Source organism: Chenopodium album, chromosome 14, assembly GCF_948465745.1.
Source record: "Chenopodium album chromosome 14, dcCheAlbu1.1, whole genome shotgun sequence".
In the NCBI taxonomy this organism is placed as follows: domain Eukaryota; kingdom Viridiplantae; phylum Streptophyta; class Magnoliopsida; order Caryophyllales; family Amaranthaceae; genus Chenopodium; species Chenopodium album.
This window is the reverse complement of record NC_137847.1, coordinates 32,402,850-32,474,938: the sequence shown is the minus strand read 5'-3', so window position 1 is coordinate 32,474,938 and position 72,089 is coordinate 32,402,850. Positions and strand designations below refer to the sequence as shown.

Genomic DNA, 72,089 nt, shown 5'->3' with positions numbered 1-72,089 from the left:
TCCAATCGAACTAAATTTATAGCCAAACCTACACCTAGTAATAGGGCAAGTTCGGGTAGAACCACTAGGAATGGGGGGAAGTCAGCTATTTCCAAAGTTAAGCTATTTTGAAACGTAAAAAGTAGTGTAGGTTATCTAAGTTCAACTAAACAACAAAGTAAATCAATATATCAAGACACTAGGGATTTAGGATCCAAATATTCTTGCAATGGACACTCACTAATCGGGTTGGAGATTGATTAATTCAAGTATTGCGAGGGAAGATAGACAATGCAATCAAAAGAGCTCAACAAGCTATCTCCTAGAGGTCTAACTAGCCCCAACTACGAAAGACATTACTAGGAACGTCACAAACCAAGCTCGATCGATAAATGTGAGCTACAAATCAATGGTCTGTATCAATGTAGGCACACAATGCAATCTAGTATGAAAATTAAAGTTAGCTACTTTTTAACTAATCACACACATGCACAAAATCAATCAACCAATTTAATCACAATGCTAAATCAATCAAAAACTCTCAATTAGCTATAATCCATCACTCAAACATGCTTCACCACATCCCTAGCAAGTAAACTACTCACAATCCATGAAAGAAATCAAAATCAAAACTAAGCTAATCAACAAATTCATCGTCATCATTTCAATCAAACAAATTCAATCGACTAATTAACAAACTTGAACAATCAACAAACAATTGAAATCCAAAGCTAAAGATTGCATTAAAGTAAAACAAATCCTTACAAACTTTAGTGAAATCAAAGGAAAATGTGCTTAGAATCATCAATCATCAACCATGAATTACTCTCTCTAAAAATCTAAGAACAAGTGTTTCTCTCTCAAAACTTCTCTCTAGACTTCTACCAATTGATTCTCTAAAACTCCTTCTACAAATGAATTCTCTCTCTAAAAATAGAAAAAAGCCTATATATAGTAAAACTAACAAAGAAAAGTTAGTTAGATCGTTCAAAATAGACCCGTACAGGCGCGACCTTTTTCAAGAGGATGCGTGGCCGCACAAAAATGGGTACAGAATAGGGGGAGCAACAGGACCGGCCGCGCCAAGGCCACGTACGCAGGTGCCACAAGGTTCCGCGGCCGCCCCATCATTGCGCGCGCCCGCGCCTGGGAACATGCAGCTTTTTCCCCTTCATCTTGACGCTCCTCGTGCACTCCACTTGGTGTGCTTGATGAACACGGAGCATGGCAGAACCTAAAACACCTCGACGGTGGGTTCAACACCAGAATTGGTGTCCCCACGGCTTGAATACACGTCCTAAGGTCACTTGGAACTTGCACATCTCCATACTTGGGCTTCAAATGGAAGACACTAGGAATCCTAATCAATGCAAAACTCGGGAAGAAACCTCGGGAAACCTTGGACAACGATCTTAACCTGAAAATGAATGAAAACAAACAAATTAAAGGGAAAAAGACAAAATAAACCAAGAAATGCATGAAAATGGAAAATCAACTAAGGAAAGTGCAAACTAAAGAAATAAAGAGCAAAACTAAGGAAAAAGGAAAGAAAAGAGCTATAAAAGCAATCTAAAATCACCCTAAAAGAGAACAAATGGGTGCCATAAATGAAACTCATCAAATTCCCCCAAGCTAAACTTTTGCTCGTCCTCGAGCAAAACCATGCAAGCAAGAAAAAGGATTAAAGACTTATTCAATAATGAAAAAGAAAGACATGAGATGAGAATATACTCTAAGACTCACTTTTGTAGGAATCATGGTCAATTTTAGCAACCAAAGACAAGCCATTTAAACCTCTAAATCGCTCTAGAGGACGAGTGATGCTCTCGTAAGGGTTTCCTAAGAGATTAACCCATAACTCTCAACAAACAAACATGAGACAAATCACAAAAGTAAAAGAAATCAAAAGAAAAGGAAAATCAAAATCTTTACGAATTGGACTTTACAAAATGACTACACTTCAAATGAATAAACGACTTTCTTAAGCAAATAGGGGTATGCACGTTCAAAGATATCCGAGGTTGATTGAAACATAGAATATGCTAAGTGTAGAGAACTAGTAATCACAATCCACCTTCATCCCATTTGATCTTACCGCGTTCTCCGAATAGTCTCAAATCTTCCTTTAGTGAGCATCTCAATAGCTCCTCGAAGGAGCCGAAAAAGAACATATTTTAGGCTACTCGACGTCTTGACTTTGCATCCCCTCTCCTTAGGCTTTAACTCATAAGTCCCTCCCCCGATATGTGATTCAACCTCTAGGTCAAAAGGACTTTCCCAAAGGTTATAACGTAAGGGAAAAAGGGTGAGGGTAGGCTTAAAATTTAGAATTTGGTGGTATTCCTAATTAGTGAAGCAAAAGGGTGATCAAACCTTCTCCTCATAACCAAGTAATCACCAAACAAAAACAAACTAACGCCCCCAAGCTTATTCAAAGCTATATTCACAATGATGTGTACAAAAAGCGTAAACGCTTCTCCCCCAAGCTTAAAGGAAGCATTGTGCTAAATGCTTGAAAAGGGAGAGAAGATTAACATCAAAATATTGTTGCATTTTCTCAATTTTTGAATTTTTTCAATTTTGCAAAAGCGGTTGAATGTGCTTTGCTTTTTCTCATATATTTTTTTTCATGTTTTCTCTTTATTCATTGTCCACGCATCTTTTAACTATGGACGGCTGTTGCAACTTTGCATTTGAATGTCCTTGCCTTTTTCTAACTTTGGACGGCTTTTTCATTTATTCACTTGCCATTATTCACAAGATATACAAAACACAAGCTTGCGTACAAGTAAGAACCTATATCCAAACTCATATACCACAATCTCCAAAAACATTATCATTTGCTTCACAAAAACCAAAAATGGAACAAAAATGAAACAAAAGGCTCAAAGTTCCAAGGATGTGGCTTGAAAAGAAGGGAAAAAGCTCAAATGGTTAATAAGTAGGCAAATGTAGGCCCAAGGACTAAAACTCAAGTAAACTATCCTAGAAAAAAAAATTACAACCCCGAAAAGATGCCTTTGTCCTCCCTAGATGGTTTCGTCTCGTGTTTGAGAATTATGAGTCAAGATTCTAGATTAGGTCCACAATAGTTAAGGATCCATGCCGCTCATGCAAGTAAGTGTAGAAGGCTTGAAAAATTATAAACCTCACATGGATGTAGCAAAAACTCACTGTTGGTGTCAAATTGACTATCGGAAGCAACTACCAAGCATGCCACAAACAAGTAGAATCAGGTTTCATGATCCCCCTAGTTCTTAGACATGCTACCTTAGCATACGCCATCCTAGATTCAACCAAGCATATTCTCAAACCGTGCATACCACTACCAATTGGGAAGATGTTCATTCAAAGCAAAAATCCGTTCGTATATAGTCCAATTCACAAGAAAGACAACAAAAATAAAAAAATAAGGCCTTAAAAACTTTATAAAAACCAAAAACAAAAAGAAAAGAGAAGAAAAGAAAAGAAAAGAAAAGAAAAGAAATGAAAAGTAAAGAAAAATAAAGAAAATAGGAAAACAAAGATAAAGGAATAGTAGGAAAATAAAGAAAGGAACAAAGATGCAAGTATAACACGTAATCCCCAATCGTCAAACAAGTGGTCATTTGACAAAAACGTCAATGACCCCAAACACTCTAAGGTGTTACAATCATACATCCTCGAACCGTTCAACTTCTCCTAAATCTAATCCTAATTTACGCATCCAAGAAAAGTAAAGAAATAAAAGAAAGAAAATAAGAAGGATCTAAACGGGCTTCCAAGAAATGCTAATAAAAATAAGGCGAAAGAACATCCACCTTCATTAAGCTCCAAAAATCAATAGCATCATCATCGAAGCAAAGTGAGAAGAAAAATAGAAAATAGAGCTATAAACAAAGAAAACGGTTAGTAACTTCAAAACAAAATAGAAGAAAGCAAAACAAAAGCACAAGAAACTACAAAGCAAAAATCAAGTTAAACTACCAAAAAGAAAGGAAGAATAAGCAAAGAAAACTAAAGGAACTATACACTAAACTAGCAACTAATAACCTAAACTACAAGATTTGGATTAAAGAGATTTGTATTCAAGGGTTTTGGATATTAGGGCTTTGGATTCACGGGAGCAAACAACATGCATCATCATCATAGAAATCAACACAACAACAACATCATCAAGAGAGAAATAATAGACATGGAAAGCTCATAGAAACAACAATCAAACACCATCAAGAAGAGACCAAGGCATGCAATTATCAATCATTGAGTCAAAAAGTAGACAAGGCAATTCCCAACAACAATATTAGCCACCGAGACAAACCCCTAAGAAAATAAAGTTCCCCCAAGATAAACATGAATACATCTCAACATCCCATTAATACAAAGCAAACAACACATAAAATAAGTGATGGAGGAAAAATGCACAAAATAGGGGGACTAACTACCACTAGGCCCGGCACTATCATGGTCATCCCCGTCATAAAAAAACCCGAATGGGGGACCATAAGGATCCCATCCTCCGGTGTAACCGGGTGGCTAACCATAGTGCCCCTTGAAGTTGTCCTATTACCAAGGGGCAAGGGGAGAATATTGCTCGGGCAAAGCGAGCGGTAGTAGATGATCGGGGTGGACATAGTGGTAGTTAGGATCACCCCTATAATTGCTCCCACCGGGAACACGGTAATCATAGCGAGTCTAGGTGTTGGACCCCGTAGGTCCTTGCTAATAAGGATACTCACTTGATAGAATAGGACCAAGTTGGGGTGGAAAGTATGGGTAGTTAACCGCAGGGGAGATCTCCCCACGGTTAACACTTGCATCATACAAATGTTGTTGTTGGAGAAACATACCTTGTTGCAACTCCGAAATGCCTCTCATTTGATTATATATTGCTTCAAAATCTGGGCCGTACATGCCTTCCAAACGAATTTGCATCCCCTTCATTTGCGCACTTGGAGCATCCATATCGGGGTTAGCAAATTTGTGTTGTTGTTGCTCTTGATGTTGTTGTTGCTGTTGTCGTTGTTGTTGTTGTTGTTGACGATGTTGTTGTTGAAATTGTTGTTGTTGTTGTTGTGGAGCTACTTCTTCGTCCTCTTCATTTTCTTCTTCTCCAATTTCCTCATCATCATCATGGGGGAAGCGGTTACTTAGGGGCACATGCCATACATTAGGAACATCCTCACGGTGGATAGAAGTCAAGGAGGGTTTAGGGAGATAGCACCAATGTTTGTTCTCCCTAAGCCAATCGAACACCTTATCATCATCATTCTTAGCCAAAAATTGCACTTGCTTCAATTGTGCAATGTCAAGGTAGAGGGTGCTCAGACTACCCATCAGAGTACAAGAGGGCAAGTAGTGGCCAAGATGAAGGTTGGTCACGAGCCTCGTAACCATGCTACCACAAGGGATCTCTCCGGACTCCCTAGATTGCCACCCCATGCAATATCTCAAAAACATGAACCCTATGTTAAAACGACCTCGGTACCCCTCCCTAGTAACCAACCATAGAATCCGGAGCTCTAATTGACTCATTTTCCCAATTCTTGCTTTGGGATTATCGAATATCCCAAAAGCCTATGAAGAACTCGAAGACACGGTTGGAAAACTTTGCTTATCGCGGCATACCGAGTAACAAAGTCACCTTCCCCCGAAATATCATCCCACCAAGAATTTTGGTCATATTCATCGAAGAAGAACTCGGGATCCAAGACATCCGCCCCAGATTAAGATCAAGCGCCGCATTGAACTCGGCGAGAGAAAGATCATGGTGAATGTTGAAGAGCTGAAAATGGACCCGGTAGTTGCCTCCTTCTACCGCCTCACATGAAACCGTAGACAAAAACTCCAAAGTTTGCTCAAAGTAAGTACGGTAACATGTGTTCACGAAGGTGCTCATGCGAATATTACTGAATAACTCCTTTAAATCCTCATCAATCCCCAGTTTGATCATATCCGGTTGAAAGTAGTGATGAGAGGGCTTGAGGGAACGGTTCATTTTGACCTTGGCATATCGATCTTTTTGTATTGGGTCCTTGATTTTTGTTTTGGGAATAGGAGTAGGTTTTTGTGGTTGGAAAGTAGATGGTTTTGAAAAAGGTTCTTCAATGGTGATGGTGGTTTTTCGTTTTTTAGAGGAAAGGGCTTGAACAAACTTTGACATTGTGTTTCTCCAAATTAACCAATTCAAAATCCAATTAATCAACTCCACAAACACCACAATAACACCACAAAACACTTCCAAACACCAAAATCACAACTCCTTCATCAATAACACCAATCACACAAGTAACACCTTACTACCAAAAATCCAAATTTCCAACTTCTCACAATCACCACCAAATGAACCAAATTTGCTACACAAACATACAACAACACAATGTTAAGAAAAATAAATCATCAACAACACAAATAACCAACCCAAATTTCACATTTAATCACTAAGTTCATCCAAATAAATACTACTATTATTCACAATCATAAACAGTCAAAATCTTACAACAATATGATATCATTATGTAAAATAGAGTCAAAGAAGAAGATTATACCACACTTGAGCGCGAAACGACAAGCATCACGCATGGCGATAAGATCTGACGTGTGATAACAAACTTGTCGTTTGGCGCTAATTAAAAGATAAAACGCGCTTTGGTACGGAATCCTTTCTTTAATATAATTAAACAATTAAACTCCGTGTTTATTAATTTTAAATCAGATTTATCATAATAAAACACTCGTTTTATTTCAAATTAAACTCATTATTCTCAAAAGATAATTATCAATCTTAACTCTATTAGAACTCAAAATAACCTTCTAGATTAATCTAGAAGACTAGAATTAATCCTAATAATTTTAGGAATAATAATTAATGAGCCCTCCACTAGATCATTGGGCCATAAAACTATCTCAGACCCAATTTAGTATTTTGGCCATAACTTCCACATTATTCATCGGAATTGGGCTTATAACATATCATTGGAAAGCTCTTTTCAAACCCTATCCAACTACACCATTATTGGACCCATATCATGGATCAAAATAAATTGGACTGGACATTTTTCATAAAACCAGTACGAAAAGGAATATTTTCGAAAACAGAAAGAAGTATTTTTATTAAAAATAACCGCATCACTAGACTTTTCACACTTTCACTTTGTTCGATAATCAAATGACGTGAAAGGTACTCATCACTGGGTTTGGTTTTGGGGAGACACAATTTGGTGTCTACAATGTGAAACAAGCCTTGTTGAAGATGAAGGCTCGCAAGAATGCTCGAGCCATGAAAACAGAAATGACTATGGATTCCTATCCCCTCACTCTCAATGGTCAGTATATCAAAGAAGGGGAGGACTATCCATGCTATGAATTTCCTAAGCCATTCGTCCAAAATAGGAGGCGCGAGCCGGGGTTTAAAGTATTTTTAGATTGTAACTGAATTGATGAAGGTGATTTGTTCATAACAGCAAGAGAACCAACCAGTCCAAGCTCTGACGATATGAGCATCAATCTTCTTTTCGGGCTCGAAAGGAATGAACTCAAGTACATCGATGATGATAACTTTGTGCTCATTCAAAATGTCATGTTGAGCAAAGTCTTTGACCCCTCTTAATTCATAGTTCTAATTGAAGGTCTTTTGGAAGGATGGCGCAAGACGGTGAAGATCAAGACGGTGAGAAAAGGCCCTATGTTTGATGAATCTGAATCGTTTGAGTCCAAATCTGAGTTTGAGTCTATTGATGAGCCTTTACGATCTAAGGCTGACCCACATTCTGCTATTGAGTCTATTTCTGTAGTTCCTCCTTGTCTCTTGTTGAGTCTCCCCCATCTCTCCCTAACAATTCCGGTGAGGTCGCTGCTGACCTTGCCCTCTTTGATGTAATGTTTGATGAATTTAATAATATTAATACCTTTGCTTACGATGCGTGTCATTCCCCTGACCCTGATCAATAATGCTTTGCTAATGATAAAAATGACAAAAAAATAATAAAAGCAGTGGAATAACACGATAATTAAACTACAATAATTGAAGATACAGAAACAGTTAATATTTCCAATGATACTGCTCTCAAAAAAGTTAAAATTGGATTAACACTAGGTTAAAATGAACGTAAAGAGCTAATTAACTTGCTTAGTGAATTTATTTATGTATTTGCTTGGTCTTACCAAGACATGCCAGGTATTGACAAGGATATAGCTCAGCACACGATACAACTCATTCCAAGTATGAAGCCTGTTAAGCAAAAGCTACGGCTCATAAAACCGGATATGGCTCTCAAAATCAAGGAGGAAATTATAAAACAACTGGCTGCAGGTTTCATCAAATTGTTTAAGTATCCAAAGTGGATAGCTAATGTGGTTCCAGTTCTAAAGAAAGATGGAAGGGTCAGAATTTGTGTTGATTACAGGGATCTCAACAAAGCAATCCCAAAGGATGGGTTCCCTCTACCTCACATCGACATTCTGGTCGACAACACAACAAACCATGCACTCATGTCCTTCATGGACGGCTACGCTGGATATAATCAAGTATTGATGGTCGAGGAAGACATGTAGAAAACCATATTCATTACACAATGGGGAACATATTGCTACACGGTAATTCCATTCGGGTTAAAAAATGCGGGTGCCACCTAATAGAGAGCAGCAAGAGCATTGTTACATGATATGATTCAAAAAGAATGGAGGTTTATGTTGATGATATGATCTTCAAGTCAAAGGATCGATCAGGCCACATTGTTACGTTCCGCAAGTTCTTTGAACGACTCTGCAAATACAACATGAGATTGAATCCAGCAAAGTTTGCATTCGAAATTACATCAGGAAAAATCCTTGGCTATGTGATCAGTTCTTGAGGGATTGAAATAGATCCCACAAAAGTTAAGGCAATTATGGCCATGCCACCACCAAAAACCGAGAAGGAGATTCGGGGTTTCATTGGATGATTGCAATACATAAGTAGGTACATATCTAAACTCACTGCGATATATGAACATATATTCAAGAAATTTAAGAAAAATGTTCCAGTCACATGGGATGACGATTGCCAAAAATATTTCGACAAGATCAAAGAGTACTTGGCAAATCAACCTGTGCTAGCACCAGCAATACCTAACTTTCCTCTTCGACCCTACCTTACGGTCACAAGAGAAACGATGAGAGAAATGCTAGCACATGAGATTGAGAGCAAAGAAAATGCAATAAACTATTAGAGCAAGAAGCTTCAAGGCTATGAAACTCGGTACACACCGCTCAAAAAGTTTTGTCTTGCACTCGTGTGGGCCGCACAAAAATTAAGGCATCACATGCTCACTCATATGGTGCATGTTGTATCAAAGATGGATCCTCTCAAGTACTTGATCGAGAAGGTAACACTCAATGGCAGATTATCAAGGTGGATAGTCAACCTGGCTCAGTTTGACTTGAAATTCGTACCGCAAAAGGCCATCAAAGGTTCTGCAGTTTCTGAATTCTTAGCAGATTTCCCACTAGAAGAAGTTGAGAAAGAGGAAGAAGAGTATGATTTCCCTAACGAACATCTACTCATGATCGAAGATGATAGCTGGACGCTCTATTTCGATGGAGCTTCAAACCAAAAGGGTTGTGGTGTAGAAGTGTTGCTCGTATCACCCAACGAAGAGCATATCCTAATTTCCATGAAGCTCGATTTTGATGTCACCAACAATGCTGCAGAATATGAAGCATGCATCTTGGGATTAGAAACAGCTGCGGCCTTGGGAATTAAGAAGCTTAGAATCTATGGCGACTCATCACTCATCATCAACCAGATCTCCAAGAGATGGAAAGTGATAAGTGAAAGTCTCGCTACGTATCAAACTCATCTGGAAACTTTGACAAAGCAACTAGATGAAGTAGAATACACATATTGCCTAGAGAAGAAAATCAGTTTGCTGACGCACTAGCTAAGTTAGCATCAATGGTGTGAATTCCAAGACACACAATCAAAATTCCATTGACCATAGAAAAAAGATATGAGCCGGCTTATGTTCATGCACTTGATGATGAACAAGAATCGCAAGAAGAAGATGAAGAGCCATGGTATACAGATATCCTTAATTATGTGACAAAGGAAGAATACCCTCCTAACACTAATAAAAGGGCATGCCTTGCTTTGAGGCTCCTTGCCTCACAGTGTGTGCTCATTAGGGGAGAACTCCACAAAAGGATAGCACAAGGGAGAAACCTCTTATGATTGCTAAGATAGAAGCATATAGAACCATGGAAAATCTTCATGCCAGAATATGTGGAACGCATGTGAAAGCTAAAATTCTAGTCCAAAAGATTCAACGACAAGGTTATTATTGGACCACCATGGAGAGAGACTGTCACGAATATGTCATGTAATGTATGAAGTGTAAGTTTGCAACACGTTCCACCTTCCCTTCTCTACATGGCCTTTCTCTACTTGGGGAATCGACATCATTGAGAAGATAACATCACCAGGACAAGGGGGACACGAGTTCATGGTTGTAGCAATTGACTACTCCACTAAATAGGTTGAAGCTGCTTCATATGCTAAAGTCACAGCAAAACATGTAGCTCAATTCATCGAGAAAAACATCATATGATCAGTGATAATGGGACGCATTTTCAAGCCGAGTGCACATAATTATTACAGATGTATCATATCAAACATCCAGATCATCACCCTATAGACAACAATCAAATGGTGCAGTAGAATGGGCCAATAAGAATGTGAAGACTATCATAAAAAAGATGACGGAAAATTACAAAGATTGGCCAAGTAAGCTACATTTCGCCCTTTAGGGTTATCGAACTTCCGTTCATATATCAACGGGGACTACCCCCTTCTCTTTAGCCTATGGAATTGAAGCCGTAGAATTAATAGATCTTAAAATCCCTTCTCTACGAATCACATTGGAAACCCAACTAGATAAAGTCGACTGGATTAGAGCTAGATATGATAAACTAGTCTTACTCGACGAAAAACGCTTGGCAGCTTTGCATATGGCACGGAATTTCAATAAAAAATTCAACAGCGTATGGCACGGAATTTCAATAAAAAATTCAAGACTAGGAATATCAAAGAAGGTAATTTAGTGCTTAATGCGCTCAGTAAAAATGTGTTAGATCCAAGAGGAAAATTTAGACCAAATTGGTTTGGTCCATACATTGTCAAGTCCATTTTGTCTGGTGGAGCAGCACAATTAGTAGACATGAATGGCAAAGGTTTCCATAATTTAAGCAATTTGGATCAACTCAAGAAATTTTATGCTTAATTGCATGGGTTCAAGACCCGATAAAACTACATTTGGCCTAATTCCTTTTAAGGGTACGTAGGCAACCCCTTAAGGGGGCTCGATCACTTTAAAAATAACAAAACCTTCTTCGTCAATGAAACTACAACATACTACACAGAAAATTGCAAAACGATAGGCACCGTGCCACGGCAGGAAACACTACACCACGGCGGGACACACCGCGACATGGTGGTCAATTTGGCAAAAAATACAGCAGCACACACCCTGTCATTGTATTACACACCGTGACGTGGCAAAATACAACGTGACGTGGTATACTTTTCCGTGACACGACAGTCTATTTAGGCGGAATTTTGCAATTTTGGTTTATTTTTGCTGTTTTGACAATTATTATTTTTCTTCCATTGCGTCCGACTTCTTGACTTGGATAAATAAAAATAAATATATTAATGTAATTCATTGTAAGTTTTAATTAAGGCAAAAATAAATATGCTATTATTAATGAAATAAATGTCACTACAACTATTGGCATCATCCGCCTTATTTAAAAATTAAAACAAAAATCATAAACGCAAAGCAACATTGGTCTAATCCTTCTTAGCCTTAGGAATTTCTTTTTTCTTTCAACTAGTTCGGCCTTCACCATTAGTGTGTCCTTCGTAGCTCAAACCGTCACACCCCTAGTAGAGCTTTCACCCCTTTCACCTCTCTCAGGTTTCTTAGGTTGTTTCTCCCTGGCACCTTCTTATCTTTACCCTTTCCTTCTACCCAACTTTTTTTCTTAGGCATGATAGGAGTCTTAAACTCAATTCCTTTTGTACTCGGACCAAGACGATCTTTAAGAGGCGCCTTCTTACTTCCAAGTCATTCCTTCACATTGCCGTCAAACTTACGCGATCTAACTCGTTCCCTTCGACTTCGAAGATTTAACCATGACTTGTATGCACTAGACAAGGGTGGAGGAGGTTGATTAATCACAAAAATGGTCTACAGAGGCCTTCCAATCCAATACGTCTCATACTTATGAACATTAATTTCATGCAATGATACTTCACGAGGACTATCATTATAGCGTGGAACTACTTGTTCAAGTCCATATTATCGCATCAATCGGGAAGGGCAATAAAAAGTCAATTTCGAGAGACTGGGAACACGACAGTATGGAGTATCATTCGTCCCGACCATCCTAGTAAGCCTTCACCAAGCCACCACCCATCGAATGGAAAATTCTCTCTTCGCAAAGAACAACTTCCAATCATCATAAGACATATTTGCAGAGTAGTTTTTCTTCGTACGAATAAGATTATTGGGAACCTAATTTTTGATATCGTCGGGGGCTTCAAAAATTTCTTAACGTTCCATCAACCAAATCTGCGGAAAAAAAAGATGGGGCACCGGGACACAGTATACAGCACCATGTTGCAGCAAATAGAACCGTGGCACGGTGCCAGCCACGTGTCATGGTAATTGCGCGGAACCTGTTTTACCTGCAACAGTACTAGAGAGCCCTTCCTGATGGCATCCTGGTCAGATTTTTTTTCATCAAGACCACGCAAAGTTTCTCCAAGGCAAGTAGGCATAGAGGATCTTCCAGATTCAACATGTTCAAGCACAGATGCTAGACTAGCATGTCCTATTCTACTGTTTGCAAATAAAATTTTGCTAAACATGCAAAAAATATAAGCCCTCCTACGGTATACATGATATGACTCAGAGACAGGACGATAAAAATACAAATGTGCAAGCTTTTCTAGATCTATTTCGTTACCACACACAATTCTATTTAAATATGTGTCTGTTAGATTTTGATGACGCTCAAAATCCTGGTAATAGCATTCACGCAGGGTAAGCATTGCAACGAGAACTCTAGAGGCGAAGCCAAAAATAGCACCAACTTCCTCCGGCAGAGGACAGATTTCATGATAATCGAACTTGAAACAATGGGTCTTCGAACTCCAATAATCCAAGGCTGCTCTCAAAAAATCATGTTCAATTGCTTCGTGCCTTAACACTAATAAACCTCTGACATGGAATAATTCTATCTCTTTTCTCTGCATTGGTCAAGGAATAGGACCAGTCACGCAATGTATTATCAAAATTTTGAGACATTATTATTGAAATAAGAAATTCTGGTTATTTTATGTTTCGTAATTATGCATATCACAAATTAATTGGTTGTAATTTATAGCTAAAACAGTCCAGAAAAGCAAAAAAGTTATGCAGTTGCACGTACAAAAGCACCACTGCTTTATTTGCTCACCGCGACACGGCAGAGAACACTATGTTACGGGAAAGAGCACCGTGGCACTCCATCCTACACCGTGACGCGGTATATACCACGTGTCGCGGTGTTTACGCATCACCAATTTTTATCCTCGACCTATTTTTCCCGGATTCTCTTTTGTTTTCTTTAACCGTTTGTCCTTCAAACTCCTTTTCAAGTGTTTATTCCTAATAAAATTTGTCCCCTTAATTTTATTCTTTTTCAAATGCATAAAGTGTGAATAAAATATACAAAATGAGTCATGGTACATAAGTAGTGTCAAGTGTCATCAACCAAGTACATAATAAAACCCTCAATAAAAAATCTCCAGTTTTAGAAGAACTAGGATCAATGTCATCATGAGACTGCGAACAAGGGAACGTCGCGCCAAAAAGTCCCTCCATCATCCGTGTACGAGGAGTAGTGTCCCTACTCACCCCCATAACTCCAGCAGAAGACATAGTCAATGCAGGCCCTGACCAAATGGTAAACTGCATAGGCTGACTCCAACATGTAGGCATCGTCGGTGGAGGCATCGTCCCGAAAACTGGAACCGAATGTAAGCCCTGATCCACAAGAGTAATGATCGGCCTAAGCTCAGGTTGTAAAGGCTGAAATGGCTGGGAAGACGGAGGATGCTGCCACTAGGTCTGAATGCTTGAATGGGTGAGAAGACTGAGGCTACTGCCACTGAGTCTAAAATTGCCGAAATGGCTGAGAAGACTGAGGCTGCTGCCACTTGGTTTGAGAATGCCGACAAATCTTAGGGGATCGTCTACTGCAACTAGGCTCCCCCTCGTCTGAGCTTCTATTCCTCGAACGCGGGTGAGTCCTCCGTCGCCTCCGTTACTCCAACAAGACACAAATGAGAAGATATCATTGGTGTATAAAATAAAAAGTAAACATGGAAAAAACAGGCAAATGTACCTCGTAAACATCGTCTAAACCGCTTCGAAAACTCGCGCCACGTCACAGCTTGATGATGCAATATTTTATAGCATCAACAAACTTCATCATGTCCATCATATCCTAGTGCGTGACTTGAATGCAAAAAATCAGTAACAAGCAATATTAAGAAAAGTAAAAGCTGTGTCAAAAAGCATACCGGGTTGGACTCCTCAGGTAGGGACTCCTACGCCTGTCTAAAACCCTCTGGTGCATCAGCAATATGGTCCTCGACTATATCAATCGGCCTCGGGTAACGGACGGACTGGGACGGGATCTCAATCCTCCCTCTGCGATGAGTAATCACCTAAAACATGATCGAATAATCAAGTTATTCGATGGTTTAAATAGGGACTACCACAGAGAAAATTCTCAAAAATCAAACCTCAGGAAAACGGGGTGGAGGAGCCAAGTAAGGAAGCAACAAGAATAATTTCTAAGTACTCATAGAACCATAGCTGCAACAAGAATAATCTCTAAGTACATGAGCCAAATCGGTAAAAGCAAAACACAGAGAAAATGGATCGTCACCTCTTTAACTCTCCAAATACCATAGATGGCAACAAGAGACTGATCGTTCAGCTTCTTATAGCCATGACGCAGCGACGAGAGTAGATCAGCATACCCTAGACTAGCCCAACTAAAGGAACTATCTGTGATCCTGGTTAGAGACGGCAAGTAGCAGAAAAGTGCACGAGAAATCCTATCATGAGAAAGAGTCCCAGAAATAAGGATCAAGATGAAGATCTGTACTCGCTGCTCAGGTGTCGTCTCAGCAATATCAAAACCATGGGCAAGAACAGAAGCCGACTCTAACTGCCCACTTTGAGGATCACCCTGAGGCACTAGCCGAGTTTTGATATGGTGAAAGACATGACCTAACTGAAAGGAATAGTGTCCTTCGAACAAGTGTATTATTTCGATAGGGTGTTCGAAATTATTAGAAAGCTAATTTTTCAGTAAGGTCAAGTGATCGGAATTCCTGGGTGGAGGCCGCTTCCGATCAGTAATATTAATGCATAATTAATATTAGAGCTTAATCTTGACTGAACCCTTCGGGTCACACCCAAGCAACTAACGAGCCGAATTGAAGAATTAATTAGGAATTAATTACTAAGTCGACCGAGTAATTAATATTTAGACGTCAGAAATTCGAGCTTAGAGCGTCGAAAGTCGAATCGAAAATAGTAAAAAGACGAGACGTGAAAATAATAATAAATCAACAATGACCAAAATACCCCTAGCTGCAGAAAACCGAGTGCTAGGGGCGCGACAAATGCTAGCAGCACGCACCAAGTGCGGGGCTAGGCTAGTATACCGCAGCTAGCAGCTAGCACTAGTGTGCGTGGCTGTGCTAGCATACGGCAGCTAGCAGCCCGCACAATTGGTGCGTGGCTTGCTAGGCCGTAGCAGCTAGTAGCCCGCACCAATGTGCGAGGCATCCTAGCAGACCACAGCTAGTAGCCCGCACCAATGTGCGAGGCATGCTAGCAGGCAGCAGCTAGCAGCCCGCACATTGTGCGCGGCGGCCGGCAGCTAGCCTCGACCAAGCAGGCCGCACTTGGTGCGTGGCCTGCTGGGCTGTAGCACATGGCAGCCCACCTTGGGTGCCTTGGTTCCCAAGTGTGGGTGCCACGTAGCGCAATTTAATTGGGGGCTATTTGGTTGAGGTGGCCGGTTATGGGAGAGAGAGTGGGGAGCAAGTTTGGTCCCCGCTCCTCCAAATGGTCCTCACCTACTCCATCTTGTATGCTTGCCACTTGTTTATTTATTACTAGTTTGATTATTAATTTTATATTAGCTTTAAAATATAATGGGAAAATCAAATTCTCCCACATTGATGAGAGAGCTTTTCACACTCTTGCATTTCCCTATAAATACCCAACCTGGGGTATTGGTAAAAGCACTTGAGTAAGAGTTGGAAAAGGCATCACTAGTAATGAAAACCTTTGAACTCAAGAGTGGAAAAAGGCATCACCTTTGTGAAAACCTTTGAACTTAATTACTCGGGTTTCGGTCGGGCCTTGCTAACTCCAAGGCATTGGACCTAGTCGGTGTTCGAGTTATGGGTGGACTTCCATTGGAGGTCGTCGTATTTTCGAGGCTAGCTTTTTAAGTAAGAGCCCCTCGAGGTCGGGTGAAGCACGCGTCAAAGGTATAATTATTATCTTAATCTTGTCATTAAGTTAATTATGTTTATGGTTTTATTTATTGCGAGTGCAGTCTTGGTTTTGGGTTTGTTTCCGCGGTAAGTTGGACTCTCCAAACCTCAACAGCGGTATTGGAGCCTCGCTCGTTTATTTTTAAAATCATATTATTTTTCAACGTGTTTTTATGGCTTAATTTTTCTGGTTTTAAATTGCTAATTAGATTAGTAGGTCGTTTTTATTAATTTTAATCCCGTATTAGAGCTGACTTCAGCTCCCGAACCCAAAAATATCAAGGTTAGTTTAATTGATTAAATTAATAGAGAGATATTGCCTTATTTTGTTGCACTTTGTTAAACCAATTTTATTAAAGAATGGTTCTTGGAAATAATTTTGGTTACACGCACTTGGATGATTTTTATTTAAGTTAGACTTGTTTAAATTTTCAATTTTTTCTCATTAAAATTAGTTCTAAAATTAATTTAGAATTAATAAATTGTCACACGAAATTTGGGATTTAAATTAGTGCAGCCTTGTGCGTGGCATGCGCGCCTAGCCACAACAGCAACGCAGTAGCACCAGCCAAGCAGCAGCATGCTGCGGCTGTGCTACGTGCCTGCGTGCTGCTGCCGTAGGGCAGCACATGGCTGTTGTGGTGCGGTAGGGTGTGCGAGCATTATGAGTGCGTGGCTTAGTGCGGCAGAGGTTTGTGTGTGGGCTGTGCTGCGAGCTTGCAACATGGTGCGCACAACTAGCATGCTTGTGTAGCCCCGTGGCTTGTGTTCTTGCACGCCCCGTAGAAGAGTCGACGCGTATGCGGTATTCTAAGCTATGGGTGTGACACTTAGCATGAGTCACGGTTGTGTGCAGCTCCCCTTAATTAGCACATTAGCCCTGGTTTTTAAGGCAATGCTATTTTGCGGATTTTTCCGTTTTAATTATTTTTTAATTTAATTTGGTTTTAATTATTTTAATTAAAATTTTGGAGGCTAGGCCTCGGTTTTTGAGTGGCATTTGCAAAATTCTATTTTGGCAAAGAATTGGGTTTTACCGGCTTAATTTATTGGATTAATTAAGCTGGATGCAGAATTTAGTGGGAGCTTCAAATATTAATTGCGCTTATTTACATAATCGGTTAAGACACCTTTGACTAGTTTTAATTAGGCGTGTTAATCGGATTAACCACCTAGATTAGTTACTAGTTATCGTGCATTTATGCATTGTTACTTGTTTTATCGTTGTAAATTGCATGGGCCATTCACAAATAGTGAATGGATGAATGGAATGTATATTCTCTCACAGGTTTAGTAAAATGGCAACTAGTGGGGCCCGATTAGGATAGAAAATACGAACTGCGATCCGTGATGTATTTTTGTAAATCTAAATACGGTTTGCGTACCGTTGACTATTTTTGTACCTTAACATTTAGATTAGTCCTAATCGTAGATACTAGTAGTTGCATAATTTTGGTCAAGTCTTGAAGATGGAGGTTCTTGGAAGACAAAGCCGTGAAGTTGCAAAAGAAGACCTTTTGAAGACTTGAAGAATTCAAGGGGTCATGCTAGTTGCCAAATATGCATCAAAATGCTTATGCTTTACATATTTATGATCATTTATATATGAATTATATGTTAGATGCATGTTTAGGATTTCGAATGTTGTGATGATTTATTAAGTTCACTTAAATCAACCAACATAGAAACCCTAGGTCCCTAAATATTGAGTAAAATTGCCATTCCAAAACAACACTTATCGACCTATTGAGAGTAGTGATGGGCTAAGCCAAAGCGAGGTATCACTACTACTCCCTAGACTCATAAGGCATACCGGGTATGCAAGTTGGTTTTGGTTGTACTCAACAATGTGAGTGATGGAGTCCTAACATGTCGTGGAAAAGTGAATAAATTGTTGAGAGAGCATTAGATGCGACGATTTATTCAACCAAGAGTGGCTTAGAGCCATTAGCAAAGCGTTGCTTACCTTGGGAGATTGAGTGCTAAGAAAAGCCAAAGCATGCTTAGTCACTCTTTGTTTCCTTGGATCTTGGAATCAACTTATTTTCACAAAATAGGGACAATTTTATGTGTAAATAAGACATTAAATAAGTTTGAAATATGCATGAATTAAATTCAATCTTATTTAAGCATCATGAATGGTTTTTCATTAAAAAATCTTTTAATTGTAGAATCATGTCTTCAACTATCATCAACAATCTAATATTCCCAGATCTTCCCGAGAAGTTACCATTTAGCTTAAATTTTGTGAACTTTAAGGAATGGGAAGAAGAACTCCGTATGACCCTCCGCAATTGCTACCTAGAGCATATCTTGGATACACCCATCCCGAGTCTCTACTCAAAAGGGGTTATGAGCGATGAGGCTCATGAGGAGTGGAGTTATGATTGAAAGAGAGTCTCGCGACTCATGGAAAACTCCATTCCGGAAAAGTGGAAGAAGAAATTCTCCAACTACCTTCCAAATGTACTCCTCAAAACTCTAGAAGATGTGGTCAATCTGATGGTCACAAAGAGCAACAAGGGCAACTATGATGGACTTGTCGAGGAAGTGACTAGGTCACTATCTAACATGAGGATCAAGCCACCGCAAGATGGGTGTCTCAGCAAAGAGAGGCAAGAAGTATGGGCAAAGGTCTATAGTGCAAGACTTAGACCCGGGATGCCATTTCAAGCCCATGTACAAAAGATTACAAGGTTATTTAACCATATGGAACTGATTGGTAGGCCGATGGAGGATGAGCAAGCGGATCATATGCTTTTAAGCTCACTCCACTCGGGGTACATTGCAATTAAGATGCAACTTACCAACAATCGGAACAATCTATCCTACAAGGAAGTTGTCCAAGAGCTCCAGAAAACCTATTCCTGCAAGGCGGCTAAGTTTGCTCTAAGGCCCAAGAAGAAGGAGTTCAAGAACAAGGCTAAGATGTGCTGCTTCTATTGTAGTAAGCAAGGTCACTACAAAAGAGTATGTAGCGAATATCTGGAAGATAAGGCAAGAGGAAAAGCAGCCTCAATCTCAGGTATCATCTTAACACTTGAATACAAGCAATTTATAAGGTATTAGTGTAGGGAATATTTCAAGCATTACCCCAAACTTGAACCCCACTGTGATCATACACTTAAGCATGGTGGCGTCCAAAGGGAAGGAAGCTGGAGCAAAAGAGTCGCCAACAAGTTTTAGGAACTTGTAAACCGTTCACAAGGTGAAGATTACACCCCTTAACGATCCATGAGATCGTCAACTCCAAAAGGTCTTGAACCAAATAGGGTTCGGGGATGAAGGTAGAAATCCAACCAAAAAGAGATTAAACCTGCCCTAATAATAGGCCTCTACTTCATTCTTATCGTATTCATGTGCGCTTTTGACTAACATGCAATCAATAGATTAACCCTAAACCTGTTTATCTATGTTGGTTGAATTTAAATGCACAAATAAAAATATTATTGGCGATCACTTGAATTATAATCAAATTAGCCTAAACAAGATTATTAATTATCTTATTAAGCGTGATTACAAATACAAATTCCCTTTAAACATGCATAAAAGGTGTGATCAAGCAATAACAATAAATAAGCATCAAGCAACATAATAATAATAAAAATAATAATCATCATAATAATAATCATAATAACAATCATAATAACGCTAAAGCGTAATAATAGCAAGATCCTAGGCATGATACTAACAAGATTAATAACAAACCCTAGCATGTCACTATGCGTTAAAGATCAAAGCTTTAAACCTAACATGGTACTAGCATGATATTAGAAAAGAGTAAAAGGCACCCTAAACATGATACTAGAAAGCAATAATAACATCCTAACATGATACTAGGAATTAAATAAATTTAAACATGCTTTCTATAAGAATAGAGCAATAAGATTACATACTTTGATGCCTCGTACCTCTTTCTAATAACAAAATACACGCGTTAGTAACTTCAAGGAAAATATAAAATCAAAAAATTAAATTAAATAATTGAAATAGAGATTAGGGACCAAACCCTCAGAAATTATAACCTTTCACGTCTAGGGCGAAGGCAACTTCGAACTTGGCTAGGTGTGTCTAGATCTCGTGTATGCGGAATTTTGTTTGAGAAAAGTTAGAGAGATGAGAGCATAGAGAGAAATTTGATGATGAGAATTGATGAATGATTGTGAATTGTAGATGATTGAAAACGGAGGTTCAGGACCCTTTTTATAAGAAAACAGTCCGGAAATAAGTAGAATTTGATAAGGAATAAAACTCCACTCTGTCGCTGCAAAACCGACCTTGTTGCGTCGCGACAAGCCTGTCGTTTGGCGACAGCCTGGATTCCTACGCGCTTTCACATACGGAGTCCACTTATCAATCAAAATTGATTTCTAAAGTCCGTATGAAAACTGAAACCGTATTTTTCATAAAATAATATTTTATTCCAAATAAAACTTATCAAAAGATCTATTTATTAATTCTAATTCTATTATTACTTAAAAGAACCTTCTAGAGAATTCTAGAATACTATAATTAATTCTAATGATTTTAGGAATAATAATTAGCATTGGGCCCTCCCCTAGATCATTGGGCCGCATGTAAAGATCAAACCGGGCCTAGTTTAGTATTTTGGCCATAACTTTTTCATTATTCATCGGAATTGGGCTTATAATATATCGTTGGAAAGCTCTTTGCAAGCCCCATCCAACTAAACTATTTTTGGACCCTTGTCATGGACCAAACTAAACTGGATTGGCTGTTCTCATAAAATAGAGTTGTTTTTCGAAAACAGAAAGAAAGAGTTTTTAAATAAAAACCAACCGCAGCACCTGACCTTTCACACTTTCACCTTATTCGATTATCATTCGACGCAAAAGGTATTCATCACTGGGTTTGGTTTTGGGGAGACACATTTGGGTGTCTACAATTAGATACCGGAAAATTGACTCACTTTGTGCTCCTATTTCAGGAACAAAGTGAGCGGCGCTTTTCAAGTGGACATGAGTACACAAGTGGAAGATGAAGATAATCTATCCAAAGAAAGCTTGTAATCTCATGTGTTTTGCCTAAATTCTAAAACTTGTTGAGTTTTATCTACCATACTTTGATCTCATGATGTTGGACGTCATTTTAACTTTGATCACAAGACTTTTGTTTCATGTCTTGTATATATTTATGGAAATGACACTTTCGTGTGTTTAGAAAATTTTTTTTATTATGATACCAAAAGAGCTATGACCATGGAATCAAATCAAACTCACTTGTGGCATTGTTGTCTTGGCCACAGTAACATCAAACATATCAAGAAGCTTCTATAAGAAGGCGTTCTTGACTCTTTAGATTTAGAATCTTTTGAGAATTGTGAAGGATGTTTATTAGGCAAGATGATAAAAAATCCATTCTCCAAGTTGGGAAAGAGTAGGTGACTTATTGGGTCTAATACATACCGATGTATGTGGATCAATGAGCTCCGCCACAAGAAATGGACATCGATATTTCATCACCTGCATAGACGACTATAGTAGATATGGCTATGCCTACCTCATGTCGCGTAAATCTGAATTTTTTGACAAGTTCAAAGAATTTCAGAGTGATGTGGAAAATCAGCTTGGCAAGAAAATCAAAGCCCTTCGGTAGAATCGAGGTGGTGAATACTTGAGCTAAGAATTTGATGACCATATGAAATATCATGGTATACTTTCAGAACTGACACCTCAGGGAACTCCACAATGGAACGGAGTATCCGAACGGAGAAATCGGACCTTATTAGACATGGTACAATCAACCATGGGTCTTAGTGATCTTCCTATCTCTTTCTGGGGACACACACTTTTAACTGCGGCACTAACACTGAACGGTGCTCCATCAAAAGCTGTAGAAAAGACTCCATACGAGTTATGGATGAAGAAACCACCTAGGTTGTCTTTTCTAAAGATATGGGGATACGAAGCATATGTCAAGAAATCGATTTCTGACAAACTTCATCCCAAATCTGATAAGGTTTACTTTGTGGACTACCCAAAAGAAACCAAAGGGTATTACTTCTACAACATATCGGAGAACAAAGTGTTTGTTTCTAGCGATGATGTCTTTTTGGAGAAGGAACACCTTTCCAAAATGACAAGTGGGAGGAAAATCGAACTCGAAGAAGTTCGTGAGGATGAGCAATAAAGTCAGAATGACAATCAAAGTGCTCAAACAGCATCTGTTGACAAAGGTCAAAGTGATCAAAATATGCAAAGTCGAACCGACAATGCAAATGCTCAGTCCATTACCCTACGTAGGTCTCAAAGGCCGAGATCTCAACCTGATAGATATCTTGGTTTAGTATTAACCGGGAATCAGGACATCTTGATCATGGATGGAGATGAACCAACAACCTACAAGCAAGCGATGGCAAGCACCGACTCTGCTAAATGGCAAGAGGCCATGAGATCTGAAATTGATTCCATGTTTGAAAATCAAGTCTAGGACTTGGTTGACTTACCCGAAGGTTACACACCTATCGAATGTAAGTGGATTTTCAAGTTGAAAACCGACACAGATGGAAATGTATTCATTTACAAAGCTAGATTGGTAGCAAAAGGTTATAGACAAGTTCATGGTATTGATTACGATGAAACCTTTTCTCCAGTCACAATGCTTAAATCCGTTCGAATTCTCCTAACGATTGCTGCACATTACAATTATGAAATATGGCAGATGGACGTCAAAACCGCCTTCCTAAATGGTATTTTGGAAGAAATTGTGTATATAACACAGCCTGAAGGTTTTGTCGACCAAAACGACGCTGGAAAGGTATGCAAGCTTAAGAAGTCCATTTATGGATTAAAGCAAGCAAGCAGAAGTTGGAATCTGCAATTCGATGAAGCCATCAGTAAGTTTGGTTTTATCAAGAATCAAGATGAGTCTTGTGTTTACAAGAAGGTCAGTGGGAGTGAAATCGTCTTCCTAGTCTTATATGTCGATGACATATTACTCATTGGAAACAGCATTCCGTTGTTAGAGTCCGTAAAGGCTTGGCTCGGAAATTGTTTCTCAATAAAAGACTTGGGAGAGGCTCAATACATACTAGGCATCAAGATCTATAGGGATAGATCGAAAAGGATGATAGGATTGAGTCATAGTACTTATATTGATAAGGTACTAGCTCGTTTCCAAATGGAAGGGGCCAAGAGCGATCACCTACCCATGTCTCATGGCATAACCCTAAGCAAGAAGCAGTGTCCTAAGACACCTGACGAGCGAGAAAGGATGAATCAGATTCCATATGCTTCGGTAATTGGATCGATCATGTATTCCATGATATGTACTAGGCCAGATGTATCGTATGCCTTGAGCGCTACGAGCCGATACCAATCAGACCCAGGAGAGGCGCATTGGAATGCGGCCAAGAATATCCTAAAGTACCTGAAAAGGAACAAGGATAAATTCCTAGTCTATGGTGGCAGAGATGAATTAGTTATTCAGGGTTATATCGACCCAAGCTTCTAGACAGACAAAGACGACTTCAAGTCACAATTTGGGTACATATTCTGTCTCAATGGAGGAGCGTTTAGTTGGAAGAGTACTAAGCAAAGCACAACTACAGATTCTACAACTGAAGCCGAATACTTAGCAGCATCTGAGGCAGCTAAGGAGGCAGTTTAGATTCGCAAGTTCATTGGTGAACTTGGTGTTTTACCCTCCATCGAAGGTCCAATAGACCTCTATTGTGACAACAATGGAGCTATTGCTCAGGCCAGAGAGCCAAGAGAACATCAGAAGGTCAAACATGTCAAGCGGCGGTTTCACATGACTCGAGAATGGAAATCAGAAGGTGAAATCAGAATTTGTAAAGTTGGAACGGATAACAATGTAGCCGATCCACTGACTAAACCTTTACCTCAAGTAAAGCACAACAAGCACATTGAGGCAATGGGAATCAGGCACATCGGAGATTGGCTTTGATTTCCTTATTTTAGTGCTTTAATTAATTTTGGACAATTTTAATGTAAAGCACTATGATGAACCATTCAGTTTTGGAGTAATTAAATTTTTCATGCGATTTAAATCACTCCGTTGGCTATTTAATTGTGGTTTAGAATTAAATAATGAGTCCATTTGATTCTTGGAATATTCAAAATAGGGTATAAAGACCAGTCTTGGTAAGGAAACACCTATTAAGTGAACATTGAATGTTATAATAGAAAATTATCCCTAATCGAGGTCATTTAAACAATGGACTATTAATGACCATTTGAGATTAGTGTGTAGTTTGATTTATAGCACCGTTTCTTGTGCTACAAGGACATGAACGTCATGAATCATTGGCACAGGTATTGGTTTAGAACCATACTGGATCGACCTATGAGAATACATTAAGAGATTAAAAATCGTCATAAGTATACTTCTCATTATTGCTATCGGAACCTTTTTCCTCGACCATGAGTATTGTGAGCTTTCTTGTTTGAGTACTAGTCCGCTTTGATGATTGTCAAACGTCTGCCGGCATCACTCGGGCGGCTAGGTCCTCTTAGTAAGAGAAGCTACATTACAAGACTGGAAATGTCCCCCTACTAAAAATTAGGGAAGATGTCTTTGTTGTTTACAAGGCCTCTCATAGAGCGAGACTTTAAAATGCATGGCCGTGTTCGGATGGATTTTATAAATCATCTGTTTATTGACAGTCGGACTCGGAATCGAGAAACACTTCTGGACGTAATAAGGATGACAAATTAATCTTACCTTATAGTTCATGAAGAGGCATTAAGCGACATAGAAAAAGGGCTATACACTAAAAGCACACTTGTTTGGAAGGACAAGTGGGAGATTGAAAGGAATAGTGTTCTTCGAACAAGTTTATTATTCCGATAAGGGGTTCGGAATTATTAGAAAGCTAATTTTTCTGTAAGGTCAAGTGACCGGAATGCCTCGGTGGAGGCCGCTTCCGATCAGTAATATTACTGCATAATTAATATTACAGCTTAATCTTGACTGAACCCTTTGGGTGACACCTAAGCAACTAAAGAGCCGAAGCGACGAATTAATTAGGAATTAATTAATAAGTCGACCGAGTAATTAATATTTAGATGTCGGAAATTCGAGCTTGAAGCGTCGAAACCGAGCGTCGGAAGTCGAGTCGAAAATAGTAAAAAGACGAGACGTGAAAATAATAATAAATCAATAATAACCAAAATACCCCTAGCTTCGGAAAACTGAGTGTTAGGGGCGCGGAAAATGCTAGCAGCACGCACCAAGTGCGGGGCTAGGCTAGTACACCGCAGCTAGCAGCCAACACTAGTGAGCGTGGCTGTGCTAGCATACGACAGCTAGCAGCCCGCACAATTGGTGCGTGGCTTGCTAGGCCGTGGCAGCTAGTAGCCCGTACCAATGAGTGAGGCATGCTAGCAGGCCGCAACTAGTAGCCTGCACCAATGTGCGAAGCATGCTAGCAGGCATTAGCTAGCAGCCCGCACATTGTGCACGGCGTGCTGGCAGCTAGCCTCGGCCAAGCAACCCGCACTTGGTGTGTGGCCTGTTGGGCTGTAGCACATGGCAGCCCACCTTGGGTGCCTTAGTGCCCAAGTGTGGGTGCCACGTGGCGTAATTTAATTTGGGGCTATGGGGTTGAGATGGCCGATTATTGGAGTGAGAGTGGGGAGCAAGTTTGGTCCCCCCCCCCTCCAAATGGTCCTCACCTACTCCTCCTTGTATGCTTGCCACTTGTTGATTTATTACTAGTTTGATTATTAATTTTATTTTAGCTTTAAAATAAAATGGGAAAATCAAATTCTCCCACATTAATAGGAGAGATTTTCACACTCTTGCATTTCCCTATAAATACGCAACTTGGGGTATTGGGAAAAGCACTTGAGTAAGAGTTGGAAAAGGCATCACTAGTAGTGAAAACCTTTGAACTCAAGAGTTGAAAAGGCATCACCTTTGTGAAAGCCTTTGAACTTAATTACTCGGGTTTTGGTCAGGCCTTGCTAACTCCAAGGTATTGGACCTAGTCGGTGTTCGAGTTGTGGGTGGACTTCCGTTAGAGGTCGTCATATTTTCGAGGCTAGCTTTCAAAGTAAGAGCCCCTCGAGGTTGGGCGAAGCACGCGTCAAAGGTATAATTATTATCTTAATCTTGTCATTAATTTAATTATGTTTATGGTTTTATTTATTGCGAGTGCGGTCTTGGTTTTGGGTTTTTTTCCGCGGTGAGTCGGACTCACCAAACCCCAACACTAATAAGTCCGCTACCTCACTAGCCCCCTAAGTGAGGTCAGGTATCTGCTAAATGGGCCGATCAGTGAAACGCAGGCCGCTGATCATGTTGAAAACGAGAGGAGTCACCGTCATCTCCCCCCAAGCGAGGTGGAAAGTGTTGGTAGTATCCCAAAAATACTCCAACAAGGCTCAGATGACTATCGAACCACAGCCTCTGGGGCTACGAAATCCCACAACCGCTGAGTAAAAATCGCTTAACTAGCAGACTCCCACAATGCATTGGTAATAGGATCTCTTGTGATGAGCCCGTATAGCCGGGGAATCAAGTCTCCAGCTCCTGAACCATGATGGCCAAGTACACCATCGACTAATCCGACAAGTAAACGGTGAGAAACGTTGCTCTCATGACAAATTACTAGCTTATTTAGTGTCCAAGAGGGTGGGGTCCACCTACCCCTAATCGTAGAGGGGCAAGGCTCGAGCTCCAAGGCCTCGTCCATATCCTCGGGAACCAAAGGAGTGTCCTCTCTTAAAGCCTGATGCCGGCCACGAGTAGAAATATCTCGGTCTTGTTGTCTAGGCATGCTATTATGTCAAAAAAAGATAAAAATCTAAAAACTTAGCATCATTTCCTAAGTTATTTATTCAAAACAGCATGACAACTACCTAAAGTCGCATTTTCCGTTATACGCTCAATCTTTACCTCAAGGCTAAAAATTAGCAAAATAATGGAATCATTTCTAGTATTTAGTTTCTCCATGACAAACTAATACAACAGTTTTCCTATCCGCATGATACTATGCTCTCCATGACAATGTAGTATATGTGAAAAACAGAGCATGTTTTGAAATTGCACGAAAACAACAGATCTGGACATCATATTATGTTTTACAAGATCTACAACAATTATATCATCATTTCAAGTTACAAAACACAACAAGAACAACATGAACACCATTCACGCACAAAGTAGTACCAAAAAAGGTGATTTGTTCATTTCTTCATCAAATCATGCAAACATGGTCTCAAATTGTTCACAAACAAACATACACACATGAACAAGCAAATTCATAGCAAGAATTTCAACATAAAACCTCAAAATAAAAAACCCCCAATTTGATTTTTCAAGGGTTTTTACACAAAAATTACTCATTTACAGCGAAATTTTAGACAAGAAGCATGTAAACTTACATGGATCCTTGTAGGAATTTGTAAATGAGGAACTTTGCAAGAAATTTGAGCGAAAATGGTGAAGAAACGAGTGAGGTAAGCCCGAAAAACCGCAGCAGTAACGAACGCGAACCTGAACAGCAAAAATGAAACTGAATTGAAGAAGCTGTGATTTTCAAATTTAAAGGCAAAACAAAAGAACCGTGAGACGGTGTAATATCCCACGTGACGGTATCAGGTGCGGTAACACGGTACCCACTATCGTGACGCGACTGTAGGCGTCGTTTGAAGTGCGCCTACGTTAAAGCATGTGAAAATATGCTTGGCACTCATCGGAAGTGGGAATTGACATAATACGATTAGGGACAAGGAAAGTAGGGAGCCACCAACAATTTTTAAGAAACTTGTAAGCCGTTCAAGGATCATAAAAGGCAACCACGATTAAGGGACAACCAAAGGCCACAACGATTGACCCGTGAAGGTTACACCCCATTCATAATCCATGAGATTAGTAACTCCATATGGTTCGGAACCACGAAAGGAGGATTGGGGATGATGGTACAAAGTGAGTCATGGAGTCACATTCGCCCGTATTGGCCTCTACTCGATTCTCATAGTGAAAAGTAATTCCTGCAATCTCAAAGGCATGCAAACAAAATATTCAATTTGCTCCAAACTATTATTATGCTAAATTGGTTGAACATTAATGCAACACATAATTCTAAAATATTGTGATCACTTGATTAAACAACAAGATTAAAAAGAAACCTAAACTAGTCGTCCAAATTATCTTATTAGGCGTGATTTTCAATTACAAATTCCCTTTAAACATGCAATATGGTGATCAATAAATAATAATAGAATAAACATTTATATTGAAATCAATTTGACGATAATCCAATGATATAAAATCATTAGAAAAATTATAGAAATAAAAGGAACATGATTGGTTACTTTGATTTTGCTTGCTTGCAACGATAAAACAATAAACGAGTTAGTAACTTCAAGGAAATAATAAAACAGTAATTAAAATTAAATGAAATGGAGTTTATTTGGGTCCAAACCCTCAAACAGTTCTACCTTTCACGCCTTGGTTTAAGGACAGAACCTCGGGTACAGTACGGACTCCTTGGAGTGCTTAAGGAATGTATTTTGGAAGAATAAGGTAGGCTAGTTTTTAGGTTAGAGCATAGAAAAGAGAAGAGAATGTTACTTGATGCCCCGAACAACAGAAATGAGGGGGTATTTATAGAGAAATGAGCTGAAGGAATACACGGAACCCTAAAAAGATAAAAACCCTAAAAATAATGCCGCCCCACGTCAGCAGCATGCCGTGACATGGTACACTTTAGTGTGACGCGGGACAAAAAAATGTTGTAATTGACTACCTAATTTTTGAAAAACGTTGTAATTTACTACCTTAGGCTAGAACATGAAGTTATACCAATATTCTCCGGTGTTGACTTGGTCATGTGACCATCACGTGACACTTAATGACCCCTTTCTTTCCCAAATCAACGTGACCAAGTCAACGCCGGAAAATGTTGGTCAAACTTCATATTTCGGCCTAAGGTAGTAAATTACAACATTTTTCAAAAATTAGGAGTCAATTACAACATTTTTTTTAATAGGTAGTTTCTCGCAAATTTTGGACTATAATAGGTAGTTTTTCACAAAATTTCCTAATAAATAATATGAAATGGAATAAAAAGGTTTGGGCCAAAATAAAAATTGGACTATGCTTTGACTAAACACTAGGACTGATTTTATGAACTGAGTTTGATTTAATATGAATTTTAAGCACTCCCGGGATTAAATACTCAACCCGACCAATAATGGTGGTGAAAAGTTATTCATCATCGGGTTTGGTTTCAGGGAGACATTTTTAGGTGTCTACAGCGGCAAAACATCAGCATAAAAGGAGCAGAAGCCGAAAAAAAAATTCAAGCACACGTGACTAATTCAGCAGGAAAAAACGCCGCGTCACGAACATAAACGCCGCGTGACGACAAAACACACCGTATCACGGTGCTTGGCCTTGTGACGCGGTAAATGCGCGTTTCCTATAAACCGTAGAAATCTTCAGCGAATATTCCAAAGCATCATTTGACCAAGTTTAAACAGCTTTTCGCAGCTTTTTGACAGTTATTTCTTCATCGAAAACTTGTAGGAAATTTTAACTAATATTTAAATGGTACCAAAATTACCATTTTTCCCCTAGCAAGCATCAAATCATATTTTCGATGTTTTGAGCATCTAATACGATCAAATATATTCGGCTTGAAGGTCTAATCATCTACAGCCCACGTTCGGGAACAGTCAAACCATTTACAGCCCACGTTCGGGGACAATCAAACCAACTACAACCCACGTTCGGGGAGAAGTGAAACATCTACGACCCATGTTGGGGAGAATCTAACCATCATCATTTTTTTGTGATCATCTCCCAAGCGAAGAAGATTCACGGCACAAGTTTCTCAATACGCAGAGACTTGTAATCTCATCATCAGACAAGTTTTTCCTCAAGCATGAATAATTGTCGGTCGTTGCCACCTTTCGAGGCGAAGAAGTCGGCGATTATATCACAACAACATTTATCCACAGATTTCTTCAAGCATAGAAAGGTACCGAACTTATTTTCCTCTGATACACTGGTGTCAAATACCATCAAACATATTCGTCACCGATACACTGCTGGCAGATACGCATTCTATCCCATTACTCTTTTATCTGTGGAACTAACGCTTTTCTGCAGGTATCGGCGTATAAAGAGTGATTTAGGATCGCAAAACGTTTTCAATAATTTCCCGTTCCTATCGACTACTTTGACTATCGTTTTTTAAACTTACGTATCTACAAACTCAGTCAAAGTGGGGGCTTCTATAGACACCTAAAAATGTCTTCCCGAAACCAAACCCGATGATGAACAACCTTTCACCGCCATTATTGGTCGGGTTGAGTATTTAACCCCGGGAGTGCTTAAAATCCTTATTCAATTAAACTCAGCTCACAAAATAGTCAACGGATCAGTCCTAATGTTTAGTCAATGCATAGTCCAATTTATACTTTAGCCCGAACCTTTTTATTTCATTTTGTATTATTTATTAATTGAGTCTGATTAATGAATAATATCCTAAATATGTCCGGAACTATAAAACGACACTTGAAAATACCGAACCTTAATTATTTAGAATTAGGTTAGGAATTAATCTGGACATATTTTGGGCAGAATTATGCACCGTGACCCGGGGCCTATGCCGTGCCACATCCAGAATTGAAATAATGATTTTGGTAATGTAGTTAGCATAATAACAGTTTTCGAGTTCCAAAACTAGCCCCCATGGCAAAGACAAAGTGAAAATTCCTACGGATACGGCTACAATTCTGGCTTCATTGCCTACCTGGAGTTCAACCTCTCCCTTCACTAGCTTCCTAATGTTCCTTAGTCCCTGAGAATTGGAACAAAGGTGTGAGCCACATCCGGTATCTAATACCCATGATGTTGAGCTAGTGAAGTTTAAGTCTATAACGAACATACTTGATCCAAAAGCAACGGTTTCGTTCTTCTTATCTTCCTTGAATTTAAGGCAATCACTCTTCCAATGTCCCTTCTTCTTACAATAGAAGCATTCGGAATCAGATTTAGAAGATGCTACCTTCTTTTCCTTGTTATCCTTGGTAGCTTTTGAAATGGGCGGAAAGGTCTTCTTGCCTTTCCCCTTAAAGCCTTTCTTCTTCTTGCATGAGTGTTTGAACGGCTTGCCCTTTTTGATCATGAGCATATCATGCTTCCCCTCATCCTTGTGCGTATGCCCAGCTTGATTCAACATACCATGAAGCTCGGTAAGGGTTTTCTCCATGCTGTAAATGTTATAGTTCATGTTGAACTGATCATAGCCTTTGTGCAGCGAGTGATGATTGATGTCAATTTCCATCTTGGTTGAATACCTTGTGTTAAGCCTTCCCATATCCTCAAATAATCCTATCATTTTGTGTACATGTGGGCTGACTAACGCTCCTTTCTTGAGCTTGCTCTCAAGTATCTCTTTGTGGGTTTCAAACCTTTCAGTTTAGGCCTGCTCTTGGAACATGTTCTGTGGCTCAGAAATTATCACAAAAGTTATCTCCTTCTAAAAGAAAGTCTTTTGAAGTTCGGGAGACATTGTGGCCAACTTGATTGCATTTAACATCCCGATTGGCAATTTGTTTAGGGAAGCTTGAGTCACCTCCTCATTGGGAGTCTCGGGAATTTCCTCATCAAGGACATATTCCTTTTGCTCTTTCATGAGAACTATACGCTAGTTCCTTTTCCAATCAAGAAAACTTGGCCCAATCAACTTCTCCTTGCCGAGCATTGAGCGCAACGAGAATTGGTTGCTAGAGTTATTTGCAGACATTGTTCTACAATTGAAAGAATTTGAAATGAAAAACCATTCATAATATTAAAATAATATTGAAATCATTCATATTAATCAAAGTTATTTAAGCGTCTTATTCACACATTAAATTATCCCCATTTGGTGAGTAAAAGTCAATTCAAAGATCCAAAGAATCAATGAGTAGTTAAGAATGCTTTGGCTTGTCTTAACACTCAATATTCTATAGTAAGCAACTCTTTGCTAATGGCTCTAGGCCACTCTTGGTTAGATAAATCGTCGCATCTAATGCTCTCTCAACAACTTCACCACTTTACCATGACATGTTAGGACTCTATCACTCATATCGTTAAGTATAACAAAAACCAACATGCATACCCAGTATGCCTTATGTATCCTAGGGAGAAATAGTGATGCCTCGCTTTGGCGTAGCCCATCACTACTCTCAATAGGTCGGTAAGTGTTGTTTTGGAATGGCAAATTTTACTCAGTATTTTAGGGTTCTAGAGTTTCTATGTTGGTTGATTTAAGTGAACATAATTAATCAGCGCAACATTTGAAATCCTAAACATGCATCTAACATATAATTCATATATATAATCATAAATATATATCCAAAGTATAAATAAATGATGTGTTGGGTTGCGGTGAGTCCGACCCACCGCGGAAGGAAACCCGAGCCAAGATCACACTCACAATAATTATAACCATAAAGCATAATTAACTTAAACAACATGATTAAGAAAGAGATTAATACCTTTGTCGCGTGCTTCACTCACTTAATTGAGATTTTACTTCGAAAGCCCTTAGCCCCACTCATACGAGGACCTCCAACGAAATCCACCCGCAACCCGAGCACAGAAATTGGTCTATTGCCTTGGAGTTAGTAAGGCTCAACCTAAACCCGAGTAATCAATTGTGTTAAAAGGTTACACACTTTGATGCCTTTTTCAACATTTACTCAAGTGATTTTCCCAATATCCCAAGTTAGGTATTTATAGGTGTAGGGAATATTTCAAGCATTACCCCAAACTTGAACCCCACAGTGATCATACACTTAAGTATGGTGGCGTTCAAAGGGAAGGAAGCAAGAGCAAAAGAGTCGCCAACAAGTTTTAGGAACCGATAAACCGTTCACAGGATGAAGGTTACACCCCTTAACGATCCATGAGATTGTCAACTCCAAAAGGTCTGGAACCAAATAGGGTTCGAGGATGAAGGTACAAATCCAACCTAAAAGAGATTGAACCCGCCCTAAAAATAGGCCTCTACTTTATTTGCAATCAACAGATTAACCCTAAACCTAATTAGTCTATGTTGGTTGAATTTTAATGCACAGACAAAACTATTATTGGAGATCTCTTGAATTATAATCATATTATCCCTAAACAAGATTATTAATTATCTTATTAAGCGTGATTACAAGTACAAATTCCCTTTAAACATGCATAAAAGGCGTGATCAAGCAATAACAATAAATAAGCATCAAGCAACATAATAATCATAAATCATAATTATAAATAATCATATCAACGCTAAAGCATAATAATAGCAAGATCCTAGGCATGATACTAACAAGATTAATAACAAATCCTAGCATATCACTAAGCATTAAAAATCAAATATTTAGCCCTAACATGATATTTACATGCTATTAGAAAAGAGTAAAAGGCACCCTAAACATGATACTAGAAAGCAATAATAACATCCTAACATGATACTAGGAATTAAACATGCTTTCTACAAGAATAAAGCAATAAGATTAAATACTTTGATGCCTCGTACCTCTTTCTAATAACAAAATACACGCGTTAGTAACGTCAAGGAAAATAATAAAATCAAACAATTTAATCAAATAATTGAAATAGAGATTTGGGACCAAACCCTCAGAAATTATAACCTTTCACGTCTAGGGCAAAGGCAATTTCGAACTCGCCTAGGTGTGTCTAGTGCTATTGTATGAGGAATTTTGAGAGAGGGAAGGTTTAGAAAAAAAAAAGAGAGAAGAAAAGCTTCTAGCTTTAGAGAGAGAAAGAGAGAGATTGTTGATTGTAGATGATTAAAAACGGAGGTTCAGGACCCTATTTATAAGAAAACAGTCCGGAAATAGGTAGAATTTGATAAGGAATAAAACTCCACGCTGTCGCCAGAAAACCGACTTTGTCGCTTGGCGATAAGCTCTGTCGCGTGGCGACAAGGCTTGTCGCGTAGCAACAGGCCTGTCGTTTGGTGATAGCCTGGATTCCTACGCGCTTTCAAACACGGAGTCCACTTATCAATCAAAATTGACTTGTAAAGTCCGTATGAAAACTGAAATCGTATTTTTCATATAATAATATTTATTCCAAGTAAAACTCATAAAAATATAATTATTAATTCTAATTTTATTAGGATTTAAGAGAACCTTCTAGAGAATATTAGAAGACTATAATTAATTCTAATAATTTTAGGAATAATAATTAACATTGGGCCCTCCCCTTGATCATCGGGCCGCATGTAAAGATCAAACCGGGCCTAGTTTAGTATTTTGGCCATAACTTCCTCATTATTCATCGGAATTGGGCTTATAATATATCGTTGGAAAGCTCTTTGCAAACTCCATCAAACTACACTATTATTGGACCCTTGTCGTTGACCAAACTAAACTGGATTGGCTATTTTCATAAAATAGAGTTGTTTTTCGAAAACAGAAAGAAAGAATTTTTAATAAAAACCAACCGCAACACCTGACCTTTCACACCTTCACTTCGTTCGATAATTAAATGACATGAAAGGTATTCATCACTGGGTTTGGTTTTGGGGAGACACATTTGGGTGTCTACAGAAGCCCCCACTTTGAATGAGTTTGGAGAAACGCATGCTTCGAAAACGAAAGTCAAAGTAGCGATAGGGACGGAGAATGATTCAGAACATTCTGCGATCCCAAATCATTCTTGTAACGCCGATACCTATAAACTAGCGTTAGTTAAAACAAATAAAAGAGTTAAGAAACGCGTATCTTGCACCGTCGAGCACTCGTCTCTGGAGGTAACCGGTTTGTTGCATTTTGTTTTGACGACCTTCCACAAGCTAGAGAACGCCATCCCGCCTGAAGACTGCTACGCTTGTAACTGCCTCCAATTTCCGCTGTGATAATCTTCCGCAAGCCAGGGAACACTATCGAAGATTGCTGCACTTGAAACGATCCTCTTCCGCTTTATGACCATCTTCCACATCTTAGTGAACACGATCGAAGATAACTCCGCTTGAAATCACCTTCAATTGTCACGATAATATTCCGAAGAAAATTATCGAAGATCAACGCCTGTCAGTCTTTAATGCTGCTTGAATTTTGCTGTTGATGCTTTGGGTGATGACAATCCTCTTTTCTTCAGGAACAGTTGTCTACACGACTCTTGTATGATGTATGAAAATCCGATTTAGGGAAAGTTGTCAATGCTTCATAACAATCTGTCATAAGAACTTTGCTACGATCGATAATCTACATCTTGGAATATAATTCTTGAAAGCAATCCACCTTGGAAATTTGCCAACGCTATGCAACAATCCTTTTAGGAGAATATTGCCACTATTGACAATCCGCATCTTGGAACATTTGTGAAAAAGAGTCGACCGACAATCCACTTCGGGAAAATTTGCCACTTACTGAAATGAATGACAATCCACGTTAAGGAACCTTTGCCGAAATTTATGATGAATAGAGAACTACGACAATCCTTTGGGAAATTTTGCCATAGGGAACTATGTGTATGACAATCCAATCTTGGAAAAATTGCCAGAGATGACAATCCGAACTTGGAAAAAATTGCCAAACATAGAAGGAGCACTACAATCCACGCTTGGAAACTTTGCCAGGGATGACAATCCAATCTTCGAAAAATTGTCGAAGATTTTATGAATGTATGACAATCCAAACTTGGAAAAACTTGCCAAATAGAGAAGGAGCACAATAATCCACGCTTGGAAACTTTGCCAGAGATGAAAATCTAATCTTGGAAAAATTGTCGAAGATTTTATGAATGTATGACAATCCGAACTTGTAAAAACTTGCCAAATAGAGAAGGAGCACAACAATCCAAGCTTGGAAACTTTTCCAGAGATGACAATCCAATCTTGGAAAAATTGTCGTTTAAGAAGAATGCGCGACAATCCACTTTTGGAAATATTGTCAGTTGGGGATGACAATCCAATCTTGGAAAAATTGTCGTATAAGTGCTTGTTTTGGAACCGATGCCTTGGCGCTTATAATGAGCCAATGCTTAGGCACTTAAGCTAAGTGAGACGATCGTCGTCAGGTCAATCACTTACTGCGATTGTAATCGAGCCGACTACTAATCATGTCAATTTGCTTATAGGGGCTAACTGGCGTACCAAAGAAACCAAAATTGTTGTATGAGATCTGCATAATTTAGCATGGGGCCATGCATTGCACCGCCGCACTGGTGCCTGCTGGAAGACTCTAGCGCCGCGCTTTTCTTCTATCTCCGGGCGATTGCCTTGTCGTCTGACGCTGGAGTCAGGTTTTCATTCGCGGTTTTTTGAAAAAATCCGAGAATGTTCTTGCTCACTTGAATGTACTTGCATTTATATTGTGGACTATAGTACTTTTCTTATCTTTCTTTAGGGTTGACCTAAGACTTAGTGTTGCTTGACTCGACGTGTAACTTGATGTACTCAAATCGACTCGTGTGCGTAAACTTAACTCGATGTGATAACACGAAATGACTCAATGTATACATGACTCGTGTGTGCATTGTAATGTGATCGTGTGACTTGAAAATGCAAATATTTCCGTCATTTTTATGGAGGGTACCGACTTTCTCCTGAAAAAGAAAGACGCGAAAAAAGAAAGAAGCGAAGTTTTTGATGGTGCATGTTGAAAGAGCTTATTCTGTTAACGTTGTCTCTCACAGTACAAGGATTGTAACATCTTAGACTATCCTGGTTGACTCGATAATGAAAGTATTTAGGTAACTTAGGCGCGGAGGCTAAGTACTTCTTACTTTATGATGCAATGATGAGTGATGAGTGATTTTGTTATGACAAAGTATGCTCCAACGTCGTGTTAAGATTCATGACAAATGGTTCCTAAGGGAAAGACTATTTGGTCATGTATCTGTGTAGTGTGTGAAAGTGACACTAAAGTTAGGCCGCAAGGGCTAAGTGTGTGGAAAAATATATTGAAAAGAGTCAAATGATGGTGTCTCTTAAGCTGGGTAGGGTAATAATGTAAGGATCAAGCCCCCAAGTCTAGCTTTACATGGTTAGGGATGAGCATTGGAAATTCCTAGATATGATCAATTATGAACGTAAATGTGAATGCATCTTTATTACGGTCGCACCCTAATGTGAGGTTGCCTACGTATCCGTTAGGAATTAGGCCAAACGTAGCTCTAGCCGAACCTCGCATAAGTGGGTGTATACCTCAAAGAGGTCTTTTAAGGGTTGTAACGTGGTTAGGCTAAAGGTTATAGAAGAAAGGGATAAAGGCTCAAGCCCTAGATAAGCTCCCAAGGTGTGCGACCTTGCTTTTGAATCTTTGTATTTTTATGATTGAGTGTTTTAACTCTTTTTTCAATTTTTGCTTTTGCATTTTTTTTATTTTTATAAGTGTGGGCAATCCCGATCATGCGGTCTATCACTCACTTGGCATTCATGTTTCTCAAGCACGGTACCGATCACTCGATAAGAAACGCAATCTGAGACGTGTTCATATCAAAGACATGTTCATGTCAAAGACATTGGAACACTTGCCCTTTTGTACACTTTTATTGTTTCTATTTTGATATTTTAATCTTTTGAAGTCACTCAAGCTTTTTATGAAATTGAAAATTGCATTAGTTGCACACCATCCCATCCCAAGGTTAGGTAGGTATGGGTTTAAAAATGAAAGGTCTATCGTTAGACGAAGCTCAAAGTGGTTTATCAAAAAAAAGGATTGCATATTTGATGGGTGAAAGGTGATATGATGTGGCTACAAGGGGTGCCTCAAATCATTGGTATATCTTGTGCTTAGTTTGACATGGATTTATTTATTTATTTATTTATTTATTTATTTTTATTTTTATTATTTTTTATTTATTTATTTTTTAATGCGATGTAATGAAATGATCATATGCAAGAAAATCAATGCTTATTTTATTATAGGGAAAAAGAAAAAAAAAACCTACAAAAAAATCTAAGAAAGGTGCCTATGCTAGACTTATTGGGGAAAGGAAAAAATGAAAAAGAAATAGAAAAAGAGGTCATGAAATCTTGTCGTTTACGTTCGCCTTTTGTCTTGTGTCGTTTGCTTCAACATCACCGAGTCTTCTCGCTAGCTAGAGGCAATGGGATCTTGTTTGCTTCTATGAGATCTTGAATGAGATTTTGAAACCTGTAGCATTCATCGGTGGTATGACCATTTCCTTGATGGTACTTGCAATAGGAATTGGGATCCCATCTTGAAGATCGCTTTTCTGGCGTTGGATCCTCGATAAGGCCAATGGGTTTGATTAATCCTCGATCGTAGAGACGATCGAAAGCAGCATCGTAGGTCATTCCAATGGGTGTGATCTCTCTCTTAGGTTTCTTTTTATATCCTTGATTATCCATAGCTAAGACACCATTATTGTCAAAGGTGCTAACATTGTTACTAGAGTGGGCGTTTCCAGAAGAAGAAGGATTGTCGTTCTTCTTTCCTTTACAGCCACTGTGGTTACTATTGTTAGTAGCTTTTTGCTTTGCGAGTTCATCTTCGATTTCAATACCGATATCATAGACGGCCTTGAAAGTATTTAAATTATGTTGATACTTTAAATGTTTTGAATACTTCTCTTGGAGGTTCTTGATAAACATCCTCACAGATTCTTTTTCGGAGAGCACCTCAATCATCTTAGCGAAAGTTTCCCTCCACTTATTAAAGAAAGAAGTAAAGCCTTCATTCTCTTTTTGTCTTAGCATCTCAAGTTGTCTATAATCGGTTTTGACTTGAATATTACATTTATACCTATCAATGAAAGCGTTTACAATAGCGTCCCAAGTAAAGGTTTTCTCTTTATCAAGACAAAAGTACCATTGCTGACAAACGGTTTCTAAAGATAGAGAAAACACAGAATGAAAAGCTTTCTTATCTATTCCCTTAATATTCATTACAGTTTCAAAGGCTCTAAAATGAAAATAAGGGTTATCCATTGCCTTGAATTTCGGGATGTCGTTGGCATTGAACTTCTGCGGAAGAAGATCCTTCTATAGTCATTGGATAATCTGCTCAAACTTTCAAAGGCTCCTTTTTCGACCGATTGGCTTATCAAAAAGTTGAACTTGAATAAAGGTGTTGTCTTTGATTAATCGTCCTTCTCTCCTTGACCAAGTACTACGGAAAGGGAAATTAAGGGATATTCATTGTTAATTATTTGACTCAACTCTATTCAACATGCAATAGATGGAAGGAGGTAGGAAGAATGAATATTGTGATATGGGGAAAACATGTAGAGAATGGAAAGATGATTTAGATGGAGAGATATGAAAAAATTAGGAATAGAATGTACCCCCAACTCAAATGACGAAAAAAACCGACTCATGCATGAACCTAAGACATGGTCATGATGACATATACAAAGTGTGTGCTAAGACTAGTGAGTGTAGGTGACATGTTAAGACTCCTGTGTAAGACCATGCGGCTAGACTATGTGACTAGACTCAATTAAGGGCTTAACGAAGGTACTGTTTATTAATAAAATAATCGAACTGACTAGCAAACTATTTAATTAGACTCGTCGTGATGACTCGAGTAAGAATCTAGACTGTCGCCGGAACAACAGAACTGTCGCCACAGTTTGAAGCTTGTCGCCAAACGACAAATTTGTCGCCAGGCGACAAACAGTAAAATGCGACGCCACAGCACAAACTTCTGCGCCATTGTTAGAGCATTAATCTGGGACTATTTTCAGTAATTTAACTTTAAGGGGACATGCCTACAGTCGTACTAAGTCAGATTGATTACTTTATTAGTCTTTAATTAATTAATTAGTTAGACAAAGTCCTTTTTAGTCATTAATTAGTTTATTTAGACTTAAACACAAGTCAAACAAACGGTTAGCACATATAAGGTATGCACAAGCAAAGAATGCACAAATAGTTCAAATAGTCACAATATGATGCAATGATTTTGTAACCTAACCATGGCTCTAGTTCTCTAAAGTTCAAGGATATGGGTTAGTCAAAGAGGGTCAATGGTTATGAGTCTGGATGCATCGCGCGGAAGCCTTACCTTTGGAAGGGTTGGCGCGTATGGATGGGACCCCGCAAGTTAAAAACTTGCTTCCACGGTTTGGTGGATTCACAAACTCGGATGTATGCATCGTTGCCAGGAGCGTTCGATTGGGTAGATGGAGCGTGAACCCCCAGAGGGTTATGTACATATGTAGAACACATATGGGTTTTAGAAAAGAGAGAAAAACTCAATCAGGAAGTAGAATCGAGCCAACAGTGCTAGAAACGGTCAAAACAAGAAGACAAAGTTCTGGCTCGGTATTGGAAGAACTTGGCGCCAGACTATAGGGACTGTCGCCGCAAAATTACCCCTGTTGCCAAGCGACAAAACTGTTGCCAGGCGACAGAAGCACTTTACAGGCGACAAGCCCTGTTTTCTAGACGCTAGTTCCTACATGCCTCAGCAGGTATCTTCGTTCTTAGAATTTTCCAGATTTTGCAGCATTATTTCAATTCTAGTTGTGAAAGATATTTCTCAAATTTCCTACGTGTAAAACTCCTATGTTTTTTACACATTTCGGATGGTCTATCGAATGAGGACTTTTTTATGCATATGAAAATAATGCTAATCAAAATTACGCACATGAAATACTTAGAACTTTTCGAGTCTCATCCACTCATTCTAAATCATTGACAAAATAAATTTTAGGAATTAAAATAGAAATCCTCCCAAGCAGAATCGCCAAAAACTGTAGGGAAAATTTCAAGCCTTACCCTAAACTTGAACCCCACTGTGATCATACACTTAAGTATGGTGGCGTCCAAAGGGAAGGAAGCAAGAGCAAAACAGTCGCCAACAAGTTTTAGGAACTTGTAAACTATTCACAGGGTAAAGGTTACACCCGTTAACGATCCATGTGATCGTCAACTCCAAAAGGTCTGGAACCAAATAGGGTTCGGGAATGAAGGTACAAATCCAACCTAAAAGAGATTGAACCTGCCCTAAAAATAGGACTCTACTTTATTCTTCTCGTATTCATGTGCGCTTTCTAACTAACATACAATCAACAGATTAACCCTAAACCTGTTTAGTCTACGTTGGTTGAATTTTAATGCACAGACAAAACTATTATTGGCGATCACTTGAATCATAATCATATTATCCCTAAAAAATATTATTAATTATCTTATTAAGCGTGATTACAAGTACAAATTCCCTTTAAACATGCATAAAAGGCGTGATCAAGCAATAACAATAAATAAGCATCAAGCAACATAATAATCATAAATCATAATTATAAATAATCATATCAACGCTAAAGCATAATAATAGCAAGATCCTAGGCATGATACTAACAAGATTAATAACAAATCCTAGCATGTCACTAAGCATTAAAAATCAAAGCTTTAGCCCTAACATGATACTAACATGCTATTAGAAAAGAGTAAAAGGCACCCTAAACATGATACTAGAAAACAATAATAACATCCTAACATGATACTAGGAATTAAACATGCTTTCTACAAGGATAAAGCAATAAGATTACATACTTTGATGCCTAGTACCTCTTTCTAATAACAAAATACACGCGTTAGTAACTTAAACGAAAATAATAAAATCAAACAATTAAATCAAATAATTGAAAAAGAGATTTGGGACCACACCCTCAGAAATTATAACCTTTCACGTCTAGGGCGAAGGCAACTTCAAACTCGGCTATGTGTGTCTAGTGCTAATGTATGAGGAATTTTGAGAGAGGGAAGGTTTAGAAAAAAAAGAGAGAGAAGAAAAGCTTCTAGCTTTAGAGAGAGAAAGAGAGAGATTGTTGATTGTATATGATTAAAAACGGAGGTTCAGGACCCTATTTACAAGAAAACAGTCCGGAAATAGATGATTAAACTCCACGTTGTCGCCATAAAACCGACTTTGTCGTGTAGCAACAGGCCTGTCGTTTGGTGACAGCCTTGATTCCTACGCGCTTTCAAACACGGAGTCCACTTATCAATCAAAATTGACTTGTAAAGTCCGTATGAAAACTGAAATCGTATTTTTCATAAAATAATATTTATTCCAAGTATAACTCATAAAAATATAATTATTAATTCTAATTTTATTAGGACTTAAGAGAACCTTCTAGAGAATATTAGAAGACTATAATTAATTCTAATAACTTTACGAATAATAATTAACATTGGGCCCTCCCCTAGATCATCGGGCCGCATGTAAAGATCAAACCGGGCCCAGTTTAGTATATATTTTGGCCATAACTTCCTCATTATTCATCGGAATTGGGCTTATAATATATCGTTGGAAAGCTCTTTGCAAGCCCCATCAAACTACACTATTATTGGACCCTTGTCGTGGACCAAACTAAACTGGATTGGCTATTTTCATAAAATAGAGTTGATTTTCGAAAACAGAAAGAAAGAATTTTAAATAAAAACCAACCGCAACACCTAACCTTTCACACCTTCACTTCGTTCGATAATCAAATGACATGAAAAGTATTCATCACTGGGTTTGGTTTTGGGGAGACACATTTGGGTGTCTACAATAGGGAAATGCAAGATTGAGAAATTCTCACCCATCAATGTGGGAGATTTGATTTTTATTTTATTTTAAATCTAAAATAAAATTAATAATTAAGCTACTAATAATTCAACAAGTGCCAAGCTCACATGAGAGGTTAGGTGAGGACCATTTGGAGAAAAGGGGGGACCAAACTTGTTCCCCACTTCCTCTCCCAAAATCGGCCAACACAACACCCCAACCCTCCAATTATTTCGCGCCACGTGGCAGCCCTAGCCATGGCACCCAAGCAGCCTTGTTGGCGCTTGGTGCTTGCAGCTAGGCACTGCTGCCTTGGCCTAGCACCATCATCACATGCGTGCCAGCCCACTAAGCTTGCTTGCTGCTTGCTGCTGCGCGTGGCGCGCCATGCCTCATGCATCGCAGCCCCTGCGCCATCACGCACGCACTTTTAGCAGTGCTAGCACGCTAGCGCATGCTAGTGATGCTTGCTAGCCATGCACCAGCAGCACTGCCAGCATTGGTGCGCTAGCACGCACCAGCCAGCCTAGGCTCGGCTTGGTGCACTTGCTAGCAACCTAGCTAGGCCTTATTCCCGTAGCACTCGGTTTGGTAATTTTATTTATTTATTAGTAATTTTCTCGTCTCGTCTTTTGTTATTTTCGACTCGACTTCCGATGCTCGGTTTCGACACTCCAAGCTCGAATTTCCGACGTCTAAATATTAATTACTTGGGCGACTCATTAATTTCTTTCGAATTAATTCGTCGCTTTGGTTCGTTAGCTGCTTGGGTGTGACCCGAAGGGTTAAGTCAAGATTAAGATGTAATATTAATTATACATTCATATTACTGATCGAAAGCGGCCTCCACCCAGGCATTCCGATCACTTGACCTCACTGAATAATTAGCTTTCTAATAATTCCGAATCATCTATCGGAATAATACACTTGTTCGAAGGACACCATTCTTTTCAATCTCCCACTTGTCCTTCTGGACAAGTGCGCTTTTAGTGTATAGCCTTTTTCCTATGTCACTTAATGTCTCTTCATAAACTATAAGGTAAGATTTATTCGTCATCCTTATTATGTCCAGAAATGTTTCTCGATCCCGAGTCCAACTGTCAATAAACTAATGATTTCTAAAATCCATCTGAGCACAGCCATGCATTCTACAGTCTCGCTCTTCGAGAGGCCTTGTAAACAACAAAGACATCTTCCCTATTTTTAGTTGGGGGACATTACCAGTCTTGTACTGCAGCTTCTCTTACGAAGGGGACCTAGCCGCCCGAGTGTTGCCGTTATAATCCCCTATTATGGCAAACGTTTGACAACATCAAAGCGGACTAGTACTTAAACAAGAGAACTCAAAATACTCATGGTCGAGGAAATAGGTCCCGATAGCCATAATGAGAAGTATACTTATGACGATTTTTAATCTCTTAAAGTATTCTCATAGGTCGATCCAGTATGGTTCTAAACCAATACTTGTGCAAATGATTTATGACAATCATGTCCTTGTAGCACAAGAAACGGTGCTATAAATCAAACTACACACTATTCTCAAATGGTCAGTAATCATCCATCGTTTAAAGGACCTTGATTAGGGATAATTATTGATTAAGATATTCAATGTTCACTTAATAGGTGTTTCCTTACCAAGACTTGTCTTGATACCCTATTTTGAATATTCTTAAAATAGAATGGACTCATTATTTAATCTTAAACCATAATGAAATAGCAAACGGAGTAATAAAATGTTGCATGAGGTTTAAATTACTCCAAAACTTGAATGGTTTTTCTTAGTGTCTTACATTAAATGTTCAAAAATTAACTAAAACACTAAATAAGGAAATCAAAGCCAATCTCCAACGTGCCTGATTCCCATTGCCTCAATGTGCTTGTTGTGCTTCACTTGAGGCGAAGGTTTAGTAAGTGGATCGGCTACATTGTCATCCGTTCCAACTTTGCAAATTCTGATTTCACCATCTGATTTCCATTCTCAAATCATGTGAAACCATCGCTTGACATGTTTGACCTTCTGATGTTCCCTTGGCTCTCTAGCCTGAGCTATAGCTCCATTGTTGTCACAATAGTGGGCTATTGGACCCTTTATTGAGGGTACAACATCAAGTTCAACAACGAACTTACGAATCCAAACAGCCTCCTTAGCCACCTCAGCAGCTACCAAGTATTCAGCTTCAGTTGTAGAATCTGCAGTTGTGCTCTGCTTGGCACTCTTCCAACTAAACGCTCCTGCATTTAGACAGAACACATATCCAGATTGCGATTTGAAATCGTCTCTGTCTGTTTGGAAGCTCGCATTGATGTAACCTTCAACAACTAATTCCTCTAAACAACCATACACCAGGAATTTGTCCTTGTTCCTTTTAAGGTACTTTAGGATATTCTTGGCCGCAGTCCAATGGGCCTCTCCTGGGTCTGATTGGTAACGACTCGTAGCTTTCAAGGCATACGATACATCTGGCCTAGTACATATCATGGCATACGTGATCGATCCAATAAACGAGGCATATGGAATCTGATTCATCCTTACCCGTTCATCAGGTGTCTGTGGACACTACTTCTTGCTTAGGGTTATGCCATGTGACATGGGTAGGTGACCTCTCTTGGCCTCCTCCATGCCGAATCGAGTCAGTACCTTATCAATATAAGTACTTTGGCTCAATCTAATCATCCTTTTCGATCTATCCCTATAGATCTTGATGCCTAGTATGTATTGAGCCTCTCTCAAGTCTTTCATTGAGAAACACTTTCCAAGCCAAGCCTTTACAGACTCTAATAACTGAATGCTGTTTCCAATGAGCAATATGTCATCGACATATAAGATTAGGAAGGTGATGTCACTCCCACTGACCTTCTTGTAAACACAAGATTCATCTGTATTCTTGATAAAACCAAATTTACTGATGGCTTCATCGAATCACAGATTCCAACTCCTGCTTGCTTGATTTAGCCCATAAATGGACTTCTTAAGCTTACAAATTTTCCCAACATTGTTTTGGTCGACAGAACCTTCAGGCTGTGTCATATACACAGTTTCTTCCAAAATACCATTGAGGAAGGCAGTTTTGACGTCCATCTACACCATATTTCATAATTGTAATATGCAGCAATCGCTAGGAGGATCTGAACGGATTTAAGCATTGCGACTAAAGAAAATGTTTCATCGTAATCAATACCATGAACTTGCCTGTAACCTTTTGCTAAAAATCTAGCTTTATAAATGAATACATTTCCATCTTTGTCGGTTTTCAACTTGAAAAACCACTCACATCCGATAGGTGTGTAACCTTTGGGTAAGTCAACCAAGTCCTAGACAAATTAAGCTATAATACGGTTTTAAAATACGGGTATAAAATTAATAAATCCGAGCTACTAATCTAATTAGTAACTTAAAACCAGAAAAATTAAGCCATAAAAACACCTTGAAAAATATGATTATAAAAATAAATGAGTAGGGCTCCGATACCGCTGAAGGAAACCCGAGCCAAGATCACACTCAAAATAATTATAACCATAAAGCATAATTAACTTAAACAACAGTATTAAGAAAGAGTTTAATACTTTTGCCGCGTGCTTTGCTCACTTAATTGAGCTCTTACTTCGAAAGCTCTTAGCCCTGCTCACACGAGGACCTCCAACGAAGTCTACCCGCAACCCGAGCACCGAAATTGGTCTATTGCCTTGGAGTTAGCAATACTCGACCTAAACCCGAGTAATTAATTGTGTTTAAAGGTTTTCACACTGTCATGCCTTTTTCAACACTTAATCAAGTGCTTTTCCCAATACCCCAAGTTAGGTATTTAAAGGGAAATGCAAGAGTGATACATGCTCACCCATCAATGTGGGAGATTTGATTTTTCCATTTTATTTTAAATCTAAAATAAAATTAATAATCAAGCTACTAATAAATCAACAAGTGTCAACCTCACATGAGAGGTTAGGTGAGGACCATTTGGAGAAGGGGAGGACCAAAATTGCTCCTCACTCCCTCCCCCAAAACCGGCTAACACAACACCCCAACCCACCAATTATTTCGCGCCACGTGGCAGTCCCGGCCATGGCAACCAAGCAGCCTTGCTGGCGCTTGGTGCTTGCGGATGGGCACTGCTGCCTTGGCCTGGCAGCATCATTGCACGCGTGCCAGCCCAGCAAGCTTGCTTGCTGCTTGTTGCTGGGCATGACGCGCCATGCCTCATGCATCACAGCCCCTGCGCGCCAGCACGCACGCGCTGCTAGCACGTTAGTGCGCTGCTAGCTAGCTAGCATTACTAGCTTGATGCTGCTACTGCTTGCGATGCTTGCTAGCCATTCGCCAGCAGCACTGCCAGCGTTAGTGCGCTAGCACGCACCAGCCAGCCTAGGCTCGGCTTGGTGCGCTTGCTAGGCACTTAGCAAGGCCTTATGCCCCTAGCACTCGGTTTGCTTGGTGTATTCTAAAGCTAGGGTATTTTGGTAATTTTGATGATTTATTAGTAATTTTCTCATCTTGTATTTTATTATTTTCGACTCGACTTCCGACGCTCGGTTTCCACGCTCCAAGCTCGAATTATCGACGTCTAAATATTAATTACTCGGGCGACTCATTAATTTCTTCTAAATTAATTCGTCGCTTCGGTTCGTTAGTTTCTTGGGTGTGACCCGAAGGGGTCAGTCAAGATTAAGCTGTAATATTAATTATACATTAATATTACTGATCGGAAGCGACCTCCACCCAGGCATTCCGATCACTTGACCTCACTAAATAATTAGCTTTCTAATAATTCTGAAACCTCTATCGGAATAATACACTTGTTCGAAGGACGCCATTCCTTTCATGATTCATTTGGCAACTAGCATGACCCCTTGAGTCTTCAAGTCTTCTAGGGTCGTCATTTGCAACTTCATGTCTTCATCTTCCAAGAACCTTCGTCTTCTAGACATAACCAAAATAATACAAATACTAGTATCTACGATTAGGACTAATCTAAATATTAAGGTACAAAAATGCTTAACGGTTCGTAGACCGTATTTAGATTTACAAAAATACATGATGGAACGCAATCCGTATTTTCTACCCTAATCGTGCCCCACAAGTTGCCATTTTTATAAAATCCGTGGGAGAATATACATTCCGTTCATCCATTCACTATTTGTGAATGGCCCATGCATTTTACAACGATAAACAAGTAATAATGCACAAACAATGTGTAAACTAGTAACTAATTTAGGTGTTTAATCCGATTAACGCGCCTAATTAAAACTAGCCAAAGTTATTTAACCGATTATGTAATTAGCGTAATTAAAATTGAAGCTCCCACTAAATTCCACATCCATCTTAATTAATCAAATTAATTAAGCCGATAAACCCAAAATTTTGTCAAAATAATTTTTGCAAATGCCGCTCAAAACCGAGGCCTAGCCTCTAAAATTTTAATTGAAATTAATAATCGTAATTAAAATAATTAAAATAAATAAAACGGCCAAAACAACAAAATTAAACATAGCCTTAAAACCAGGGCTTAAGTGCTTACTGTGGGGTTGTGTGCATCGTGTCGCATGCACGCAACACCCCCACACGCATAGCCCACAACTGCTGCACCAAGCAGGCAAGCACACAGCCCGCACCAAGGCAGCAGCATGCGTGCACAACCGCACAGCCGCAGCATGCTGCTACCTGGCTTGTGCTGATGTGCTGCTGCTGATGTGGCGAACCAGACACGTTGCTTTTGTGTGTGGCGCGCACTAGCCCTTAGCAGCCACATGTGGGCTTCTTAGCAGCCCGGATGGATGAGGGTGGCGTGGTCTTGGTTTGCGTGCCACACTCTCGGGATTTAATTCCGAATATTTACGTGACTTCATTAATTAATTGTAAATTAATTTTAGAATTAATTTAATGAGCAAAATGAAAATTATAACAAGTCCAACTTATATGAATTCATCCAAGTGCAAAAAACTAAAATTATTCCCAAGAACTATTATTCCTTAATAAAATTGGTTCAACTTGATGCAATGAAATGAATAAGGCTATTCTCACTATTAATTTAATTAATTTAAATTAATCATGAGATTTGACAAAATTAAAGGGAGTTGGAATTATGAACATAAAATTCAATTAAAGATTCCAACTTTAACTTGTGAATCCTAGAAAAATTATATCTTCCAATATGAAGATAAATGAAATTTCTATCACAAGATTGAAACTTTATGATTCCAATCAACATAATACATGATTAAAAGTTCAACAAAAAATTCATGGAATTTAGTAACTCAAAGTTCCAACCACTTAAAACAATTAAAGATTGGATCTTTAGTACTTAGAAGCCTCAAATAATAAATTTTTCACACTTAATGCAATGGATTTGCAATTATGTGAAAATTTAACCAACCTTTCAAGTACTAATTACTACAAAGTAACCATGCTTAAAGAGGTCAAAAAATGCGGAAACATTAAGGATAGAACCAAATACATAATCACCATAAATATGACATTAAGATTCAAGGTTAAATGATTTAAATTTTTTTTGTTAAAACGAAAAACACTCGAAAAAAGGCATTTCTGGTCGGATTTTGGCCTTTTATACAGTCCTAACTGGGTTGAAACATTTCCAAAACGCTGTTTCCACCCAAAATTCACTATTTTTGGGTGAAAATCTGGCTTTGGGGCTAAAAATTAGATTTAAAACGGGTTTAAAAATAATAAACTGAGCTACTACTCTAATTAGTAATATAAACCAGAAAAGTAAATCATTAAAAAACACCATGAGAATATTTATTATAAAAATAAATGATCAAGGCTTTGATACCGCTGTAGGATTTCGATGAGTCCGACTCACCGCGGAAATAAAACCCGAGCCCAAGAATAAACTCACAATTAATATAAAAAATGCATAAATAACAAGAATAGAGAAAAGACTAAATTACCCTCATAGCGTGCTTCGCTCAACCGGATGAAGCTCTTACTTGAGAAAGCCGAGCCTCACAAAGGGCGAGTTTGTTCCACCCACAACGCGACCCGACCGGTTAACTACTTGGAGGTTAGCCAAGTCCGACCAAAAAGACTACTCGAGTAATTAAGGAGCTTATAGGTTTTCTTTCAAGTGGAGATGCCTAATTGAGCTCTTACTCAAGTGAGTTTTCCTAATTCCTAAGTGAGATATTTATAGGGAAACTCAAGTAAGAAATCCGCTATCCCATCAATGTGGGAGTTGGTAAAATCAATTTTCTCCTTTTATTTTCAAATAAAAAACAAAAGAAAATAGCCAATAACTAATTAATCAAAAAGTGGCATTCTAAGAGGAGGGGTTAGGTAAGGACCACAGGGGGGGGACCAAATTAAAATTTGATCTCCAAGGCTTCCCAAAAACCAGCATCCTAGTGCCATGTGCCCCAATGGGCTGCCGCCACGTGACAGGCCGAGGCAAGGCACCCAAGTAGCCCAACTGGTGCTTGGTGTGCGGCTGGCCTGTTGCTATGTGTGGCTGCCCGTAGCACCATGCACGCTACGTTGCTGCTATGTGCGGCTGGCCACAGCGCCATGCATGCTGGGCTACTAGCATGTTGCGGCTGCCACACACCAAGCGCCATGCTAGGCTCGACTTGGCACGCATGCTAGCTACCTTGCTTTACCAAATGCCCTAGCAATCGGTTTGATCGGGGCATTCCGATGCTAGGGGTATTTCGGTAAATTGTTGATTAATTAGTGATTTTATCGTCTCGTCTTTTATTAATTCGACTCGACTTGTGACGCTCGGTTTCGACGCTCCTATCTCGATTTCTGATGTCTAAATATTTATTACTTGAGCGACTCATTAATTCCTTCCAAATTAATTCGTCGTGTCGGATCGTTAGTTGCTTGGGTGTGACCTGAAGGGTTCAGTCAAGATTAAGCTATAATATTAATTATGCATTAATATTACTGATCGGAAGTGGCCTCCACCTAGGCATTCCGATCACTTGAACTTATGGAATAAATAGCTTTCCAATAGCTCCAAACCCTCTATCGCAATAATACATTTGTTCGAAGGACACCATTCGTATCAACATGCAGCAGTCTTCGACGATGTCCCAAAGCATAGAGGAGATTGTCTATAGCGGCAAGGTACTGTCATAAAACTGAAGATGGCGAGGTGCAGTCACCTTTGACGGTATTCCAGAGGTAATGTGGAAGATTGTCACAATAAATAAAGATAGCGAGGCACTGTTACGTTCAGATGGCGTTCACGAGGCACTATGTAGGTCATCACACGAACTACAATAACAAATCAATTACTTCAGAGACGTGTGTTTGACGGTGTAAAATATGCTTTCTAACTCTTTTATCTGTTTAACTAACGCTAGTATGCAGGTATCGGCGTTACAAGAATGATTTAGGATCACAAAACCTTCTGAATCATTCTCCGTCCTTATCGCTACTTTGACTTTTGTTTTCAAAGTTAAGTATCTCTAAACTGAGTCAAAGTGGGGGCTTCTGTAGAGACCTGATTGTGTCTCCCCAAAAACTGAAACTAGTGATGAGTACCTTTCCTTGTCATTCAATATCGAACAAGGTGAAATGTTTAAGTGTCTCGTGAATTCTTCTGTTTTCTTATAAAATAATTCATTTCTGTTTTCGAAAATCATTCATTTCATATCGTATTTATGAAAAATGTGCAATCCATTTTAGTTTGGTCCATAATATGGGTCCAATGATTGTGTAGTTGAATGGGATTTTAAAAGACCTTTCTAACGTTAAATTATAAGTCCAATTCCAAGTTATAATGAGGAAGTTTTGGCCAAAATACTAAACTTGGTCCTAAATGAGTTTTATGGATGGCCCAATGATCATGTGGAGGGTCCATTAATTATAATTGTATTCCTAAAGTCATTAGGATTTATCCTAATCTTCTATAATCTTTTAGAAGGTTATTTTGAGTTCTAAGGGGATTAGGATTATAATTATCATTGATTTTGAAAAGATAAAGAATTCTATTTGGGATAAAACAAGTGTTTTTAAAAGAGTAAATCCGGTTTGATTAAAGATAATTACGGACTCTAAATAACCTAATTTGATTTGGAGAAGGACTCCGTACGGAAACCTATCGTACAGCAACCATGCGACGCGATGGGCTTATCGCCATGCGATAGAGCTATCGCGTCACGATAGTCCTGTCGCGTCGTGATAAAGCTAGTTTTACTCCAAGTCGAATTCTGAATCTTTTCTATCGTTTTTCGGTCAATTTTTCTCTATAAATAGGGTCCTTTTCCTCCGTTTTGAAATCATCAACTATCATCTATTCTTTCCTTCTCTCTCTAAGCTAAAGATTATTCTTTATCTCTCTTGATTCTAAGCCTAGCCTTTTCAAAATATACCATATATACGTCCATCACGAGAGTCGAATACCCACAACCAAGCTCGAAGTTGCCTTATACCTCAACGTGAAAGGTTGATAGTTCTGAGGGTTTGGTCCCAAATCTAATTCATATTATTTATCATTGTTTGATTTAATATTTTCATTGAGGTTATTAACGTGTGTTTTTTTTTATAGAAAGAGGTACGAGGCTTCAAAGTGAATAATTCAATTGCTCTATTTCTTTAGAAATCATGCTTAGATTGTTTTATTGCTTTCTAGTATCATGTTAGGTATAAATCTTTGATTTTTATTGTTTAGTGACATGCTAGGATTTGTTATAAATAATGTTAGTATCATGCCTAGCATCTTGCTAATATTATTATGCTTTGATGAGATTATTATTATGATGATGATGATTGTTGTATCAATATTATGTTGCTTGATATATCATTGATATTGCTTGATCACGTCCTCTCTTGTAGGTTTAAAGGGAATTTGTACTTGAAATCACACTTAATAAGATAATTAATAATTTTATTTAGGCTAATATGATTTTAATTAAAGTGATCGCCAATACTAGATTTATTTGTGCATTAATAATCAACCAACATAGATTAAACAGGTTTAAGATCAATATATTGATCGTATGTTGATCGAAGAGCGCACATGAATATGAGAAGTACAAAGTAGAGGCCTATTTAGGGCAAGTTCAATCTCTTTTAGGTTGAATTTGTACCTTCATCCCCAAATATCAGTCATGGTTTGAGACCACTATGGAGTTAGCGATCTCTGTGATCGTGAATGGTTTAAAAGTTCCTAAAACTTGTTGGCGGCTCTTTTTCTCTAGCTTCTTTGGACGCCACCATGCATTAATGCAAGATCATAATGGGGCTAAAATTTGGGATGCTTGAAATAGTCCCTATAGGCGCAATGTTAAGAAGTTTCGAAGGAAATGGGGGCTGGGAATGGGTTAGATAGAAATGAGTGTGTTAAGTAAATGGGTGCGATCATACCAGCACTATACACCAGATTCCATCAGAACTCCGCATTTAAGCGTGCTTGGGCGAGATTAGTACTAAGATGGGTAACCTACTGGGAAGTCCTCGTGGTGCACCCCTTTTTCCCTAAATTTTGAATTTTTTTTTTGTTTTTTATTATTTGAGGTGGGATATGGTGTGCAAAGCGTAGATCTCGAAAAAATGAATAATTTGACAAAGCAAATTGCTCAATTAGGACGACCGGGCGAAAAGTTACGAATTTTCGAAGGAAATAGGGGCTTGGAAAGGGTTATATAGAAATGAGCGCGTTAAGTAAATGGGAGCAATCATACCAACATTAATTCACCGAATCCCCTCAAAACATTGCAATTAAGTGTGTTTGAGCGAGAGTAGTACTAAGATGGGTGACCTCCTAGGAAGTTACAAAGTTTCGAAGGAAATTACCACAGGGAATGGGTTATATAGAATTAAGAGCATTAGGTAAATGGGAGCGACCATACCAGCATTAATGCACCGTATCCCCTCAAAACTCCACAGTTAAGCGTAGTTTAGCGTGAGTAGTACTAGGGTAGGTGACCTCGTGGGAAGTTCTCGAGTTGCACCCCTTTTTTTGCCAAAAATTGAAGTTTTTTTCGTTTTTTATAATTTTGAGGTGGGATATGGTGTTTAAGGCGTAGATTTCGAAAAATGACTAATTTGAGAAAGAAAATGCCCAATTAGGATCACCGGGCGCAATGTTCCGAAGTTTTGAAGGAAATAAGGGCTAAGAATGGGTTATATAGAAATGATCATGTTAAGTAAATGGGTGTGATCATACCAGTACTAATGCACCGGATCCCACCAGAACTGCACAATTAAGCGTGCTTGGGTGAGAGTAGTACTAGGATAGGTGACCTCCTGGAAAGTTCTCGAGTTGCACCCCTTTTTTCGCCAAATTTTGAATTTTTTTTGTTTTTTATTATTTTGAGGTGGGAAATGGTGTGAAAAGCGTAGATCTCGAAAGAATGAACAATTTGAAAAAACAAACTGCTCAATTAGGACAATCGGGCGAAAAATTACGAATTTTCGAAGGAAATGGGGGCTTGGAAAGGGTTGTATAGAAATGAGAGTGTTAAGTAAATGTGAACGATCATACCGACGTTAATTCACCGGATCCCCTCAAAACATTGCAATTAAGCGTGTTTTAGCGAGACTAGTACTAGGATGGGTGACCTCCTGGGAATTCCTCGTGCTGTATCCATTTTTTGGCCAAAATTTGAATTTTTTTTTCGTTTTTCATTATTTTGAGGTGGAATATAGTGTGCAAAGTGTAGATCTCGAAAAATGACTAATTTGAAAAAAAATGCTCAATTAGGATGACCGGGTGCAAAGTTACGAAGTTTCGAAGGAAATAACGGTTGGAATAGGTTATATAGAAGTTAACGCGTTAATTAAATGGGTAAGATTATTCCAGCACTAATGCACCGGATCGTATCAGAACTCCGCAATTAAGCTTGCTTGGGCGGGAGTAGTACTAGGATGGGTGACTACTTGGGAAGTCCTCGTGTTGCACCCCTTTTATTGCCAAATTTTGAATTTTTTTTTAGTTTTTTATTATTTTGAGGTGGGACTTTGTGTGAAAAGCGTAGATCTCGAAAAAATGACCAATTTGAAAAAACAAATTGCTCAATTAGGACGACTGGGCGCAAAGTTACGAAGTTTCGAAGGAAATGACGGTTGGGAATGGGTTATATAAAAATGAGCGCGTTAAGTAAATGGGTGCGATCATACCAGTACTAATGCACCGGATCCCATCAGAGCTGCGCAGTTAAGCGTGCTTGGGCGAGAGTAGTACTAGGATAGGTGACCTCCTGGGAAGTTTTCGAGTTGCACTCCTTTTTTGGCCAAATTTTGAATTTTTTTTCGTTTTTAATTATTTTGAGGTGGGAAATGGTGTGAAAAGCGTAGATCTCGAAAAAATGACCAATTTGAAAAAAAATTACTCAATTAGGATGACAAGGCGCACAGTAATGAAGTTTCGAAGGAAATGGGGGCTTGGAATGGGTTATATATAAATGATTGCCTTAAGTAAATAGATGCGATCATACTAGAACCAATGCACCAAATCCTATCAGAACTCCGCAGTTAAGTGTGTTTGAGCGAAAGTACTATTAGGATGGGTGACCTCCTGGGAAGTCCTCGTGTTCTACCCCTTTTTTCTCAAAATTTTATATTTTTTTTTTCTTTTTATATTGTTTTAAGGTTTGATATGGTGTGCAAAGCGTAGATCTCGAAAAAATGAACAATTTGAAAAAAAATGTTCAATTAGGACGACCCGGCGCAAAGATACAACTTTCGAAGGAAATGAGGATTTAGAAATGGGTGCGATCATGCCAGCACTAACTGACCGGATCCCATCAGAACTCCGCAGTTAAGCGTACTTGGGCGAGAGTAGTACTAGGATGCGTGACCTTCTGGAAGTCCTCGTGTTGCACCCCTTTTTTGGCCAAATTTTGATTTTTTTTTTGTTTTTTATTATTTTGTTGTGGGATATGGTTTGCAAAGCGTAGATCTCAAAAAAATGACTAATTTAAAAAAAAAAATTGCTCAATTAGGACGACCAGGCGCAAAAGTACGAAGTTTCGAAGGAAATGGGGGCCGAAAATGGGTTATATAGAAATGAGTGCGTTAGTGAATGGGTGTGATTATACCAGCACTAATGCACTGGATCTCATTAGGACTCCGTAATTAAGTTTGCTTAGGCAGGAGTAGTACTAGGATGGGTGAGCTCTTGGGAAGTCCTCGTGTTGCACCCCTTTTATCGCCAAATTTTGAATTTTTTTTCGTTTTATATTATTTTGAGGTGGGATATGTTGTGAAAAGTGTAGATCTTGAAAAAATAACCAATTTGAAAAAACAAATTGCTCAATTAGGACGATCGGGTGCAAAGTTAAGAAGTTTAGAAGGAAATGGTGGCTTGTAGACACCTGATTGTGTCTCCCCAAAAACCAAACCCAGTGATGAATGTCTTTCACCTCATTTATTATGGAACGAGGTGAAATGTGAAGGAGTCTCGTGATGCACTTGTTTTTACTAAAAATACTTCTTTCTGTTTTCCAAAATATTTCTTTTCGTACCCTGTTTATGAAAAAGTCCAGTCCAATTTAGTTTTTTCCATGATATGAGACTAATAGTGTAGTTGGATGGGGCTCGAAAAGAGCTTTCCAACGATATATTATAAGCCCAATTCCAATGAATAATGAGGAAATTATTGTCAAAATACTAAACTAGGACCAAAATAAATTTTATATACGGCCCAATGATCAAGTGGAGGGCCCATTAATTGTTATTCCTAAAGTTATTAGGATTGATTTTAATCTTGTAGGATAATTTAGAAGGTTCTTTTAAATTCTAGTGGAATTAGGATTAATAATTATACTTTTATTTTATTTTATTTTTGATTTTTATTTGGAATAAAATAAGTGTTTTAATGATAAAACTGATTTTAATTGTGATAATTATGGAGTCTAATTACCTAATTATATTGGGAAAAGGACTCCGTACAACATTTTTATCATATCCGCGCCATCGCGCTGCGAGGATTCTATCGCATCATGATAGGTCTATCGCGTCGCGATAGCTCTGTTGCATCGCGATGGGAGCAGTTTTACACCAAGTCGATTTTAAACTCTTTTCTATCGTTTCCGAATGTTTTTCTCTATAAATAGGGTCGTATTTCCCCGTTTTCAATCATCAACAACCATCTTTCTCTTCTCTCTTTAAGCTAGAAGCTTATTCTTTCTTTCTCTCTCTTGATTTCTAAGCCTAGCCTTTTCTATACACAATACCGCATTCACGAGTCTTAGATGCACATAACCAAGCTCGAAGTTGCCTTCGCCCTGGACGTGAAAGGTTGATAATTTATGAGGGTTTGGTCCCAAATCCCTATTTCAATTATTTAAATTAATTGTTGGATTTAATATTTTTATTGAAGTTTACTAAAGTGTGTATTCTTTTGATAGAAAGAGATACAAGGAAACAAAGTGAGTAATTCAATTTCTATATTTCTTTAGAAAGCATGCTTAGATTATTTTATTTCCTAGTATCATGTTAGGATGTTTTTTTATTGCTTTCTAGTATCATGTTTACGTTGCTTCCTGTTTTCTTATATCATGTTAGTATCATGTTAGGGTAAAAGTTTTTATCTTTAATGTTTAGTGACATGCTAGGATTTGTTATTAATCATGTTAGTATCATGCCTAGGATCTTGCTAATGATATTGTTATGCTTTATTTGTTGTATCAATATTATTATGTTGCTTGATATATTATTGTTATTGCTCTATCACGCCTTTTATGCAGGTTTAAAGGGAATTTGTACCTGAAATAACGCTTAATAAGATAATTAATAATTTTATTTAGGCTAATATGATTTTAATTCAAGTGATCGCCAAATAGTTTTGTTCGTGCATTAATATTCAATTAACATAGATTAAACAGGTTTAGGATCAATATAATGATTGCATGTTAGTCAGAAAGCGTACATGACTATGAAAAGAATAAAGTAGAGGTCTATTTTATGGCGGGTTCAATCTCTTTTAGGTTGTGTACCTTCATCCCCGAATATCAAGTCATGGTTCTAGACCACTATGGAGATAGCGATCTCTAGGATCGTGAAGGGGTGTAACCTTCATCCTGTGAACGGTTTACAAGTTCCTAAAGCTTATTGGCGACTCTTTTGCTTTAGCTTCCTTCCCTTTGGACACCACCATGCTTAATTGTATGATCATAGTGGGGCTCAAGTGTAGGATGCTTTAAATATTCCCTACAGTTTTTGGCGACTCCGCTGGGGAGGATTTCTATTTTAATTCCTAAAATTTATTTTTGCAATAATTTAGAATGAGTGGATGAGACTCGAAGAGATCTAAGTATTCATGTGCGTAATTTTGAATGACATTATTGACATAAGCATAAAAAGGTCCGCATTGGATAGACCATCCGTAATGCGTCAAAAACATAGGCTTTTTACACATAGGAAATTTGGGAAATATCTTTCACAACTAGAATCAAAAAAACGCTACGAAAACTGGAAAATTCTAAGAAAACAGAAAGCTGTTGAGGCATGTAGGAACTAGTGCTGAGAAAACAGTACCCATCCCAGTGCGATGGCTCTGTCGCGATGCTATAGCAATATCGCGACGCGACAGGGCCATCTCTTCGCGATGGTCCCTGTTGTCTCGCGCCAAGTTCTTCCAATACTAAGCCAGAAATCTGCCTTCTTTCTTTGACCGGTTCTAGTACTGTTTGCTCGAATTTACTTCCTGATTGAGTTTTTCCCTCTTTTTTGAACCCATATGTGTTCTACATATGGCTATAAACCTCTAGGAATTCACGCTCCATCTACCCAATAAAAACGCTCATTGCAACAAAGGGTACATCCGAGTTTGTGAATTCACCAAACCATGGAAACAAGTTTAACTTGTGAGGTCCCATCCATATGCGCGAACCCTTCCAAAGGTAAGGCTTCCGCGTGATGCATCCGGACTCATAACCATGGACTCCTCTTTTGACTAACCTTTTCCTTGAACTTTAGATAACTAGAGCCATGGTTAGGTTGCAAACTCATTGCATCATATTGTGCTTATTTAACTATTTGTGCATTTTTTGCTTGTGCATAATCTATGTGTGTTTACATTAACTGTTTTTTTGACTTGTGTATAAGTCTAAATAAACTAATTAATGACTAAAGGACTTTAATTACTTAATTAATTAATTAATTAATTAATATTGGTAATTAAAGTCTAATAAATGGACTTAATTAGTACGACTATAGACATGCCCTTTTAAGGTAAAACACTAGAAACAGGCCCAGACTCACGTTTTAGTAATGACGCGAAGATTTGACCAGTGGTGCGACACGCAAGTCTCCATCGCGACGCGATAGCAATATAGCACCGCGATGGCTCTAGCGCGCTGCGATAGTCCCATTGCCTTTGCGATGGTCTAGTTTTTCTGCCCGAGTCTAATTAATCAATTTATTAATAGCTAAAGCCATATTTAGTCCTTAATTGAATCTAGGCACATAGTCCCATGGTCTTACACAAGTGTCAAAGCATGTCACTTTCACTCACTTTTTAAGCACACACTTTGTCTATGTGTTTCACCATGACCATGTCTAGAGAGTCTTGTGTGCGCGTGTTTTCCGTCATTTTTTTAGGGAGGTAAGTCAGATATTAATCCTCCCAAAATAACCATGTTTTTTGAACCCCATACTTGATTCCCAAAAATATGCACCCTATTTTTTGCTTTTGCTTTTAAAACTAATAAAGTCAAAGTCAATTTGACTCAAGTCATTAAGTCAAAAATGGTTTAATATTTACAGTGCTTGGTCAAGAAAGGAAGGGGGACTAATCAAAGACAACACTTTCGTCCAAGTCTTACTTTTTTATAAACCGTTTCGACAAAGAAGAAAGGCTAAGAAGAAAATGGCGTATGAGGATGAAGTTAATGAACTAAGGCAAAACATGGCTAGCTTGAGCGAGATGTTCAAAACTCTCGCTCTTCAAGTAAATAACCCTGCGAAACAACAACAGCTTGAGCGAATGGAAGAAAGCTTGAGAAAAATCTCCAATGACTACAAGTTTCAAGGGATTAGCTCACAAGGGGTCTCGATGGACAATGAATTTCTTCCACAGAAACTCAATGCCAATGACATCCCTAGATTCTAGCCAACTGACAACCCTTTCTTTCATTTAAGAGCTTTTGAAACAATAATGAATATTAAGGGAATTGATATGAAAGCTTTCCATTCGTTGTTCTCACTATCTTTAGAAACCGTTTGTCAACAATGGTTTTTTACCCTTGATAAAGAGAATATCTCCTCTTGGGATTCTTTAACAAACGCTTTCATTAATAGATACAAGTGCAACATTCAAGTTGAAACTGACCATAAGGAACTTGAGACGTTGAAACAAAAAGAGAATGAAGGATTCACTTCCTTCTTCAACAAGTGGAAGGAAACTTCTGCTAAAATGGTTGAAGTGCCTACTGAAAAGGAATCTGTGAGGTTATTCATCAAAAACCTCCAAGAAAAGTACTCAAAACATATAAAATACCAAAGCAATTTGAGTACTTTCAAGGCTTTCTATGACATATGAATTGATATCGAAGACGACCATGTAAAACAAAAAGCTGCTAGCAACTCCAACAGTGGCTGGAAAGGAAAAAAGGACGACAATCCTTCTTCTTCCAAAACTACCCACTCAAACAATGTTGGCAGCTTTAACCTGAATGAGGTCCTAGCCATGAACAATCAAGGACAAAAGAAACCATTTAGGAGAAACTTCACACCTATTGGCATGAGTTATGACATAGCATTTGATCGCCTTCATGCTAAAGGTCTCATAACTCCTATTGGACCATTTGGAGATCCACCAGTCAAAAAGAGGACTGCTAGTTGGAACCCCAATGCACATTGCAAGTACCACCGAGGCAAGGGCCATCTCACTGAGAACTGTTGAAAGTTAAAAGAAGCTATTCAAGATCTAATCTATTGAAGAAGAGGAAAAAGCCAAGTATCAATAGTGCTCAACTTTCAAACTCCTTGGAAATTTCTGACGAAACTCATCACTCCTCATCAAACCAATCGAAGAAACTCATGCTATTGAAGAAGAGGAGGAAACCTTTTTTGATGCCATGAGCGATTACCCCACTGGAGAACAACCTCCCACTAAAGAGGAGGTATGGCTCCTCATAAACTCAATGAAGGAATAAAAATACCTATGCCGCGAGGCCGTTCAAAACAAGCGTGTCATTGAAGAAATGATGCCCACAAAGATTACTAAAAGAAAGGCATTTTCTTTTAATGTAGTCGAACCACCTCTAAAGAATAATAAGGCATACACACCTATTGGGACTTCATATGCAAACATGTTCCAAATGCTCTTCGAGAATGGGAAGATCAAACCTCTCGATCCAAGTCCATTTGAATCACTGAAAAGGATAGATAGATTTTACTGTTCATACCATCAATCAGGAGGACATAGCATAGAACACTGTTTTAAATTCAAGGACTTAGTCTAAGGATTAATTGACAGTAAAAAAAATGGTTCAAATTCAACCAGAAAAGGATGTTAGCATCAATGGAGTGTAGGAATGTGATGATGAGGATGTTTACCTCAAAGATATAGAAGAAACTCCACTTTCCTCAATTTATTCGGTTGATGATATTTGGGATGCAGAAGACACCTCTATTGACGTCCTCACAAGATTAGGGATAATGTAACATCCCATCATGAAGCAACCCATTCCTACCACTCAACAAGCCCCCAACCCAATTATAGAAGACAACGGTGTTGTCAAACAATTGAAAAAGACTAAGGTAGAAATGAACGTATGAAAACTCCTAGCTACATCCCACGAGCATAGGCTCGTAGTTAATGATACCTTAGCTAAGGTAGGGATAGATTCAAAAACCTCACCTGAAGGTTTAGCTAACTTCCTTACTAGTGATCTTCCTAGTCCCATCAAATTAATCACCTTTTCTAACAAGGATCTACCTCCTGAAGGTGATAAGCATAATAAAGCTTTGAATCTCACAGTGGTTTGTAGAAGAATAAATGTTCTAATGAACCTCGTGGATAATGGATCGACAATGAATGTTTGCCCACTTCGAATCGCGAGAATGTTAGGAACAAGAGATGAGGATTTGTCCCATCAACACAAGGCATAAGAGCTTATGATAGCACTCGTCGTCAAGCTCTTGGGACTATTACTATGAATGTCACGACAGGAGTTATTGGGCATGTTACCACTTTTCAAGTGGTAGATATTAAAGCCTCTTTCAACCTATTGTTGGGACACCCTTGGCTTCACGACCTTAAGGTCGTCCCTTCATCCCTTCATCAACAAGTCAAGGCTATAGTTCAAGGAGTTCCTGTCACAATCGATGCTTCCCCTATGAGGATCAAAGAAATTGATAAAACACTCATAAATGTGGAGCATGATGAGAATGATGAAGACTTATGGGGCTTCAATGGCGAAGAGGTCTATTTCATCAAGGAAGAAGAAAAGACCCCTCTTCGCTACGACCTCCATTCGAACATGATAGTCAATGGCATTCTCAGAAAACAAGGACACTTTCCTGGAATGAGTCTAGGAAAGAAAAAGGGAGTAGCGACGCAAATGGGATTGCCTGGCCTTCCTAAATTAGATAATTTTGGACTTGGTTCCAAACCGACTCCGAAAGACTATAAGCAAGCCCGGGAAAAGACTAATGCACGGAAAAATGCTCGTACACAAAAGAAAGCCATCCCAATGGATCATCACCCTCTCACCTTAAATGGAAAATTCATAAAAGAGGGGGAAGATTATCCATGCTACGAGTTTCCTGAGCCCTTTTTCAAAGATGGGGTAAGACAACTAGGGTTTGAAATCTTTTTGGATTGCAACTTCCTAGATGAGATCCTAACTTCCATTCACAAGGAGAAAGCACCCACATGCTTTAACTTTATTGTCATGGGACTCCTCTTTGGCTATGAAAAGAATGAGCATACACGTATTGATGACAACTCCGCGCTTATCCAACCAGTGATACAAAGTGAAAACTTTGATCCCATGAAGCTCATTACTCCGGTAGAAGGATTGGTCCCAGGATAGCAAAAGAATGTGAAGGTGACTACACCAAGTGGAAGAAAGATCCCCATAACAACAGGACAAGGACTAATTTTCAATGACTCTGAATCGTATGAGTCTGTGTCCGATTCTGAATTCAAGTCTTATGTAGTTGAGTCTTCTAAACCTTCTATAGTTGTGTCTCCTTCTATCCCTTCTAGTTCAAAACCTACTCCTAGGATAGTTAGTACTCAAGTCCCAACGGACGTTTCTTTATTTGATGGAATGATTTCCGAGTTCAATAATATGTCTTTATTCGCTTACTTCTCGTGTCATTCTTTCACCTAGGATGACGAGCATTGCTTAACTAACAATGAAAGTGACAAAGAAATAACTAAAGCAATGGAAACACTTGAAAATAAAACACCAGTAATTGAAGACACCGAAATAGTTGATATCTTAAAAGATCCCACCATTAAAAGAGAAGTTAAAATTGGTTTAACTCTTAACAAAGAAGAAAGAACTGATTTAATTAATCTACTAAGAGTATTCATTGATGTGTTTGCTTGGTCATACGAAGATATGGCAGGAATAAACAGAGAAATATCTCAACACACAATACCACTAATTCCAGGAATGAAACCTGTAAAACAGAAGTTTCGTCGAATTAAACCCGACGTAGCTCTTAAGAAAAGAGGAAGTTCAAAAACAAATAACTATAGGTTTTATCAAGGTATCCAAATACCTCGAGTAGGTCGCAAATGTGGTACTAGTTCCTAAGAAAGGTGGAAGGGTAAGAATGTGTGTCGACTACAGATATCTAAATAAGGCAAGTCCAAAGGACGACTTCCCATTACCACACATCGACGTTTTAGTAGATAACACAGCGAATCATGCACTTCTCTCGTTTATGGATGGGTACGCAGGGTACAACCAAATTCTCATGGCTGAAGAAGACATGGAAAAGACTACATTCATAACACCTTGGTGCACTAACTGTTACGCGGTGATGCCATTCGGGTTGAAAAACGCGGGTGCCACTTACCAAAGAGCAGCGACTGCGTTACTCCACAACATGATGCTTAAAGAGGTTAAAGTGTATGTGGACGACATGATTGTAAAATCAAAGGACCGTCTAGGACATCAAATCGCCTTAAGAAAATTCTTCGAAAGGCTAAGGAAATACAACATGAGGTTAAATCCAGCCAAGTGTGCTTTTGGAGCCACCTCAGGAAAACTCTTAGGTTATGTCATTAGCTTTAAAGGAATAGAGATAGATCCTACCAAGATCTAAGCAATCATGTCAATGCCACCGCCCAAGACTGAGAAACAGATTCGAGGGTTTATTAGCCGTTTGCAATACATAAGTAGGTTCATATCATAGCTAACTACAATATGTAAACAATATTTTAGAAACTCAAAAGGAATGTACAAGAAATATGGGATGATGAGTGTCAAAAAGTCTTTGATAAGATCAAAGCCTATCTCGCTAATCCTCCAGTATTAGCGCCAGTGCTTCCAGGCATCCCTCTTTGATTGTACCTAACAGTCACTAAAGAAACAATAGGAGCTATGCTTGCACAAGAAGTAGAAGGTAAAGAAGCACCATCTACTACTTAAGTAAAAAGATGCTCGAGTATGATGTACGCTACACACCGCTTGAGAAAATGTGCCTCGCATTGGTGGGGGCCACAACCAAGCAAAGACACTACATGCTCATCCATACGGTCTATATAGTATCTCGAATGGACCCACTTAAGTATCTCTTTGAGAAATCTACACTCAACGGGCGAATATCTAGATGGATAGTCAACTTAGCCTAGTTCGACGTAAGGGTTATGCCTCAAAATCCATTAAAGGATAAGTGTTCTAGGACTTCTTAGCGAACTTTCCAATAAAATATTCGACACCAATGCATGAGAACGATTTCCCAGACGAAGATTTGATGGTTACGGAAGATGATACTTGGACATTATACTTCGACAGAGCCTCCAACCAAAAAGGATGTGGTGTAGTGGTATTATTGGTATCACCTAAAGAAGAACATGTCCTAATCTCAATAAAGTTAGATTTCGACGTCACCAACAATGCTACAGAATATGAAGCATGCGTGGTAGGCCTCGAAACAGCTTTGGCATTGGGAGTAAAGAAACTTCGAATATTCGAAGATTCTTCTTTAATCATCAACCAGATTTCCTAAAGATGGAAAGTAAGGAGTGAAAGCTTGGCTCCTTACCAAACATATCTGGAAAATCTTACCGATAAACTCGAAAAGGTAGAATACACATATCTACCAAGAGAAGAAAATCAATTTGCTGATGCCTTGACAAGACTAGCCTCGATGGTTAGAATTCCTAAGGAAATTGAGCAAATGCCTCTAACAATAGAAAAAAGGCATAAACCATCTTACATCCAAGCTATAGAAGATGATAATGTAATTAAGAAGAAGAACAGGAGGAGGAGGAACCTTGGTACACTAACATCCTCAATTATGTTACTAAAGGAGAATATCCACTTCACGCTGACAAAAGAGCAAAACCAGCTCTAAGACTTTTGGCTTCCCAATATGTGCTCATAAATGATGAGTTACATAAAAGGGTACCTAAAGGTAAGGCTCTCATGCGTAGGCGAAAAGGAAGCTCAAAGGGCAATGAGGATAATGCTAGTCGAAAAGATAATGCGCCAAGGATATTATTGGACTACCATGAATAGGGATTGCCATCAATATGTAAAAAGATGCCCTAAATGACAAATATACACTAATTTGAAACATGTTCCTCCATCTCTTCACTATACTTATACATCACCATGGCCCTTCTAAACATGGGGAATAGACATTATTGGAAAAATCAGCCCTCCTAGAACAGGAGGCCATGTATATATTCTTATAGCAATTGATCACTTTACAAAATGGGTTGAAGCAGCATCATATGCAAAACTCACCGCAAAGCATGTATCACTCTTTATCGAGAGGAACATTATATGTCTATATGGAGTCCCACACGAAATGATAAGTGACAATGGAACTCATTTTCAAGCAGAATGTGAAGAATTGCTTCAAAAATATGGCATTCAACGTCATCACTCTTCCCCATATAGGCTTCAAGCAATGGCGCAATAGAAGCAGCCAACAAGAACTTAAAAACTATTACCGAAAAAATGACAGAACACTACAAAGATTTACCTGACAAACTCCATTTCGCTCTTTGGGGTTATCGCACGTCAATTTGTTCATCCACAGGAAATACGCCATTTTCCTTAGTCCATGGAATGGATGTCGTACAACCTGCAGAACTGGAAATACCTTCCTTACGCATCGCGTTGGAAGGTAAACTCGATGAAGTTAAATGGACTAGAGCGAGATATGAAGAGCTAATTCTACTCGATGAAAAACGACTAGAGGCTCTACATCATACTCAGTGCTATCAAACTTGCATGGCTAGACAATTTAATAAGAAGGTCAGGCAGAAAACATCAAATTAGGAGACTTGGTGTTAAAAGCATTAAGGAAAATTGTTCTAGATCCAAGGGGCAAATTTAGGCCTAATTGGTCTGGACCATACATTGTCAAAACTATCCTATCAGGAGGTGCCGCAAAACTAATGATATAGATGGTAATGTGTTCTAAAATATGACAAATCTTTAACAACTTAAGAAATTCTACCCATGATAACTTGAGTAGTATACTCAAAAGAGCTACGTTTGGCCTGATTCCTAAGGAAAGGATATGTAGGCAACCCTTTACGGGGTGCGACCACTTTCATTTTTACAAAATCTCGCACTTCTTCATCAGCACGCCAAAGGAGAATGAACATCGCGCAAAATTCAAGACCAGCGCAACATGAAAGGTCTGTTGCGCCGCGATGGGTTCAAATTTCCAGCACTAGGTGCTTTTTGCTGATTTGGGCATATTTCGGTGTATTTCGGGAACTTTTGACTTCCGTACTCGAACTATTTTTGAACTTTATTCAAGTTCTTTTCATTGCTTTAATAAAATAAATATTCTATTTTCAATATAAAAAGTTATTTCAATTTGAAAAGCTGAAAAAATGCATTAATAATTAATAAAGTAAAATTACATTATTGATGGAATTAAAAGAAAGCTTAAAAATAAAATTGACTTGAAAATAAAATAAATGTCTAATAAAGTAGAGCAATGCTCTAATCGGTCTTCTCTTTTCTAGCCCTCTTCCAATTCTTGTCTGCTTCTTCTTCATAGTCCATCTTTTTCACCAATAGGGATCCCTTAGATGATCTACATACAATTTTTGTAGAGATAGTTTCTCCCTTGGCCATTACACCAATCTTCTTTTCAACCCATGCTTTCTTTTCTGTAAAGTCGGCTTTTCTTTTTTCTTTTCCTTCTACAACACTTTTCATCTTAGGTATCATAGGAGTCTTGAATTCAACTCTTGCTCCTAGGCGATCTTTAGGAGGAATTTTCTTATCTCCTAGGAGATCTTTAACGCTAGTTTTTTCTTTAGTCATGTTTCAAACTTTGTTCTTGTCCTTTTAAGATCTACCAAGTAACCACTACTTCACATCTCTAGATAAAGGAGGAGGAGCTTTATGAGTAACAACATCCCACAAAGGTCTAGCACACCAATAGTCCAAATCTTTCTACATCTTATGACACAGGAAATTCATAAGGGCGACGAAGATCCCTAGAAGGAATGGTTTGAGCAATGCCATATTGTCTTCTTACTCTAGAAGGATAGTATAAAAGTTAACTTGGACAAACTTGGAAGATGACAAAAAGGTTGAGTATTGACACCTACCATCTTCTCAATTTTCCACCAAGGAACAACCCATTTAATGGAGAAGTCGCGAGTTTCAAAGATTCTAATCCACTCCCGACGGCCCATCTTTATGGAAAAACGATTTTCCCTTCTTACAAGACAATTTGGTGTATACTTTTCTATGTTGTCAAGAGGGCTAATTAATTCAAGCCTTTCCATTAGCCAAATCTGCAAAAATTCAATACAAATAATTAGTATTACTATACAAAATTAAATATTTTTATTCTGTAATTAAAAATATTGATTTTTTACCTGTAATAAAATTGGAGAACCTCAAATAGGTGCTTTTGGATCCCTTTTTAATTCATCCAAGCTAAGCATAGTTTCTTCAACAATTAAGGGCATTGAATTTCTCCCTGAGTCAATTTGCTCCAAAATTGCTTGACCCTCATGAATATTTCAACTAGTGAGGAGATATTAACTTAACATGCAAAAGAGGAAAGCCCTCCTCTTATAAACATGAAAAGACTCAGATCGTGGTCTGTCAAAATAAAAACGTGCAAACTCTTTTAAATTGATCACATTGACATACACTATATCTTTCAAATCCCTATCCCTAAGGTTAAGAAAACGCTCAAAATCTTTATAGTAATACTCGCTCCCTTAGGAATTACCGCAAGATTTAAAGAAGAAAAGCCAAGAATGGCACCAAATTCTTCCAGTTTAGGGCAAATTTCTTCATCACCTAGTCTAAAGCAATGGGTATTTGAATCCCAATATTCTAAGGCGGTATGAATAAAGTCTATGTCAAGATCTACCCCCTTAATGCCATATAAACCCCCTAAGTGGAAAAACTCAAGCTCTTTCCTCTCCTTATCGGTCAAAGACCGACACAACTCACGAGTAAAATCACTAAAGTTCTTCGCCAAGACTACTTGATTGAAAATTAAAAGCTAAGTGTTTTAATCTGCTCGAATTATGCTGAAATCGACAATTTGGGGGCTATTTATAAACATAAGTTGACGCAAACAAAATCCTGAACGGATTCGGAAATTTAAAATTATCGCGCCGCGAGAGCCTGCTCTTGCCTGCGACGACGCCATGGGTTATGTTAATCGCATTTTTTCCAACTTTGATTCGGATTCGTACTTTGACTTTACGGTTTTCTGTCCTTTCAAAGCCTTATCCAATTCTATCTTTGGCAATTTTCCTTTAAACACTTATCCCATATTGATTATTTTAAGTTTAAATTAATTAAGCTTATTTTTAATCAAACTTCATTTTATTTTTTTATTTTTTCTTTTGGGGGAGAAAGTCGGATACCCTCCATTAGTATTAAAAATGACTGAAATTTTTGCCCAAAAATTTGTCACAATTTTTCACACACTCACATGCACATAAAATGAAAAACAAAATGCAAAAGATAAAACATACATAATAATGACATATATATACAATATGTCTAACTAAAACATAAGTGTCAATAATACAACGCAAATAGCAAAGTCCTATATAGTCAAAAAATAAATAAACACAGGTACATCTAGGATCCCAGAGGATGAATGCCGAAGGTATCGTAAAACTGCAAAGTCCGCGGAGTCACCTCCTGCCCAGCATCAGCCTCTCTAGTCGGAGGAATCGAATGAGTAGGGCCAGCACATCCTGGCTTACTCTGGTGAGGCTCCTGACGAGGCGGCTGCTGCGACGATAAACCAACCTCGTACGTCCCACCAGCCGTGGAAGGAATCGACACAGAAGTACCCGAACTAGGGGGCTGCCTTACCTCCTCCTCAGTAGAGGAACCAGGGCACTCTATGACTATAGTGCAATCCGACCCTTCTCGTCGGCCTTAAGTATCAACCGAGGTGCGACGACGTCTCGATCCAGATTCAGATCTCTCCCTCCTACCCTCAGGTCTCGTGCGAGTACGCGTTGGAGGGACAGGGTGAAACAAAAAAGATAAGCCAAGTCAAATACAGAGAAAAAACTAAAGTAACCCAATACAAGTAAAGACACAAACCTCTGCCACATCGCCATCACCACAACATGATACTGATAAGGGACTTTTATATCACTTTTAGGGGTCCTTTTAGTGTTGTTTTCTAGTTATTTTCCGAATAATTTTTCTCTTTTTAGTCTTTATTTCACTTATTTGCTCACTCTCGTCTTTTGTCTTTTAATTTGAGTATTTTTGTAATTTTTAGTTTATTTTCGTAATTTATTTATGTTTCTTATTCTCTAATGTTTTAGGTCTTGGTTCTAGTTAACAATAATCTTCTCGTTTTCCTCCTTTTATTTTCTTTTATTTTCAAGTTTGTTTTCTTTAATTTATTTAATTTCATTTGATTTTGTTATTTCTTTTATTTTAATATTTTATTTTACTTAATTTTATCCTTATTTTATTTTAGTTTAGCATTTTATTTTACTTTGTTTTACTTTACTTTTATTTTTATTTTATATGTCGATCTACCCTCATGTTTGGTTTTGTTTGTAGAAACGTTCGGGTCGAGGCTAGGTTATAATCAAAGTCATATTTGAAAGTCCAAGGTCAAATGTTCTAACAAGCAAAGTCGAACTCCCTCACTCCCTTGCCATATGCTAAGCTGCTGCCAATTTGCTATTCCCTTATCCTACACTCCACAATCACCTATCCTCCACCACACCAAACCTTCAACATTACCTTGCTCTGCAAAACTAAACACCAACTCCCATGCTCTCTATTCCACCTCCAACCAGACTCACAACCACCACAAAGGTCGCCAAACAGCTGCTATTAGCAGACCGGACTACACCCAAACCACCTCCAATCACCACCGCCAACGACACCTACGAATTTGACATCCCCTACTGCTCCCTTGTTCCACCGTTTCACCATTCACTCTAAACCGCCACCAATTTCAACCACCAGCCACCACAACTCCCAGCCACGCATTCCCACACTCAAAATCACCGAATTCACCAGCACCAGCCACCGTCAATAATCGCCCAAACCACCAAACAGCAGCAACAGAGCAGCCCCCGAACTCACCAATTCGCACCACCCACCTGGGAGCATAGCCACACCGGCCACCGCAACACCTCTGCTTCCAGCCAGCGTCATCAAATTCACCTCCAATTAACCACCTCGCACACCACCGCAATCAGCACCACCCTGTTCTCACCACCGTCAATAACAGCTGCAGCAACCACCGCCTATCTACCCCGCATCGCCGGCAGCAGCAATCCCTAGCAGCGGCAGCCTCTCCAATCACCAATCGCTACAGCAGCAGCGCTAAAGTAGCAGAAAACAGAACCCAGGCCACCGCGGGCGCGGCTTCTGCTGCTACGGGCGCGGTTAGGCGTCCTTCCACCCCTTGCAAAATTTCGGGAGATGGCTAGCCACGGCCGCTCCATTTTCGCGTGTGAATTTGTACGGTTTAATGAATTTCGACGGTCATGATTGCTTCGATTAATCCAACGGCCGCGATTTAATTATGCTTGATGAGGATTTTGCTGATTGATGTCGATGAAGGGTGATGATGCGTGGTGATGTTGATGATGAAATCAGAGCAGCAAAATTAATGAAGAGGAAGGTGGGATTGGTGGGTCTGATGGGGATTTTGGTGGTTTTAGTTTGACTTTCTTTTCCTTTTATCTTTCTTTTCTTTATATTTATTATTTCCTTTCTTTTCTTTAATTTATTTTCACTTATTTTATTTCATTTTCTATTTTATGAAAGCTTGTATATAAATACCCTTTAGGGTTTATTAATCTAAGAATAATTAATTCACCCTATATTAGTTTAGCCTCTATTTTATTTTCTCTCTTTTAGGGTTAGATTAGGATTCTCTCTCTCTAGTTTAGAAGTAGTTTTAGAGAGAGAAAGCTTAGATTTTCATGGAGTTTTGAGAGGATGAGCAATTTGTGGGTTTTCTTCTCATATATTCAATGAGTCTTTCTAACTTTCTCTCATCTTTATTGCTTTCCTTTAATTCTTGTTTTTGTTTATTTGCTTGTTGATTTGAGTAGTTAATTACATTAGTTGTTTGATTTTTGCTCTATTTCTTATTTTACCTTGTTTTCTATGCTTTTGTTCATCATGTTAGCTCATGTTTTATTCTAGGGAAATGGATGAAGGTTATGTTAATGAATTGAATAATTGATTGTGATTTATATGCAATTCATTGTGTGTAGATGATGCTTATATGGATTAGAAATCTTTCTATATAATTGATTTTATGTTCTTAATTGTGCTTTCAATCAATTGTGCAGAAGTGAGTTGTTTGAGAGTCTAAATTTTTCCATACCTATGCTAGGCTAGTTGCACGAGAGTGAATTAGTTTAGTAGGATAATTAGCATGCTTAATTGCGCAAAAGTGAGTTAAGAGTGTTGATTGATCCTAATTGAGGTCATTTTCATCTAATTGCAATGTT

The 72,089-nt window shown here is 38.6% G+C and overlaps 3 non-coding genes and 4 pseudogenes across 3 annotated transcripts; all 7 read left to right on the top strand.

The window, feature by feature from the left end:
* The first annotated feature begins 53,348 nt into the window (after positions 1 to 53,348).
* LOC145580319 (5S ribosomal RNA) lies at positions 53,349 to 53,466 on the top strand. The gene has a single exon (XR_014099385.1). It is a non-coding gene; the product is annotated as a 5S ribosomal RNA (ribosomal RNA).
* A 367-nt stretch (positions 53,467 to 53,833) lies between these two features.
* On the top strand, positions 53,834 to 53,952 carry LOC145580438 (5S ribosomal RNA; annotated as a pseudogene).
* A 198-nt stretch (positions 53,953 to 54,150) lies between these two features.
* LOC145580379 (5S ribosomal RNA) lies at positions 54,151 to 54,269 on the top strand (annotated as a pseudogene).
* Positions 54,270 to 54,783: 514 nt separating this feature from the next.
* On the top strand, positions 54,784 to 54,902 carry LOC145580390 (5S ribosomal RNA; annotated as a pseudogene).
* A 201-nt stretch (positions 54,903 to 55,103) lies between these two features.
* LOC145580539 (5S ribosomal RNA) lies at positions 55,104 to 55,222 on the top strand. Its single transcript, XR_014099559.1, has one exon. It is a non-coding gene; the product is annotated as a 5S ribosomal RNA (ribosomal RNA).
* A 484-nt stretch (positions 55,223 to 55,706) lies between these two features.
* On the top strand, positions 55,707 to 55,824 carry LOC145580343 (5S ribosomal RNA). Its single transcript, XR_014099407.1, has one exon. It is a non-coding gene; the product is annotated as a 5S ribosomal RNA (ribosomal RNA).
* Positions 55,825 to 56,023: 199 nt separating this feature from the next.
* On the top strand, positions 56,024 to 56,142 carry LOC145580402 (5S ribosomal RNA; annotated as a pseudogene).
* Positions 56,143 to 72,089: the final 15,947 nt, after the last annotated feature.